A 71,620-nucleotide genomic window follows, 5' to 3' on the forward strand; every position below is an offset into this window, starting at 1 on the left:
ATTTTTTAATCCCCCGTGCCATGATATCATTGCGGCTGAATCGAATGCAGAAAAAGCAAACAATTGATTCGAGCACGCGGTCTCCTGCGCCTCAAAACGCGAACATTGACAAACAACACTCTGGGGATATTCTCGGCCGCATACGCCCCTTTCGCGTGCCACGCAATCAAATTGATCGCAATAAAAAACGTTTCAATAAAGGAGTGCAACGTTGATCGGGCAGTTATTTGAGTAACTAATTCTTTTTATCTCCCATGCTATGACCTCAATTTGAGCGAAGCCAAGGCAGAAAACACTCGTGAAATTTACTGCGAGCCAAGGGGCTAGCGTTGGGAGCGTCTGCTAGCTTCCCCGTGCCTAGGTGCCGCCACCGTCGGCGTCCGGGAGGAGCCAAAAGAAGGAGCGCTGACATACATGGAGGAAAAAAAACTGAGGAGGGAGCGGCCGGCGACAACCTTGAAGCCTAGTCTTAACAAGTAAAGATATAGTAAAAAAAGTGTGTCCCCCCGTGATCACACCACGTGATAGCGTGCGGTAAAATCTAGCCGCGCTGCACACGCGCATGCGCAGATTAGCGCGGCAGACTGACTGTAGATGAACCTCCTTGCTGTAGACCATAGAGTTAATACAACCATCTCCTGTAGACGCCCGCGCCGCGGGCATGGAGGAAAAAAAAACTAAGGAGGGTGGATGACGTCACGCGGCCAGCGTTTGTAAGCCGAGTGTTTTGAAGTCGTTTTCTCCCTCAGTTTTTCGCTCTCCGAGCCGGTCCTTTATGTTTTGATTCCAGTATGTTTTAGTGCGCGCGTATGCGCGACCCGCGGCGCGGGCGTCTACAGCAAGGAAGTTGATCTACAGTTAGTCTGCCGCGCTAGTCGGCGCATGCGTGCGCGCAGCGGGGCTAGACTTTACCGCTTGCTATCACGTGGTGCGGTCACGGGGGGACACACTGTCTTTTTTTTGCTATATCTTTTCTTGTTAAGACGAGGCTTCAAGGTTGTCGCCGGACGCTCCCTCCTCAGTTTTTGTTCCTCCATGGCCGCGGGGCGCACATACGCGCGCACTAAAACATACCAGAATCAAAACATAAAGGAGAGACTCGGAGCGCGAAAAACTGAGGGAGAAAACGGCTTCGTAAACACTCGGCTTGCGAACGCTGGCCGCGTGACGTCACGCTCTCACCTTACTTTTTTTTCTCCATGCTGGCATAGGAGGAGGATAGACGAGAAGAGTTACTTTTAGTTTATTGAGGCGGTTTTAGTCATGGAGGAAGAAAAAAACTAGGAGGGACCCTGACGTCACAATCTTGAAGCCTAGTCTTAAAAAATATAATGGAAAGAATCATGGGAAATAGGCCCTCACGTGACAAGGCAGCGGTAGCTCTTAGCCGGATTTCGGTTTCGGTTTCGCTCTCTCGCTCTACGAGCAACTGCGCGACCATCTGCTTGTGTTCACTGACGGCTCCGTGGTGAGCGCGAACAGCTCGCTCGCTGCAGCGGCCGCTAGCGGCCGCCACACACGAGCGACGCGTGCGCTGACTGCGGCGCAGTGGAGATATTGGAGCACATGCTCCTTCGCTGCGCCGCGTCTCGAGTAGAGATGTGAAGGCCTGAAAAAAACACTGCAATTTTGGAAAAAAAACGTTTTTTTTTTCGTTTTTTTCAGACGAGAAAAAAATGGAAAAAAACATCGAAAATTTTACAATGCAATTTCAAGGTTTTAGGATTGCTTGCTTTCAGTTTGGGTTTTTGTTTTTGCTTTGAAAACCAACATAGCATGCATCGTTGAATGATTGGAGAGCAGTTGTCATCGCCGGTACCAGGTAGTGGTTTTAAAATGTTCGGGCTGCGAGCAAGCGGGTTGAAGGCCAGGTCACATATAAGACCCGGACATGACTTAAAAACACACTAATACTTGAACTCATGGCTGAAGTAGAACAAAATGACTGCAAATTCTACAGCGCGACACCCACGGCATAAATAACATAGGCTGATGTGCACCTAAGTGGTTTTAGCCAAATACGCCCAGCTTCTTGGCGACAGAGACTATGTAGGACGGCTACACAATAACACCTGAAACTCTGGTAATACTAAACGAGATCAAGCGTGATGGACTCGCACTGCCATCTAACAAAATGTGGAGGTACTTACGTGGAGAAATGTGGAGTGACTTATAGAGTGACTAATAGATCAGTTTTCATGTTCCCATTCTCAGTGCAATAGAACAAGAAGTTCGTTCCACAAATATGATATTTATATCTCCATATTCGCTTGAAGTGCAAATCATTATCTATCTTCTCGGTGCAATAGAACAAGAAGCTCGTTTCACAATATTGACACGAGGATTGGACGGAGAAGAGGAAAAAGATCGCAGCCGCAAGAAGTAGACGACACTGAAGTGGAGGTCCGTTTCCTCTGGTGCCCTCGTTCAGCCGCTGCAGTTCCTTTTCGGACAGCCCGCGGCGACGAACGGGCGTCCAAACCCACACATAGTCGCCTGGGTTGTAGGTAACGTGGCGGCGTCCAAGGTTGTAGCGGTCAGCATCGATCTGCTGCTGACGATGAATGCGGTGTCTGGCCAGTTGCCGCGCTTCTTCCGCACGCTGAACATAGGTGGCGACGTCGACATCAAGTTCACTCTCACTGTCAGGGGGGTCCACGGGTAGCATAGCATCCAGGGGGGTGGTAACCTGTCGACCGAAGACTAATTCGAACGGAGTGAACTGCGTCGTCTCTTGCTGCGCGGTATTATACGCGAATGTTGCGTATGGAAGAATTTCGTCCCATGTCTAGTGCTCGATATCAATATACATGGAAAGCATGTCGGTCAAGGTCCTGTTGAGGCGCTCCGCCAAGGCGTTTGTCTGCGGGTGGTAGGCCGTTGTACGTCTATGGCTGGTGTGCGTGAGCTTGAGTACAGCCTGAGTGAAGCGGGCCGTAAATTCAGCTCCACGGTCAGTAATGATAGCTGCAGGAGCGCCATGACGCAGGACGATGTTGTGGACGAAGAAGTCGGCGACTTCAGCAGCAGTACCGTTTGCAAGTGACGCGGTCTCAGCGTATCGGGTCAAATAATCTGTCGCGACCGCAATCCACCGTTTTCCTCTGGACGACTTCGGAAAAGGGCCGAGGAGGTCTATGCCAATTTGCTGAAAAGGGGTCTTTGGTGGTGCTATGGGCTGCAGAAAGCCTGCTGGCTTTAGAGGAGGAGATTTGCGCCGTTGGCAATCCCGGCATGTTGTTACGTATCTACGCACGGTTTGTAGTAAATTGGGCCAGTAATACTTAAGCCGAATCTTTGCCAGTGTGCGACTGACCCCCAAGTGGCCGGCGGATGGTTCATCATGACAAGCGCTTAAGATTTCGGAGCGTAACTGGGATGGCACAACAAGCAGAAACGTCTCCTTGTTGCTGTCAAAGTTGCGCTTGTAGAGGACTCCACGCCGCAGAATGAAGGACTGTAGTCCACGGCGAAACACACGAGGTACATGAGCATTCAAACCCTCCAGATACTTAACGAGTGGCGCCAACTCAGAATCTGCTCGTTGAAGCTGCGCCATACGGGAGATGCTAATGGCACAAAGAGTAGGGCAATCTTCGGTGATGTCTTGCGTAGCCGGTTCCACGGGCGCACGTGATAAACAGTCCGCGTCTTGGTGCTGCCGACCCGATTTATAGACGACCGTAACGTCGTACTCCTGTAAACGGAGGCTCCATCTAGCCAACCGGCCGGAAGAGTCTTGAATGCTGGCTAGCCAGCATAGCGAGTGATGATCGCTGACAACACGAAACGGTCGGCCGTAGATGTAAGGTCGAAACTTACTCAGAGCCCAGATGACGGCAAGGCACTCCTTTTCTGTCGTCGAATAGTTCCGTTCCGATCGAGAAAGTGTACGGCTCGCATAAGCGATTACTCGCTCTGCGCCGTCCTGCCACTGTACGAGGATCGCTCCGAGGCCGACATTGCTGGCGTCAGTGTGGACATCAGTCTCTGCATTCTAGTCGAAATGAGCTAGTATTGGTGGACTTTGAAGGCGGCAGCGGAGTTCCTCGAAGGCTGCGTCTTGGGCACTTCCCCATACGAAGGGTGTGTCATCTCGAGTCATGGCAGTCAATGGCTCAGCTAGGCGAGAAAAATCTTTAACAAAGCGGCGGTAATACGAGCAGAGGCCCAAAAAACGTCGGAGGGCCTTCTTGTCGGTTGGGCGTGGGAAACGGGAGACGGCGGAAGTCTTGTCGGGGTCTGGAAGAACACCTTGTGCGCTGACAACATGTCCTAAGAAACGGAGCTCCTCGAAGGCGAAATGGCATTTCTCTGGCTTGATAGTTAGTTGTGCAGACTGGAGGGCTTGAAGGACAATGCGCAATCGCTGCAAGTGTTGTTCGAAGCTAGACGAAAAGATGACCACGTCGTCCAGGTACACAAGGCACGACTGCCACTTCAAACCAGCTAAAACAGTGTCCATCATGCGTTGAAATGTGGCCGGAGCGGAGCAAAGTCCAAATGGGAGCACCTTAAATTCGTACAGACCGTCGGGTGTCACGAAAGCCGTTTTCTCGCGGTTTCGCTCGTCCACCTCGATCTGCCAATATCCGCTTTTCAGATCTAAGGAAGAGAAGAACCTGGCGTCCCGGAGTCGGTCGAGGGCATCATCGATCCTCGGGAGTGGGTATACGTCCTTTTTGGTAACATTATTCAGTTTCCTGTAATCAACACAGAATCGCAACGTGTTGTCTTTCTTTTTCACCAGGACCACCGGCGACGCCCACGGACTTGTTGACGGCTGTATAACACCGTCTGCAAGCATTTCATCGACTTGCGTTCTAATAGCCTCGCGCTCTTTAGGCGAAACGCGGTATGGACGCTGACAAACTGGTGGCGTGGTCGAATCGGTGACAATGCGATGCTTGGCTACCGGCGTACGTCCGACCTTGGAGCTCGCCGCGAAGCAATCTTTAAAATCAAGTAGCAGCGACGACAGAAGGTTCTTCTGATGAGGTGACAACTCCGGGTTGATTTTAACCTTCTGAAGGGCGTTACTTGGTGCGGCATCGTCGTGAAGATTCACCTGTACGGGGCACAGATTCGGCAACCTATCCACGTCGTCGAGAAAGGCGACGGCCTCTGTAACTGCATCTGTAACTGCATATGCGACTGAACTTCGGAGCATTATTATTGATCGTTGTGCTTTTGCAAATAATTCTGTTTTTGTCACGTTTTGCAAAATTTCCAATTTTTCATGAAAGAAACCTTGAAAAAAAACGTTTTTTTTCATGCCATTCAAAATTTCTTGAAATTTTACATCTCTAGACTTGCTGATGCTCGCGGCCTACAGGGCGCTGGGAATCATCCCGGACAGTATCGAAGCGCTCCTGTGGCCGCGCGGCAATGCGCGCACCCGTGACGGAACAATGGTGAGCCTCTGTGCGTTCATGAGCAGGCGGACTTGACTTCCCGCTTGCTTTTCGCCAGGTAGTGCACGCGTGACACGAGCGCTCCGTGGGTGCTACCTCGTACGGTATACGCGGCCGGGCGCCCCACCCCGGCCGCCAGTGCAGTGTGCCGCGCGCGCGAATAGTCCGAGACAGGACGCTGCGTGCGCGCGGCTACGTAGTACATACAGTTTACTTCTTTTTGTAAGTGATTGTGCGCAGTGGCCGGGAGACCCCGCGCAGGGGCCGACGTAAAACCGCCGGCACTCTCTCGACAGCGGGAGAGATAAATATTTCACTGCTGCATTTCACGCCGGAACTGCGTATGTGCGCGAGCGTACTCGGCACGACTTGTGCCTCGAGAATAGCGGAGAACGGCGGGCCCATGGGCGGGCCGAAGTCCGCCTGCCCGAGAAATAGAATGTTGCGCAGCGCGCCGGAGCGCTCGTTAAACACGTCCGTGCGCCGTGAGCGCTCTGGAAGCCACTGTGCCCTTTTACAGAGGCTCGTTTTCTTCGCCTACTCTCGAGTTCGCCGCTTATAGCATGCGCTGAAATAAACGCTCCATATGTGTTTAAAACGACGAAAGGAATTACTCTATTCTCTTTATGACCCACAGTTGAACAGTGACGAGGTCGCGGCCGCAGCCTTTGATGAAAAGTTTACCTGCAGTTTTCTACAGTGCACCCAAAAACTCGAGAGTGTAATCAACAGAAGTGTTGAGACGCGGAGCCTTCAGACAACCTCGAGCTCGGTACGCATTCCGCCAAAGCTGCAACACAGGCGCTGCGCTTCTGCGCTGCATCGGAGCACGGGCGTTCACTAAAAAGGACCGCTGGTTGGCAGTCTGGTAACTGTGGTGGGCCTATTTCCCAAGAGTCAATGCGCAAAAGGGCCCTCGGCAGCGGCGTCAGAGGAGGATGGCTTGCACAGGCTGAGCGCACTCTCTCCTATATTTTTTTCCTCCATGGTTTTAGCACTCTGGGATTACAGCGGCATCTGGAGCAGCAACTAGAAAACAGCACATCCCGCATTGAGACTTGTAGCGCCATCTGCAACAGCATTGTAGAAATAACCACCTGCCGCGCGCCAATGATGACGTCACGGTCCAATATGGTGGATAGAGGTGGAACTATCTGAGTATGACACAACTAACTCTCGTTACTTCAATGTCTCCCAAACGGTGGTGGCCGCAGATAAGTTTTCTTTCCTCCGCTATTATGCACTTCAGGAAAGAATCCGTGAAGCTGCCGAGCTAAATACATATTCAGAATGCTCCCCTAATGCATCTGCTTGGTGCCCAGGTGAATCACCGGCAGTGGTGACAATAGCTGTTGGGTGTGCACTACGGCCTGTTAGCGCTCTCAATCTGTTGTAAAATTTAGTGAGTTTGTAGGTGTTTACCGATGTGAAAAAGGATTTCCAATTTTCCCGGTTGGACTGACGACGAATGCATCTACTCTTGGCTTTTACCCACTTAAAATTTATGAAGTTGTCGACTGTAGAATACCTGAGAAATTCGACCATGATTCTTACAAGCTACATTGCATTGCGAATTCCACCATGGAGTATGTTTTTTTTTGTATTTTGCAAGATGTCGGTGGAATGCATTTCTCATCAGCACCAGTGATCTGAAGTATAATGTATAATGCAGTATAATTCAGTATAATGCCCAAGTGTGAAATTGCTGAAGGAGGCAACTCTGAGAGGTCTCTGAACTTTTCCAAGCAGCCGTCTGTTCTGGAAACTTACAGGTGTTATTTAGGCTTAAATTTATTTATCGTGTATTTTTCAAATAAATACGAAAGTGGTCAGTCCAATATAGACTATTATTCACAGCCCACTAAGCGGCCCTCAAGAGCGATGTGGAGCCGATAACAAGGTATAATGCGGGGTGTTTGCTATGTTAACGTATGTTGGTTCCTTTTTCTTGTTCGATATACAGGATCCAAGGAAAAAAAACTTTCGATTAGCGCAACTCTGGAATCAGTTCTTTTACATCTCAATAGTGATGATGTGCACTATAATCTCCAACCAGCAAGAACGGTTCCGGAATCCGGTCAGTGAGTCTTTCAAACTGATCGCCGTGGGATATACAGAGAGCATAATATTACTGTTTTCCCAAAAATTAGGGCTCGTATTGCCACCGCCTCTAAATCGGTAACCAGCGAAATGTTTTTACAGGCCGTTGGGTTTCTGGGCCACAGTGGCAACGCTCCCCGATGAGTGGGCACTGCTTTGTCGGTCCATGCACAAAACGACACTAACTTTGTGCGTAGTGGGATAACTACACCACCACACAGTGCACAAAACATCAATGAAAGAGAACCTTGATAACCAAGAAATCATTGCACAGTGAACAAGCTACCACATCTCAATACCGAAGGCTGTGTATAAAGTCAACAAGTAACCACATGTTAATACCGAAGCCTCTATCTTCCCGGCATGCTTGGGGCCTGCTAAACACTGTACTCAGCTCACATCGAGGCAAGCGCCCTCGGATGTTTCGGATCTCGAACTAACTGCGTGCGTAGTGGGTTACCAACACTACCACACAGTACACAAAACGTCAATGGAAGAGAAACTTAATAACCGAGAAATCATTGGAGAGTGAACAAGCTACCACATCTCAATACCGAAGCCTCTATATAATGTCAACAAGCTACCACATGTTAATACCGAAGGCTCTACCTTCCCGGCATGCCTCGGGCGTGATTCGTGGATCAAATGTAGGGCTGCCATCTCTCTCGTTTTAAAAGTAAGAAACTGAATGGTAAAAAGGTAGCCAATAACTTCAAATTAACGTTGACAAAAGGCGAGCAGCCGCAAGCAATGAATACACGAGGTGACGCAAGACGCTGGGGAAGGTCGATAGCTTGCGGCAAGCATGCTCAGAATAACAAAGACTGATGACATGAGCGCCACTACTCGCTGCTGTGAGGAAACGCCAAAATATAAGCATATTATTAAAAGAAGTGTTGTACATTCCGATAAAATGTACAGAACTAAATCATTTCAAAACGATCGAGTAACTAGAATAGTGTTTTAAATCACTATAAGCCACAAATATGTAACCAATAATATTTTTTTGCTTCCTCACACATTTAATTTGGCGCTTCCGTTCCTAAGCCATACCTGATGTGGCTGGCGCTGGGTTCTATGTTGGTTTCAAGCTTCGCCTTCGCGACGTATCTATGCTTGCCTTCGAAATTCGCGACATATACAAGCTGGCGTATCGCATTACCTAAGCGGCACTAGTGTCGTGTATTGTCGCAAGCATGTGAATGTGGCAATATGCCCACAAAAAACATCATTTTTGGTTAATTGTCCCAGTCTATGCATCCTTTAGCTTGTTCGACGTGCAGTGTCATTCGTGCACGTGGACGGCACGTGATGTAAAGGGCGCCATGATTAGGCCAAGGCGTAGCTCCCACAGTGCAGTTCGAAAAAACTGGCAATAACCGGATTAGAACTAGGAGAAGGCTTCAGCTCTATTTTTGGTCTCAAATATGGGGCCCACTATGGCATCGGAGCAACCCGTGATCGTTCGCGGTCGAACAGTCCTCCCAGAAAGCTAATTAACTCTGTTTCGAGACCACGACAACAGTGCGCAGCTAATCTCCTGCCTTGCAGCAGCGTTGATGACCTGTTTTACCAGGAAGTGTGACGAACTATAATGCGCAGTCGCCACATCAACTCACCCCCGCCCTCCCCTTAACACTCCAGTCTTTGGAAAGATAGGGTGTTCTTTCTAGTAGGGCACATACGGGCATTTCCATTTCAATATCAGGCAGATCGCGAACTTCTCAATCGCAAGGATGGACGACGCGTCCATCAGAACCTCGTTCTGCTCAGGAAACATAGGTCATGGGAACACCGTTCGGGGAACACCCCTGGCCCCTCTTATCTGTTACGAGCAATTTGAAGAGTACCTTGGCCTTCACCTTCCGTAACCGCGTGTCATCAACACCAACTAAAGCTTGTAATGAGGGACCTTCTCGTTCCCGTCTGCAGACCTGGTCGTTGGGTCACACCTGTACCAGCCGTACACAAGGCTTTCCTAAGTGCAGGGCAAACAGATGACAAAAATGACCCTCATTCTTAGCTTGGAAGGTGGGGAGTCACACGACAGCAAAAGCTTTCAAATGAGCGGCATGAATAACAAGCTTTCAAGAAATTATCAGGCAGAAGACAAAAGCATTAAAAATTAGGCAACTGGTTCAGAACAAGTTCAATTAGCAATGTAATATTTTCCAAACTTAATACTATATGACCCTTTGACCAGATTCACCCACGGGTTTTCCAAAGAACAAAAGAATGCTTAGGTTGAAGACAGACTAAATACATATATTCGGTGAGCACCATGCACCGGCAGAGATGCTATACTGAACGCATCTCAAAGTGAAACGAGGTATTCATATTAGGCGCAGAGCTGGGGATTTTGCCGAATTACAGAGGGCGCCGCAGTCAAACCAAGATGCCACCGTGAAGAGGGCTCCGTCTTTGAACAGATTAGGCCAATCACAAGTTTACTGGATTACGCGAAGGTCAGCGCCTAGCTTTAGCTAAACACTTTGCATTTGCTTTTGCAAAACGCAGAACTGATGACAAGCTGGAGGTCGTCAACATCAGTATGCGCACGTTTGCTATGCAAACAGAACCTCACACAGGAGTCGCCCACCCTCCGGGACGTTTTCAGCGACGTCACTATCACCAGCGCAGAGTGTTCCTACACGGCAGGAAAGTAAGAAAAATTCTTGCAAGGCTTGGTTTACAGTTGCATGGTTGAGGTCACCATATCTTTGAGAAATCATTGTAAAACACTGAAAGCTAGAATGATTCGCTATGTTTTCGCTTTCCACCATCGCGTGCTTGGATTTTATGGGTTTATTGGAGTTTAACGTCCCAATGCTACTCAGGCTATGATGGACACCGTAGTGAAGGGCTCCGGAAATTTCGACCACCCGGGATTCTTATCGCACATTACACGGGCCTCTAGAATTTCGCCTAGATCGAAATTCAACCGCCGCGGCCAGAGTCGAACCCTCGTCCTTCGGGTCAGCAGCCTAACGCCATAAGCACTAAGCGATCGCGGCGGCTGCTTGGATCTCAATTCAGCGTGCTCAGCCCGAGTAGCATTTGTCCATCACTTCAGTCGAGGAAGCATGCGTCCTTGTGCGTACATTCATGGGAAGACTTATTTAGAGGGCTGGAGCGGTGTGCTGCGTAACAAATCGTGGTTGGGGTTAGGGGAACGTACTTGCTGGTTACTTGCTGTTATTTTGTTGCGAAGGCAACACTACGCGAGTCGCCGAGCCATTTCGCGGAGCTGACGAAATGGCATACTGCGCATGCGCGAGGAGCAGTGACGTCACAGGGCGCACAGTTGGCGCGCCGCCACTGTCGCTGCGCGGGTGACTCAGATGTGCCGCCGCCACGCTCACCAGTTGCGCATGCCCAGTAGCGCCGCATAACTAGCGTGCCGGGGCCGCCGCCGCTGCCGCGCGCTCTCCATCGCCTATCTCTCTTTCCTCAATGCTTTCGCAATTCTCCAGGTTTAACCAGAGCTAAACCACTGCCAATTCTTTATACAGCTTCGCTTCAATACAAGCACTGGCCGTCAAATGCTGCACCTGCTGTGAAATACCGCTGGATTTGCTATCGAGCGCTCCGATACAAGCCTGTTTACACCTGCACATTGAGGCATGGACTCAAGACCACCTAGTTGAGGCTAGCACTCGGAGGAGTGATGGCACGCGTAGCACAGGTCTCTTCGCTTTGTTTTGCTTTTAGGGAAGTGAAACACGATTGTCTATGTAATGAACATGCAGCAGTACGAAATTATCTAAATATATAAATATAAAACATCGAGGTACAATTTTGCGAGCATTATGTTGCGTCGCGGTAACAATTACAACGACCAGCGATGATCACCACCCTAGTCGTTCAATTAAAACCAAATAAAGCTTTTATGGCAGTGAATGCTTGCCTAGAAGAAAGAAGTCGTCTCTCTGGAAATGCCGCGAGCAACTACCATTGACGCTGTGACAGATTTGACAATAGGCACTTTCTGCACTTAAAGCTGTCTCTTCTTCGGGCTGCTGGCATTGGTTGCACAATAGAACAATAATTCCCGGGTTTTCAAGCTCGATGAAGTAGAAAAAATTACGAGTAACTTTAGCGGCTAAAGTGATGAAAGGCGAAAGCCTGAGAGCTGCATTCTGCTACGCGATTGTTCACTGTACATTTTGTTGGTGCATTAATTAACTGCCTATTAATGACGCTTAAGCTTTGCCTTTAGGAGTGGAACGCGACAGCGGGTTGTAGCGCTGCCAGGGAGTCCACGGAACGCCGCCACCCGTTCGGCGCGATGCGTTGCCCTTTGAACGCAACGCTTTTTGAGGAAAGGATATGGGGCTGTAATTCTGTGTCATCTCGGTGGACACCTAAGCCGCACCGTACAGGAAGGGAGAAAGTGTGAGTGAAAGAAGAAAGAGGGGTCGTAGTGAAGGAAATGGAAATTGTATTTGAGTAAAGGAAATTACGCATTAACTGCCTCACATATCTCAGTAGACACTAGTCGAAAATTGTATTTGAGGAAAGGAAGTTGCCCAGTAACTGTCTCACATATTTTGGTGGACACCCATCAAAATTCGCGCGCGGTGACGTCACGACAATTTGGACCGATCTGAAACGCGGACAAATACGCCTTGCTCGTTGGTAAATTGGTTTTGAGGAAAGGAAATGTATCTGTCTCTTATATCACGGCGGACACCTAAACCTCGCCGTAACAGGAAAGGAGGAAGATCGGAGTGAACGAAGACATCGTATTCACTAGACGCACCTTTGTTCATTCCAAACCATCGAGCTGGTATGGCGGAGTGGTAGCGTGGTGGACTCGCACTCCGGAGACCGGGGTTCGATTCCCAAGCTCGGCCAATTTCTTACTCTGTTTTATGCGAAGCATATTACTAGAGCTACACTACAGCCCGTCGAGCGCGGCGGTGGAGCTACCATTGACCTTTAGCGTGACCACGTGACACCACGGGACAACATGACGTCACAGCAGAGGAGAGATGGGCTGCCGGCTCGCGCGGTCGGTCGCGGCGGTGGAGGCTCCACATCAGAGGCGCGGCGGCTGACCACGTGACAACATGACGTCACAGCAGAGGAGAGATGGGCTGCCGGCTCGCGCGGTCGGCCGCGGCGGTGGAGGCTCCACATCAGAGGCGCTGCAGCTAACCACGTGACGCTACAGCAGCGGTATAAAGCTGAGAGAGAGAGGTAACTTTTATTTTGCAGCTCAAGTCTGGGCCTTCTTAGTTGCCCGTTTGGTGGGCGCTATTTATAAAGCTTAGCTTGCCTCGCTCTCCGGTCACTTACGAGGCGGCCAGGTGTTGGGATGCCGCCTAGAAGCAGGGCTGATTTGAACGAGAAGCAAAAGCTGTTGTAGCCGGTGCTGGGGCAGCGGTTGTACACTCTGCATTGAATTCACCGATGATCCCGTATATAGCTGCCACTGCAATCCTTGCTACACTTCTAGTGGTAGTATTAAAATGACCAAGTATTCAACCAAGGAAAGCCATGTATTACCAAGCCTAGCCATCAATATGCTTCGCATCTGATTAGGCTTAACCTTAGCTAAGCCTCAGCCATTTTTATTTATTTATCTGGTCTGACTAGAAAGGCTAATTAGACTAATTGGTTAAGTAAGCAATTAACTAAACTCAGTCAAACTTAATTGGAGCATCACTATACGATCGCTACGATTGGTTGCATGGTTAGTAGCCAAAGTACAATTGGCCCGTTTGACGTTCGCGCACTGTGACGTAACGACCGTTTCGACCAATTGAATTGCGTGACATTTCTGTCGACAGCTCCTGCTTACAACGATGAGGCATTAAAGGCTTCCGCCTTAATAGACGCGCTGCAGAGCGGGCGACCTCTCGTTTTGCCACGATTTTCCGGGGCGACATCCGAAAGTGCTTCGTACACAGCAGCAACACGCAGCGGGAGTAAGTAGGGCTTGTTCTCCCCAGAAGCCATCGCGGCGCGGCAGCTGTGTGGGCGTCTGCGTTGCGAAAACTGCCAGCATTTTCATAGGGAAAAAAAGGCCGCCACCGTCCAGAGGACGTTCAAATAACGGCCGTTAGTTGTTTGGTTTACTAAAATGGAAATGAATGAGATTAAAGGGAGATACACCAATGGAAATACGAATTTGTACGTTTATTTTCCCATATGATAAACACACTCACAGACATTTCAGTTGCACATATGGCGACCATCACACAAATCACAGCATTTCTCATCTCACATCATACTCACATAGTTCCACCTCCATCCACCATATTGGACTGGCACGTCATCACTGGCACGCGGCAGGTGGTTGTCTCTGCAGTGCTATTGTAGATGGCGCTACAAGTTTTAGTGCTAGATGTGCTGCTTTGTAGTTGCTGCCACAGATGGCGCCGTGATCTCAGGGTGGTAGCAGACCCCACGGAATCTTGAAACGTGATGAGTAGTTGCTGCCACAGATGGCGCTATGATCTCAGGGTCGTAGCAGACCCCACGAAATCTCGAAACGTGATAAGTGAGAGCTCAGGCTCTTAAAATGCGACAACGTCTGAATGAGCTGACGAAGCACCCGCAGAGGAGCAAACAAATGCTACCACGTGCTGCCGATCCTTCTGGGACTATTTCGCGCCGCCGCCTCAGCTTTGAGCCGATTTCTCGATAGTTCCTAAGATCGTTTACAACAGCCAGGAGCAAAGCTGCGATGGTGCAAGGAAGTGGACCTTTCCTCCGCTCTCGGGACACTGCGGTGGATGAGTGGCGGGTTCTACGCTTAAGGCGCAGTTTTAAAAGCAGTTGTCGTCTTGCCCTTTCAGCGGACCTTAGCAAAGGGTAATTGTTCAATCGCTTACAGGGACACAAGATGAGCTTCTGGCGATAATATCGCCCACCCATACGGATTTTCGGAGAAAAAAAAAGAAGTAAAGCGAACGAAGATTAGAGTAAAATTTTGCAGCTTTACTACTTTGCTGTTGTCTCTTGCGATCGCTTTATTCATGCACTGTTGACATATTGAAGAAAAACACATCGGGCTTCTTCTGCTTGTTTCTTCCTCGAAGGAATTTTACGCTGCATGGATAAATTAGAAATGTGCCGGGAAATTTTTCTGACACCTCTATGCGGGGTGCTGGCTCTTTTCGGCGAAGCAAAATATTATCCTTCATGCGAAAGATGCGAACGTAGCGAGTTAGAGCTCTCCAGTCCCGGCCCTAGTAATATAGAAGACGCTTGGGCAATGCAACTTCTGCCCGGGCTAACCTAGCGAAAGCAAGGATATACTAAATGTCTAGGCTAGGAGGATAGTGCACCCGCACATAGCGCCTGAAAAGACTTTCGCGCTTTCTCCAAAACACTTGTCAGATATGCTCAAACGTGAAGCGGGCTGCTTAATTTTGTGGCCGTACCTCCATTTATCTTCAGCAGCTTTTTTCAGGAGGTTGATATGGTGATATGAATCCTTCAGGTAAACAGTGTTGTCCAGCAGGTGATTCTTTTCTGAATTTAAAGTGTATGTAAGCTAAACGAAAAATACCAAAATGCGTACCATGTTAAAACTCACCTGAGTGCAGATTAGAGGTTGCCATAAAAACTTAGCATGAGTATTTGCATGTTTTAAAAAAGCATTCCGCATATATTCTGTATTGTTAATTGTATATCTTCTGCGCACCGCATTCAAGACTGCCATAGTACGACCATGTCGAAATAGAATGACAGCTTCTTCTGTTTCGTTTCTCCAAACGACGTCTTGCTTTCCAGCCACGCCATTTATTTCACTGAGCACATGTTGCCCGTTCGTATCACATTTTGCGTGCCCACAGATTAGGATAACAAAGAATAACTGAGCAAAAAGGAAGGGACAAGAGAGAAGAAGAGCCACAAGGGACAAGAGCAGGTTCTCTGGGCTAGCGACCGCTGTGCGAGATGAGAGCTTGCAGAGCGGCGAGAGCCGTGTCGCATCAATGCTTTGCTCAAGAAAACTAGTATGGTTATAACGTAGTTAAACCGAGTATATGTACGAAAGCATGTGTTTAGCCTCGTTGGCTCATGGTTTTGCTTTTCTGAGTCTTCGACACCTGTGGCGAAGATATTATTTCGATAGTAGTATTGGTTGTGTGCAGTGCACAGCGTGCGAGTGTGTTGCAGTTTAACACGAGGCGTGATCGGCTGCGCCGATAGCATGGGCTCTCGTGAGTGGCCAGGGAAGTTGATCTGTTCGCGCCGCCAGGGGTTGGAATCCTAGTAGCGGAAAAATTTATTCTAATTAAAATTTTGCCGAGGTCAAATTCAAGGTCAAGCTTCACACAAAGTCACTGAGCCGATTAGACATCGTGAAGTAGAGCTTTCTCACAAAAAGCCGCCAACTAGGAAATAAATGCTTAAAATAACCCGATTACACAGTGTAGCTAGTCCCGGCTTCTGCCCATTAAGGTGCAGCTGCGGTTGGCCACACAAGGAAGCATGACAGTCCATGCCCGAATCAGAAAGTAGATAAGGTTTCTTTAAAATTACGGTGCCCAATATAAAATAGTATGTACGCTCTAAAACCCCGCAGAGGTGACAATGAGCGTCATTTTGGTATTAAAATAACTGCTGGGACTTTTTCCCACGCATCGGGCGTCTGTCATGCCGGCTAATTTTTGCAGGGGAAGCGCCCTCGCAGAATGACCTGAGGAGAAATACATCGAACAGACTGAGCGCTTATTCCTCAGCATTTCGATTCGGAAACTGTTATACCAACTGGCCCCAATTATCGCCGTATTGTCATGGTGGCAAGGCGTGCGCGCATTCCCGCCGTGACTGTGCTTGTCGTCCCAGCATACTCGTGTAGTCGCGCTCATTATCTGTAGCGGCACATTATGGAGCTTGCTGCTCCGCTTTTAAAAGACGTGACAGCTGGGCAGACACATTCTCCGTAAGTGAACTTGCTCAAAGCAGAAAAACTCGTCGATCACGTCCGTGTCGAGCAAGCACCGTATTGACACTAACATGACGCACGGCTAAACGCGAAAGGTGCGGCTTAGGATCATTGTCACGCCATGATCGACGTATGCTATAACGTTGGTTTGCGATTTTCTAGTACAATATATCAAAAAATCAGCGCTTCGAAACGAAGCGGTGCACTCTACTTCTGATCTCGCGAATCTTGGTTGTGTCATGAAGGATGTAACACTTTTTTAGCTGGTAGATCATCTTGATCCACGGTAGACGAGAATAGGGAGATAAAACAAATCTTCGGTTATCTAAGCTGGTCCTGTGTATCTTCACCTCTGTTGCCTAAACAACAAAAAAATCCTCTTCTCCCGCATGCAACATGTACGCGCACAATGCTTTATCGTTGTTATGCTTCTCTAAAAAAGTTATCGTGCCCTAACGCCGACTAAACACCAAAGTAAACGGAAAAATCGCCCACAAATTCGGGCAAACTAGTCTACTGAAACGTCTCGGAACGTAGAAAACTTGGTTCTCCATCCGCTGTAACACTAAGCGACGAGGGCAAATGAACTGCTCCTTCCATAATTTTAGCTTATTTACTCGAGGCAAGCACTTGTGGCTTGTGAGAATATTGACTTTAAAGACATAAATCTTGCTGTGCGAACACTACGTTCGGCTTTCATGCGTGGCGAACGGCTAGGGCTCTGCACTGACGTGCTCGTGACACCTTTGCGCAGCAAGCATGGGTATAAACGCCCGCTGGAAGCGTTCTACTGTCTCAAAAAAGAAAATCTTTAAACAAAGCCTCTTCTTCTAATTCTGTGTTTCATTGTGCTTCTGGAACATTACGGCAAGGGCCGAAGTACTAAATAGAAGGTAAGTGCAAAATCTACGCCTGATCATGGGACACGCTGCTTAGTATTTGTCTATTATCATGCCATGGTGAAAATGCTTACCATTTACCCTTCTTCATTTTTCGTAACACTTACCTGCGAATCAATACAGCATCACCGCTGTATCTCGTTCCTTGCAATTCTATGTACAGGGTCCGTCAAAAGTTCGAAGGCCACAGGGTCTGCTTTCGAGCGGCGTATACTGCCACTTACGATAGCATCAAAGACATCAAGGTTCTCAGATGTGAGAATAGTACTTCTACTATCCTCTACAGAGATTTTTGGCTCCAGGGGTGTCGTAGCTGCCCAACTATAGCGCTCTAAAGCGGACCCTGTGGCCTGGGAACTTTTGGACGACCCTGTACTATTGTACACGCCCCAAACACAAACCTTTGTTCGTTACCCTTATACAGAGGGTCCCCTTTTTTCCACTGCGAAATTGCCATTTTGTCCAGAGTATAAGGAACGCAACGAAGAAGTACTCAGGCAGAATTAATGAATGCACACTCTTCTGCGTGCTACGAGTGTATGTTCAGTATGCACTTACACGCCCAAGCATTCACTTTCGCGCATTATGCCTTTCAAATGAGCACACGAAACTAGCTGAGCAGTGGCCTCTTGCTGCTCCTCGGTCACACAGAAGAGCTCGCTTGCGCGCGTGCCGCCGCCACCACCTTGAACAAACCAGCCCCGTCTAAGTATCACTAGTTTTGTTGTTTGCCGTTAGGGCAGCAGCGTGGCGCTGTTGTTGCGCGACCAAACTTGAGATTACCGGCACGCGCTGAGGAGCAGTGAGCCAGTGGGCAGCGGAACCCAAGCCGAAGTTGCCTTTCGCACGTCAGCGTAGGTTCGTCCCCTAGTACCGTTGTGACGGGCGCCGTTGAAGCCGGCGGGGTGCTTTCGCGTACTTGAAGGCGGAACGGCTGCAAGTTTGCGAAAAGTGAGAATTTTAAATAGTGCATCGAATGTTCTCCATGTTGAAGAGGAGGAATAACCGCGAACTTGGTAGAGACTTAAGAACGAGAAGAAGACAGGACCAGCGGTCTTCGTCAAGTTCGCGGCTATTCCTCCTCTTCAACTTGTCAGATCAACTGGCCCAAAGCTTCACCTTGTTGAATGTTCTCCAGTTTGGCATACTGAAGGAAAAAAAATATTTCAGGAGGAAAATATTCGCAAAATTTGATCATGGCATTCGGCTTTAGAAATATTTTCGTAGCAAGAGCACCATAATTTTCTTCGACGACTGTTTCGAAAGCAGCGCTCACTCCAACATCACATATCATGCTGCCGCCATCGGTCCGCAGTAGAAGTAGGGTTCAGCGCCATGACGTGGGTGATTCACCTAGCGGCGTTTACCATAATCTTGCATTGTCGCTGAGCTGCGCGATGCGTTAGTGTTCAGCGGTAGTTTATCTAAATTCACTAAACCGTGCTGCGAACCCCAAACCAAAGGCCTGGCTTGAAGCTGGCGCCTCACTCCTGCACTATGCTGCTCGTTCATTCGTTGGTACCCCCTGCACCAAAAGTTGATCGTCAGATGCGTTTGACATTCAGGGGGCTCTGAACGCTCTTCTGTGGAGAGCACATCAACTCGCTCAATCAGTGCATTGTGTCTTCATCAACAGCAGAGCCAAATAATGCACTTTTACACGCCGCAGAGAACCCACAATCACACACGAGAGTTTAGGCGAGCCATTTACGGTGTCTTTTTCATTCTCGCACCCTCCTCCCACCCTCCCATTCTAGCACCATCTCTCGTGTACCAGCTCAGAGGTAACTATTAGATTATTTTAGACGTTAGGCAGCTACCTTGGCCGCAGCCTATAAGCGGCCTAGCTCCGCCATTGGCAGAGGCGCCGGGGGATGAGCGCCGACCTTTCAGCGTGCAAAAAGTGACGAGGGGAGAGGGCAAGACATGAAGACGCTGAAATTAAAATTTTAAATCAGATACCTCACCTTCAAGAAAACGCATAAAAAAATTCTTGCTGGAGGATATCCGTGAAGCGGCATACTTCAACATCACAGGCATACAGCAACTTCATTAGCCCTTTACGGTGTTGTGGAGTCCTCGTTGTGTGGATGAGTGTTGCGCCTTTTCAGGCTTATAGCTACGATGTGGAAGTGCTGCACTTACTACTGATATTCCGCGGCAGTGGTTACGTACCTGTTCCTGCTGTTCACGCTAAGAGAAGGTGCAGTCAAAACTTCGTCGACAAGTCATTACATTTGATGGACTCATGCATGGTAACCACATAGAGTTTGATCGCGCTTGTAAAAAGCGAATAACATAAGAGGTGACGCCGTAATCTATTTACCAGCCTTAGCGTGGTAAATACGATACGACACGAAGTTGTCGTGTAGAGAAGTGGGACTAAAAAAAACCGTGGCACCCGGGAAAAAACGCTTAAATAATCAAAAACTTCGAGTGAAACGACGCATGCGCTGCAACTGCAAGCCTTCCAGGAAACATCTCAAGATCACCAAGTAGCTGGTCGGCGAGCGGACGCCGTCAGAGAAAGCCACCTGGGTCGCCACGTCCTGGCCCGCGTCCCGCATGACACCCCTTGAAGGGCGAAAAAGTCAATTTTGCGGCTTACGTAAAACCACAAATCACAAACTTTTCGATCTCTAAAACACAAGGGGAAACCAGCTTGTTGTAATCATTGATATTATCTTGATTAAGTAATCACAGTATACTGTTTTATTGCAAAATTTAAAGGTACTGAAAAACGAAAAAGTGCACACTGCAATGCCAAACCCATTGACTACAAACCTTCATACCAACATCTATTTGAGGAAAAGGTGAAGAGAAGCATCAAGAAATTATGACAAACCAAAACGACAGCCGCATTGCCAGAATTTCAGGCTGGTACACATCGCTGCCGGCTTAGCATGCACGCTGCGATACAAGCACACAGTTTTCATTGAATCAGAGAAAACCCTCAGACATGGTATTCGCCTCTTCCCGAATGTCTTTCCACAGATCAATGAAGGAAGCTTTGCTTCCTTCCTCCTGTATTTTCTTCTCTAAACGAGCCAGCTGCTCTGGAGTGAAATGCTCTTTCCAGCCACCTATCTTAGCGGTTCTTACCATGGGGAACTTGTTCTTATCGCCTTCGTATCCTCGTTTGCAAGAAAGTTTGTTGCGTTGAAAGATATTTTTCCATCCAGGGTTTTTGTTTTCTTGGAAGTCAATAATTAAAATATCTCGCATGTACTCCGGAGATGACCGCTCGATGATGTTTCGCAAAAGACTCTCGTTTTCCTCCAAGGCAGTGCTGTAGCGCTCGCCCAAGAAGCCGGCCAGACGCATAATTGTTCCCCTGGTGTCTCGCTTCATTTCTTCATACGTAACGAAAAACATATTGGGCTCGTCTTTCAGAGCGTATCCGGAGGCTACATGGTCGAAGTAGCTTCCGTAACCCAGGTCAGTCTCTAGGAAGGCGTCCAGAAACTCGTCGAAAGTGGCGTCTTGAAAGTTCCAAATGGTCACATCGGTCATCATGTGGTAGAATGATACACACACATCCCACGGGTTGCGAGCAACGTAGACGTACTTAGCGTGTGCACTCATAGCCTGCGGTTGAAGCGGCAGATGCGTGAAGAACAGCCTAATGGGTAGCTTGGGCTTCCAGTCGCCATGTTTCATGTATTCCAAGGCATGAGTGTTGCTTGTGAACTCGTCGTATGTTCTTACGGGCTCGCCAGCCTTGAGAATCAGTTGCGTAATGTACTGCACCCAGTAGGTTCCGCTTTTCGGATATGTGCTCTGTATCAAATCCCCTTTTCCTGCCTGGAACTTCTGGCTTTCCCGGTAGGTGTCAGGGTCGATCCAGGCGCATCGCGGCACACCGTCCACAACTCGATGAAAAGGCCTCCGTGGTGCCATGGGTAGGGGCTTCCGAATGAGTTTTTGCGCTGCAAGTGAAAAACAGACTGATATATTTCAGGCGTCCGCCAAAAGATTATGCCTGCTGATTTGAGTTCAGCACTGCAGGCAGAGAAAATCTCAAAAGAAAATGACTGAAGAGGAACTGCCGAAAAATAACAACAGCAAAGAAATATGAACACGGAGTGCCCAAAGTGTGGTTACCGCAACACACGCTAGCTTTTTAAATATGCAAGAAGCGTAGGCCCCTAAGCCATTTCGAGAAAATATTAGGTTCATGACGCTGAGCATGAGTGGCATCCGTTCAGGAGCACGAAAGAGATTTATCGGACAATGGGACCAGGCGCCAGACAACCGTTTCGAGTGTTATTTGCTTTACCGCATGGCAAAGGTACACGCGAAGGTAGCAAACAATTGTTCCTGCCGTTCTGCAAAAACACTTCTCAGGACAGTCTTGTGCTTGCTCTTCAGACGATATCGTCGAATAAATTCTATTCGATAACCTTAGCAGGTTGATAGCGTTGCATATACAGCTGGGATCCAAGCCGGAAATTCGAAAACTCAAACCAGCATGAAACCCGTGCTGGGGACCCAGTCGAGTGAAACTCCGGTGATTTTCAAGGGAAATGAAGGAAAACTACACTGATAGGGTAGCACATATTTACTTTGTGGTGTTTGTTCAGCGTGTAGCAGTTGTTTATTGGTGAATAAATCTTGGCGCTGACAACAGAAAATTACCACGAAATGCGAGAGAGAGAAAAAACACTCTATATAGGTCAAACAAATGCCCCTACCTATTCCTCAGCCAGGATGATTCTCCTGGTCGCCAGAAAAAGAAAGGCCTTGAAGAAGGAAAGGAGGAAGGAGGACTTTAAATCAGGAAGAGAGGAGGAGCCGCCGTATTTAAGGGCTCCACAGAAAATTGTACCACCTTAAGTTATTTAGCATCCACTGACATCGCACAGCACACAAATGGTTGACATTTCACCTCTATCGAAACACGGCCGCTGTTTCGGGCACCTCCAAAATGAACCACAACAACCAGTCAGTGTGGAGGTGTTCATGGACATAAAAAGCTTGGAAGGCTGGATAACAGGAGCAAATATACGCTGCATATCCACATATAGAAAGGGAGCGGTTGGGGAATAGGTACAGACTTAAGGCGGAGTCCTTAGTTGTGCTCGTCAAAAATTATAAATATATAATCAAAAAAGCAGCGGCATGGTGCAACCGGTGCGCTGAAAACAATTAGCGCTTGCCTTAATGTTCTAGCCAGCGTGACATGCAGGGTTGTCTATTGTAATGCTCGTTTCGAAGCGTCATTCATAGGTATCTTGAAAGGTTTTTCTTTTTGAGTAGGCTTTCTAATGCAGCCGTTTACAGAACTCGAGTCTGTAGCTTTTCTGAATAAAACTGGTAAAACGTTTGGGTGCATGGCTAAGTATGTGACTGTTAAAACACATCAAAAGGCACCATCTAAGATTTCATATTAAGCCGCTGGCAGTGGTGAAACCGTTGCGAAATTCGCTTGCCATAAAAAAAAGCTATTTCTGTAGAGCAAAGCACAGTAAGTCGAGTTAAAAAGATTCCTTTTCAGTATCAGAATCACTATGTCGATGATTGGCGCACTATGACCAAGCACTAGGTGCAACGCTGGAAAACGGCCATCTTTGCGGTTCCTTTGGTATTATTTTTCACGTGCTATTTGCAAACATATTGCGAGGTCAAACAGAGAACTAACGTAACATAACGCAGCTGTAAAAGATTCGTGATTTTGGTGCGCAGAAGAAATTACCAGTTCAGATGCCTAGTGACCCGTTAAGGAAAACTCCACTGAGCAGCGTACACATGATAAAATGGCCGCTGTTGCAACTAAATCCATGTACGCGTATTTTTACTTCGGTACTGTTTGAATTCGCTGCGACAAATTTCCATGTCATGTTCAAGTGTATCCGCAGAGGTAAAGTTTGGATAAATTTTCCGTCCACTCTGAGTTAGACCTTTTCTTGAGATCCCCATATGAAATAACTCAGCTCTGAGAGGCATTGATAGCTGGGGAATTAAAAGCTGTAGACATATTAAGGTAATATTAAACATGAGTACCTGTTTGATAAGGCATTCATGCAATTCTGCAGCTTCCTACTTGTAGGTTTCAATATGCATGCCGGTATTAGTGATATTTTTTGTCGTTGTCGCGGCTGTGTTGTTTAAAAAGCTCTCGCAACGTAGTATCACACCAAAAAATTTTCTTTGTTTATGGATTTTTTATCTTTTGCCTTCAACGTTCTGTAGTGTCGTAGAGCAGCTGTATTCGGCCTATGTGCAGAATACGCACTTAGGCACCCACGAAAAACTGCGGTGGACACTTGAGCACCGACTTCAGGGCATGACGCGACAATGTTAATTGGTTAATGCTCTTATGTACAGAATTATTAATTCTCTGCTTTGTAGTCACAGATCGGTTTGAGTCTTTATATACTCTTAGCGCAATGAGTAAGGGGTTAAGCGATGCGCAACGGTCCCACAAGGTGGCTGTTTCAAACAAAGCCACCGGCAGGGCTTGTGAGAGAAATGTTTCGTTTTTTGCACCTCCTGCAACCAATCATTATATTAATTGCAATCTGCCACGAAGCGCACTTAGCTCACAATTCGGTGGCCGCCGCAGTGGTGACGAAGTGCTTATGCCGCTCGGCTGCCGACCCGGAAGACGAAAGTTCGTTACCAGCCGCGCGGTCTAATTCCGATGGAGGTGAAATTCTAGAGGCCTGTGTACTGTGTGATGTCAGTGCACATTAAAGAACTCCATGTGGCCGAAATTTCCGGAACCCTTCGCTACGGCGTCCCTCATGGCCTGAGTCGCTTTAAGACGTTAAACCTGAAACAGCCAAGAAACCAAACAATTCGGTGGCAAGGTTGGGATGACGTCGCAAGGTCACCTGACTTAGATGTCCCAACCGCAACCACGGCTGCTCCTGTGCGGTTTCTTTTTCTCAGTGCGCCAGCGATGCCGAACACGCCGGGCGTCCCAACGAACGGGCCCCTCAAGGCTATGACGCTAATAAAAAAAGGAGTCAGCAGTTCACAACTCACGGAGTCCGTTGCAGCAGTATGGCTTCTTTCAACTGCACCATTCTTATCCCTGTGTCTTGTTCAACTTAGTAGACTTCGAAGCGTGAGTTGTGCCCGCGCTCCCCTTTTCTACGACAACATTTACTTACCCTCTATCGCTTTTGTATTACGAAAAAACGGGCGCATACCTGGCATATACATTGCGGCCTAAATCCAGAAAATTTACCACCCACGAGTACTCACTATTTGTGCGTCTGTCGGCGAAAGAACCAGGCGTTGTACTTCACACTCGATTGTGGTAGCCTCACCAAATGCTCTTCAAATGAAATTGCGCGAAAATCTCCGAGGTGAGGAGCGCTCAAAGCACCGTCCTTATCCAATGGAACTAGCCTTGTTTTGTCTGATAGGGGCTTCGTTATCGGTCTTGAACGACGTCCCTCCAGGCTCATTCGGGTCTCTTTGTAGCGGCAGAGCCAATACGTTCACTTGTGGAGGTTTGAAAAAACGTGTTGGTGGCTGATTCGGAATTTGGACGTATTATGCTTCTAAATTTTTGAAATAGGGCCTCTTTTATTTCGGTCAAAATAATGAGGCCCATTTTTATTAGAGAATGTAACAATGACATGGTTTATGATGTACATGTGCAGCAGTAAATCTAATATATGGTGGAACACTCTTGCGCACAGGCGTTGATAGCAAACAGATTTGGCAGCAGTCTACGGAAGCATAGAGATAGGCAAATTTTGGTATTCGATACTTTCTTCCAAGCGTGTGATGTGCAGGACGACAGGCATGCCGTGACGACAGAATCACAATTTCATTCCGGAACATTTGAGCACGGATAACAAATAAAACTTTGCATGAACGTGCATCTATGTGCGTTTACATGTGTAGCTACCCACGTGCAGCCGCCATAAAAGATTATTATCATGGCCGTAAACTTTGGTGGCTGCCAGCAAGGGCTTTAAAGCAATGTCCTATTATTAGAGCCAGTCATTGTTTCTGGGAACGGAAGTCTGCTGCAGCCGTTTTGCACAATACGGTAACGCATTGCATGAGCTGTTGCGGTGCCACAACTTTTGCCGTCATCTACACGTCGTCGATAACAGTTATCGAACGTGCATTAGAAAAAAACCTTAACTTCATCACCATCTTCACAGGGGGTCTAGAATGGATGTATTCCGCCGAACTCTAAACACGGTGTCTCGTAAACTAGATGGGAGCCTCATTTGCGAGCAAGAAAAAATTAATGTTATTGGCGAAGTCCTGCCCTAAAAGCATATAATAGCGTTGTACACGTTTACGTAGGTGCCGAAACCTTCCCATACCACTTGGGTTCAGTAAAATAAAGCTACTGAAGGACGTGCCTGATAACATTATAACAACTACTTCATTATCTTGTTTTAATCGTTGCTTTGTTTTTTCACTTGTTAGTGTTCATGGTGTTTCAACGAACGCATACCACACATCGGTACTACAAAGCATGCTTTGGATTTTTTTGCTTCAAAGACAGAGTATCGCACCTTGCAGCATTTCTGTAGTTTTGTCTGTAATGAAAGGCTTCTTCCGCATGAAAACGAATTTTACGTAAACTAAGTCTAAAATGCAGGACTTGACCCGGATGCCATTTTTAAACCAGCCCCAGAAGGCAAACCTCATCAGTGCAATGCTTTAAAATACGGCAGAGCCATTCGATAACGCAGCGCGAATGGCCTGGTCTTTCCCTTGTTTCCCCAACATTAAGAGTACACATAGAAAACTTCAGCGTTCAGTCATGTACAATGAATCCTCGACATTGTATTCGACTCGGCATATGATTGTTAATAACGTCCCGCCAATTGCGAAGGCTTCCTATCATTTTCGATAACTTCTTATAGTCCCCTTTCCTTTCCTTCCTTAGAAGCCATCTTTGTCACCTAGGGAAGTTCCGTGCAACGAAGCTCATGTAGACTCTATTACGTATACTGCGCAGTTAAGAAACTTATCCAGCATTTTACATTTACTGATTATGGAATTACTGGTGTACCCATGTACGCATGCATGTTTTACTGATTTTATGGCTTTTTGTTCTCTTTTCGATAATGCAAGAAGCAGATATTTGGCTTAAGCTACTAGTTCTGATTCGTCGAGATTCTTACTTTTTCCTCCGCTAAATATTTAAGCCGAACGGTTCAAACAAATTGGCCAAACGGGTAAAAATTTCGTCAAAAGATATATTTTTGTCACAATCATCGGGTCTTTGCCAGCATGGTGACGCGTAAATATAACGTAAAATATTGTAAAAATTTCTAAAATGGTTTTTCATGTGTACTCGTCGAAAATTCTACGCGAATCGCGCTATGGCACCGGCACATCACAGATTCCGCGGCTTTCCGACGGCGGCCGCGGCACCTCTTGCTTGCGATGGTTGCAATGGTGCATTTTTCTCGCTGAAAGCAAAAGCATAACAAGCAGCAAATTAACAAGGCAAACGGGGAATGGCATTATGATTGACCTTTACATCTTTCACATTTTCTGCGATGGAATAATTCTTGTGGCATTTAGTATCCAAATACACTCCAATAAAGCTCTCGATGTTTTTTGGTTAATGTGTAATAGTTGTTGGAAGTGACTTTTGGATAAAACGGTTTCGTGTGAGTCCTGAGGAAGAGATTTTCTTTCTGTGAGTATTGAGTATTTAAAAAAAAACTAGTAGACTAATTGCATAGCGCAGGCCGCTGTGATCGTGTTGATGTAAAAAACGCGCACTTTCTCCTTAATTACTTAACTCCACGGAGAGGACATTCCGAGGGTGTAACCTGTAATCAGTTGGCAAGAATGAAAGCTACCATAAAATAAAGTGCACTTCGGAAATTAGCACAAATGGTTACGTGATGCTCTTCACTGCCTGCTTACAGGAGGTATTCCGGGGACTGGAATGGGAAGAGTTCGGGATAAGAGTTAATGGACAATACCTGAGTAATTTGCGATTCGCTGATGATATTGCCTTGCTAAGCCACTCAGGACAAAAACTGCAAAGCATGATCAATCAGCTAGACAGGCAGAGTAGAACGGTGGGGCTAAGAATTAACATGCAGAAAACCAAAGTAATGTTCAATAGCCTTGCAAGGGAACAGCAGTTCGCAATTGGTAGCGAGGTGCTGGAAGTAGTAAGAGGATATGTCTACTTATTGCAGGTAGTGACCGCAGATCCGGATCATGAGAGGGAAATAACTAGAAGAATAAGAATGGGGTGGAGCGCGTATGGCAGGTTCTCTCAGGTCATGAATGGTAGCTTACCAATATCCCTGAAGAGAAAAGTACATAACAGCTGTATCCTACCGGTACTCACCTATGGGGCAGAAACGTGGAGGCTAACAAAGAGGGTTCAGCTTAAGTTAAGAACAACGCAGCGAGCTATGGAAAGGAAAATGATAGGTGTAACGTTAAGAGATCGGAAGAGGGCGGAGTGGGTGAGGGAACAAACGCGAGTTAATGATATCCTAGTTGAAATCAAGAGGAAGAAGTGGGCTTGGGCAGGGCATGTAATGCGAAGGCAAGATAACCGCTGCTCCTTAAGGGTAACGAAGTGGATTCCAAGAGAACGCAAACGTAGCAGGGGACGGCAGAAAGTTAGGTGGGCGGATGAGATTAAGAAGTTTGCGGGGATACAGTGGCGGCAACTAGCAAAGGACAGGGTTAATTGGAGAGACATGGGAGAGGCCTTTGCCCTGCAGTGGGTGTAGTCAGGCTGATGATGATGATGATGATGGTTACGTGATGGGGTATATCTGACAACACACACACGCACGCACACGCGCACACACGCACGCACGCGCACGCACACACACACACACACACACACACGCACACACACACGCACGCACGCGCGCGCACACACACACACACACACAAATGCTGGCGAGAAGGTTTCCTGTGCTCCAGAGGCACGGAGAGCCGGGCGGCTGGGCGTCAAGGGCGTTTTGTTTTTGCTGCGAGGCCGCGGGAGGCGCGGTGACAGCGCATCTGAAGTCCGTGCTTATCACCTTACCGGCCTTATCTCAGAATGCTACCCACCGCCCTCTTGGAAAACAAGGGGTGCGCCAACGCCTTTGCGCTGTGTAGCAATCGCTGAAAGGTGGACGGAAGGCAAGGTTTCCGTAAAAACAAGTTTGGCGTCATTCTCAGCCTTGCTCTCTGCGTTCGCACCTAGGTTCGCGCCTTACCTGGGATCGTTTTTGCGTATTAATCGACCCTCGAAAGAGGAGAGCGCTATTTTAAAATATGAAGTCGAGCTACGGGCTGTTGAGTACGGCAACTGAAAAAATTGTTTAAACTGAAATACGCTCTTAGTTATTCTAGTTGGCAGCGCGAATACGCCTAGGCTAAGGAACTGCGCAACGTAACAAAATTTCTGGGTTCTGATGAGAACACGAAAATATTTTAATGTGTAACAAAATGCCGCGCAGAAAACATCTTTCACTGGCGTAACGTCCCCAGTGAGGTTATCGTGAAGAGGAATAAATCGCGCATAATTGCTGTTAACCGTTTAAAGGCAAACCCGCATACTTGTGCCTTATAGTTATGGCCCATTTCAAAAATATGAAAGTTCTCTAACTTGAAAAAATTGGCTGTGGTTTAACTCTGGTTAAACCTGGAGGATTGCGAAAGCAACATCTGGGCTTAGCCGTATATTGTTGTGTGAGTTACATTGACCACAAACCACGCAGATGGCGATGCCCAATCGCTACTGTGCATCAGAGAGGGACAGAGAGAGTGAGTGAGTCTGTCGGCGAGGCGATGGAGAGCGCGCGGCGGCGGCGGCGGCCCCAGCGCGCTAGCTGTGCGCCGTGTGACGTCACCTGCTACTTGCGCATGCGCAGCTTAACGTTTCCAGTGCTCCGCGAAATGGCTCGGCGACTCGCGTAGTGTTGCTTTCGCAACACTCGGTTGATAATGACGTCATCAGCAAGATGTAACTCGGCGAAGGTCGAGGACACCAATGTTGTAGACAGTAGGTACTGCGCCTCCCTGTATTACCCTCCGGCCTGTGGGAAATCATCGAGCCTGTGGGAAAACCTAGCTCAGGGCGCACGCAAAAGATCGAGAAAATAGGGAAGGTGCCAACGTTGGTGGCCACTGCAGCACTTGCAAGGACTGTACTCTGATGTTTTCGAGCGTGAAAATTCTTTGCAGGAGCAAACTACCAACCACACGCGAAACGATAGGGGCGAATTATATCAAGAATGATGGTTCGTAACGTGTTAGTGAGACTTCTGTTGTACTGTATCACGAAGAAAAGATGTTTCTTTCAAGGTTTCTTAGATAAACGTGTAATGATTTTTTTCCCCCTGTTTTCCCCTCCTGCGTTGATCTGAGGGTAATTAAGCTTGTGGGTGTCTATGAATAAACAGTTGTCAGTCAGCGCTGTGTTCGTCTTCCTTCCCGTCCTTGTTCTCCCTTCCTATCTTTGGCTCTGTAAGGCCTTTGCGCTGTTTACTATGAACTTAATTCTTTGAAGGCTTTGTTTTGCGGTACGTCGAAACCGAACGCCACACTCACTGTTCAGTGAATTCTTTTCCTTGAAGTTATATGTTAAAATAGACAGTTTCTGAACAAACGACACTCTTCACTCTTCACTTACGTGAGAAAACTGCGGTTAGAGGAGCAGTCACCAACTTAACCTGCATTATGTGGGCATTTCTAAACGGTCGACCATTTGCTACTAAATTTGCAGCTTAAATTCTTGTACGTTGTCCTAGGTGGGCTGCACACTTACTGATGCTTGTAACCGCGAAACTGAAGCCCCTAATAAGCAAGCACTCCCTTTCCTTTCTGCAAGTTAAGTCTAGGGAACTTTATTGCTGCGAGTACTCTCCATAAGTGTCCAGGCTCACTGGAAAACCTTGCCGCTTGAAGCTCTTTGACCACAGCGTTTATGATATACTTAAGCGTTGCTTGAGGGGAGCGAAGTCAATATTGTGACACGGAGAAGCTGTCAGGCTTGCTGGCAGCTGACCTTCATCAATATTTTTCTGTTCACACCAATCTATGAATGTACAGGTGTTCCATTTTGAAAGGCTACTCATATGCGATGCCACCTAATAATTACTCGATAAATAAGAGTTTAACGCAGGGTTTATCCATTCTTCTAGATGGTTTTCCTCTGTGCCGACGATGCCCATGAGTCAGTTTTACCTTCATGTGCTAAAGCAACACCAGAATTTGTTCATGTGTACAAACTGGCACACCGATTCTATCTTCGATTAACCTGTACATTGAGTGGCGTGGCCAGTTGAGGTATTCATCGTTCCGGTAGTGAGGACGGACACCTTTCCTCACCACGGCTTCAACTGAGGGAAATAGACGCAGAACTAAAGGCCACCATGTTTACTTTTCGTGACAGTTGACGGTCCCCAAGAATTCATGGGTGGGTCTATAATTTCTTTGCCGGATTCAGAAACTTGTGTTTTAACTGCTTCGTGTGCTGTCATTAAGACGCGGCAGCGGCTTGGAAAATGAGCTTGGCGCGGATTCGTCAGCTGGAATAGGGTGCTCGACGGTCTGAGCTTGCAGTACTTTTGACGGCGACAAAAAGCACGTCATGTGAGAAGACAACAAAAGTGTCTAAACCATCGTCGTCTCGCAGCTACCAAAATATCCCAGAAACTCGCATGTTTCGAGGATTTATCCATATATAACTTTTCTTGAATTTCAAGGAGATCTCTGGCTGTCATTTTTATCGCCTCGTACTTCTGGTCTCTGTAACCCATTGGGCTAGTAGGAATGAGTTTATGAGTTTATGGGTTTCTGGCAGTTTAACTTCCCAAAGTGACTCAGTATGAGGGGCGCCATAGTGAAGGGCCTTGGAAATTTCCAACACCTGGAGTTCATTAACGTGCACTAGCACTGCACAGCACACGGTCCTCTAGAATTTCGCCTCCATCGAAATTCTTCCGCCACGGCCGGGACCCAACCCATGCCTTTCGGGTCAGCAACCGAGCGCCATAACCACTGAGACACCGAGGGACGGGTAACAGATGCTCGGAATATTTGTGTAACAGTCCCGTAATGACACTTATAATCGGTAACAAATATCTGATTTTAATTAGTGTCACCTCATGGCAGGTTTGATATGTCTTTTATTCTAGCAATGAACCAAAATGTTCCATCGGAGTACACTTTTTTACAAAGACGAGCAGTTATATTGAAAGCAGGGGAGGCAGCCATGAATGTTAACAGTGGTTTCGGGGATGGTACACGCCACCCGCCACGCAGCTCAACGGTGAGACTTGAGAGGAACATGAAAATAGTTCCTAGCTGCTCCACGTGGACACAATTGCTAAAACAGGTACAAAGCGAACAAGTACTGTTCACACGGAAGAACATGAGCGCTACGTAGTGCAAAAGCAGAAAAAAGAAAAAAATTGAAAAGGATAGTTAAGTTCTGCCTAAGGGTATAGCGTGGTAGCGTAGTGGGTTAATTCCAACATATGCAGTAGGTCATTCTCTACTTTCTATCTATAAATTCCTGGGAGTCCTCATATACCCCTCCTAGCGCAGTGGTGCAGCGGTTGTGCGATGCGCCACTGCCCAGGGATGGCAGGCACTCCCAGCGGCGGCCTGGTGCTGCCCAGCTTGCTCTTCCCGAGCGACCATTCAGTAATTGAACTTTCGGCTGCCATGACGGGCACTTTGCTCACTATCTGGCGGCCAGATTGCGATGGCGCTGCAAGGTCATATATCATAGCTGGTACACCTGCCTTCTAGGTTGTTCTCTTCGGACCGCCCGCCAAAGCCTTGCCCGTGATTTTTCGCTCACTAGGACTGATGCTTGGGCGAATTGGTATGCCATGTTCAAGAAGAACAGCGCGAGAAGACAAGGACCACAGGAAGATACACAAAGTCAGCGAAAGTTGAAAGTCAGTGCTTGTCTTTGTGTATCTTCCTGTGGTCCTTGTCTATTCGCGCTGTTCTTCTTGAACATTTTCGCTCACAACATTGACGCCCGATTTTCCGGAGATCAGAGTCTTCGCTATCGCGTGAAAAAGAAAAGGCCGGTGGGTAAGAAAGAGTAACAAACAAAGAGGAGGGGAGGACATAACGGATCTAGTTTCACCTTTTCGACACAACCCGGTGGTGCCATCTGCGAGAAGTCTGAGTTAAGGGAGTGAGTTGGACAGGTCAATGAACCTCAATGATCCGAGCACTCTGCATCATCCGTAATGCTGTCAGCCCTAGTACACGAGCACTGTGCGTCATCTCTCATATGCCGTCATCCATCGTGCCGCGACACGCCAGACTTGCCTGTAAGGTACCCCCGTAGGCGCATGTATTCGTACATTTAGGATGCATACGCTTTAAGTTCGAAGGCGGAAGGTAATGCGTTTTAAAGCACTACCCAGAAAATCCTGCATCGGCGTTGTGAGCGAGAAATCATGAGCATGACTCTCTGGCAGGTGAGGCCTAGGAGCAACTAGGAGGCACGTGGGCCACGTAGGTCATGTGACCTTGCGGCGTCACCACAGCCTGCCTACCATGGCGGGTGGCAGTTAAATTAATCATTGGTCGCTCGGGAAGATCAACCTGGGAAGCACAAGACTCACCACTTCGAGTACCTGCCACCGGAGGGCAGTGGCGCATCGTTTAACTGCTGCACCACTGTGGAAGGAGGGGTATGCGGACTCCCAGGGATCTATGAATGTAAACTAGAGAATGATCATTTCTGCATACATGGGCATGGACCCATTACGCTATCGCGTCGTACCCTTAAGGCGGAGCTTGCGTGTCCCCTCCAATTTTTATTTAATTGGCAGGTGTGTAGAGCAGGATCATAAAAAGCAATCATCCAGGTTTAGTGTTCTACATTCTAGAGCATAATTCCTGAAGAGAGGGGAATTGTTGAATGTAGACGAAGAAACTGATTGTAGATCTCGCACCAAACACTACACAAGCGATACATTATGATTTATTTCGATTTCACAAAGAAGTATACACAACAGCAGAAAGAAAAAATGGGAAAGAAAAGTGCTTAAAAGCTACTATTAGGCTGGTCTAAAATTCCGTCTTGAAGACTGCAGCAGCGTGGAGATATGCTTTGCACTAATAACTAACCGGAGAAATGCAGCGCAGTATAACTTGCATAGCGTTCTACCACGGTATAACAAAATAGAGGATAACAAACAAGAAAAGGAAAGAAAATCTTGTGCCAGCTTATCACAAGATAAAATAAAAACAGAACACTGTTGTGAGGCAGAGAAATTTAAATATACCTTATGGAAAAAGTGAGCACATCAATATGTCTCGTAATTAAGTGATTAATTTGGCTTGGCAACCATTGGCACTACATTTGCTCCTCATTGGTAGTGCACAGATGAGAAACTGTACAATTCTTCCAGGCTGGGGCTGCATAGGCAGCCATGCGTGCGGTTAGCTAGATTAAGGGACGCCAGTTGTTATATTTCTTGAATTAACCAAACTGTAGATTATTATAGCACGAACTTTTAGCAACTTTTATGCTCACTGAAGACGGGAGCAGAAGAAACGTCGTGAAGCTTACTAGATCTAAAAAGAAGGTTATTTTTCCCAAGGACCAGTAACATATAAATATTCTTTCTTAGTTCGGTCACTAATGTAAGCTTGTAACTTAGATGTCTGAGAAAACTGAATTATATATTACCAGTTTTTGTAGGGCCACGGCCCACGTCATATCATGACCCAAGTGCCCGCCAAAACGTTTCAATATTGGTACGATTTCAGTTTATAGGCGATCAATAATGAGGAAGAGATGGCTGGTTGGTTTGCCATCGGTAAGGAGCAGGGCATTAGAAAGACACAGGCACAGAGAGAAAGAGGGAAGGGCTGAAACTCTTGTCCCAGTGTTTCTGTCCCTGTGTGTGTGTCTGGTTTGATGCTACTTAATTGTTTTCAACAATACGTGAGCAGGTAAAGCAATATTCATATCCGTATGGTATCGCTGTGTTTTAGCGTTCGAATCCCATCCCACGATCCAGGATCGAATCCAGTCCACAGCAGCAGCACAATGCAAAAGCCCCGAATGCATGTTAAGAAACAAAGTAGTCTAAATTGATCTAGCGTCTACGTATGGACGTCCCTTTAAGCCTAAGTGTCCCTTCTGGATGATAAACTCTCCAATTTGTATTTTTTGCAACATTTGCAGCAATTTTCAACATTTACGTTTTTTTTTCCCGGTCAAAATAGCAAAGCTTTGCTTTGTTCTAAGTTTATTGTCAGCGTACGAAGATGGTGCTCTTGGCAAAGGAGTATTAGTGCAATGGCACTGGCTCTCAGGTACTGTGAGAAATTGAGGCCACACAGCTCGTTTAAAGCGCACGAAAAGGCGCGACCCCACACTTGAAACACGCACGCTTCCCGTAAAGGCCGATTCACACGACGGTCCGTTCACCGCGGCCCGTGCATCACGTGTTTATGCGTCAGCACATTGAGAGGCGCACTGACCAGACCGCGAGCCGATAACGCGCCTCTCAATGTGCTGACGCATGAACACGTAGTGCGTGGGCCGCGGACGAACGGACCGTCGTGTGAATCGGCATTAAGCGTGGAGGCCGAAGACGATATATCAGCATGCTTGATACCGCCCCAGACAGAATGGGGCAATAAACACAAGCGGTAAGACAGACAGCGTTGAAATTGCATGTAGCAACCGCCGAGGAAGTGCCGACAGGTTACAGGGTGAATCGTTGCGTGTTTTTGTGCTGGACGGCTAAGCTCCTCACGTGGAAGCTGAAGTTCTGCTGGCGCGATGCAGGGGTAGCGTTGAGAGCGAAACTGCTGCGCACAGTCGGTTATAAGTAACGGAACCGCTTTGAGAAGTATGAATACTTGCTGGCCCAGCCGGTCATATGTGGTGCGTAGCCTGGCCAATCAGCGCTGCTGGCACCGGCAGGCCGCGTGCTGACAGTACGCTGCGAAAGCGATACGTTATCCACCGCGTGCGTTGCATTAGCATCGTCAAGTCAAGTCAAGTCAACTTTATTCCAGACATGTAAAGAAAATCACATGGCTGAGGAGGAGGGAAAAAAAAGCCGCAATATTGCGGCTTGACAACGTTCCCTTCCCCCAAACTACATCGGCGGCAGGGATAATGAAACCACATAGAGCATACATACAAAGCACTTAGTTCACAATTTGAACAGAAAAAAAAAAGAAATCGAACAAATAAGAATGTACGGTTTATCCGCAACCGGAAAAGCAATCAACATAATATATCTTACATCACATACAAAAAGAAAAGGCATTTCAAAGCAAACACATTCCAATACAAAGAGCAATCAAGGCATCGCAAAGGCAAGACTAGCAAATATTATAAAAATAAAGTGTTCATAAAAATAAAGTTTTCATCTGTTTGTTCGAAGGCAAACGAGCGGAAGAGCTTGGTAGGTGAAATTGATTAAGCAAAGTAGGTAGGGTGTAATTTAGTGTCTGAAATCCGTAATTAGTGCGAGGACGTGGAACATACCAAGCTTCATAATGGCGAGTTAAATGGGAGTGCGTATTTTCGCGCAAATTGATAGTTTGTTCTAAGAACGGCATTCGACGTTCGGACAAGGCTTTGTACAGTTGGAGGAGGCGAAAATCATAAAACGAGGAAACTTTAATTATATTATATTTGGAGTATAAAGGCCGAGAAGACGAAAAAGAAGGCACATTTGCTATTGCTTTCAGCGCGGTTTTTTGTACCGTTAACAGCTTGTTTCTATTGGTGGCTGTAGTGCTGCCCCAGAATAAGTTACAATACATTATATTGGATTCGAAGAGTGCGATATACAAAATAAGCTTGGTTCTCTCAGGTAGCATATATTGCAGTTTTCTAAGAATTCCGACTGTACGAGACAACTTGGTCTGTAGATGCTCAATATGAGCATCCCACAGCATGTATTCATTAAAGTAAACACCCAGGGATTTGACTACCTTAGCTATTTCTATTTCATTCACCCCCAATCTCAGAGGATTTTCTCGAATCATTATCTCATTATCGTCGAATCATTATCTCTGGAACTAGACAAGACGCAGCCGAAAACCCACTTTGTCCTGTGAATTTGGGTTTGTGGCAACGGGTGGTTTAACACGTTCACTGCGTCGTGGCCCACCGGTGGGTCACGCAACGCAAGTCCAGCCGTGCTGGCGCAAACAACGAGGCGTTTCTTGCAGTGCGGCGACGATACGCTTCCGCAAATGCATGAAAATGCGTTTTCACTACCATATCACAGATGGCGGTAGAGTTATAAAGCACGCCTGTATTTACTGTCATTGGCGCTTGCATTGCGTCTGATGATACAGCTGTCGGCTATCAGGAAAAGGCGCAGAAAATGTTCCAGCTAGCCGCTACAGCCTTTTGTTCTGCCACTTTCCACATACGCAACGTACATGCGGAACGTGCAAACTCTTTATTGCGGAAACTTGTGCATGCAGAGGAAAAGAAAGAAGAATCGAGGGCGCGAGAGCAACAAGTGCCTCTGGCACTTGTTCGGACCAGAACGACCGAAACTCTTGGCCGCGCTCTAGTTACATATAGCAGAAATCTTGTAGATAGAAAGGGCGCCGTTTTTCAAGGACTTTCTTGAGAACGTGCTTCAGTCGCGTTTACTGGGGACGAAGCGAGCAGAGTCGGGGTAATAAATGAGCTGATAAATTTACCAGATGCCGTATGCCACGAGGATCCATTATCTATTTGTTTTTAAGATCCAGTTGGTGCTCTACGCCAGGTAATTATTGTTCGATGACGTAGCCGTGCCGTTCAAACATCCGTGGGAAGCGACCTGACTATTGGCTCATTGGCGACCGGACCTCACTATTGGATGCACCTTGCAGCCAATATTGAACCGGAGCACGCAACGAATGGCGAAAGCTATCGTCAGCGCGAGTATCCGCTGCCTTTTATTTCTGTGATTGGTCGACTGCTGCTTTCTTCTGATTCCGTCAAGCTTGCGTCACGCGAAACGGGGCGGAAAATGGACAACGGATTCTTATAAAATACGGCTCCAGGTAAAGCAACTTCCTAGAAATGCGCGGGCCAAGTAAACCACGCGATGACTTTCTGCGCTAGCACACATGCTTCAAGTAGCCCGCACAAGCTATAGACCACCGAAAATGCCAGTGGAGCCATCTTTCAGCAGGTGGAAAAAACAGGTTCAGAAGTGTGCCCCACCGGTGTGTCACGCAGCACCCGAGGGAAGCATGAGGTGACTCACCCGTGGGCCACGACGCAGAGAGATGAAAACTGTGATAAGAGGCTACGCAGTGAACGTGTTGAGCACAGTTAGCCCGAATGGTCGTCTCTCGGGATGACGTCTTTGTAGCGCATGATGACGCCTACGTCGCAGGGCAACTAAGGACGAAACTATTGTACTTGAAGCATGAGCAGTGCTGCACTGCCATAAATCTGGTCATGGCGATTACAAGAAGGTCGGCTTTGAACCGGCTGCTGTGTACGCTTAAGAAACACCTTAAGCCCGGTCATTGGGTTTGTTTTGTGGCAGCATACCATGTCACGGCTTCTACTTAGAAGAAGATGCATATAACGCGCTTCCTGAAGAAATGAACGCAACTTTCTCAGACCTTGTATTTTCCGCCCCGATATAGATTTCAACTTAGTGAGGACTTCGGAAGCAACGAATGCATTAACTGCAACCTGCAGCTTTATTAAAGATTACGTCGACTGCAATACGAAATTATTTTCTAGCCTCTCTTTTACGAAGCAAGCACCATTGCGGCCTGTGATCGTTTAGTAAAACAGGGCCCATTAACGACTGATTTTAAAGAAGAGGCACAGGAACAATTACTATGAACTACAATCATCTATTTTGCAAATTAGCTACACAAGGTTCAATAATGAGTGTGAACACCAAGTTTCTCATGAATTTTTTCCGCAGTCTGTCTTAAATAATGAAAGAAGAAGCAAAATTTCAGTAAATTTTCTGCACTCTGGACTTAAGTTTGTTTGAGCGCGCGATTTTTCCGACTTAGGTTGCGCATATTTAAGTCTCCCGTCATTAAAATTCTCCTACTATGAGTCAAATCAGAAATGAAAAAAGCATTTAATTCATCCAGGAATCAGGCGTGGCAGCAAAAGCTCCGTAGATAGTCCCAACTATGAATACAACCCGAATAAATGATATTCTGTACTATACTGCTTTGGACGGGCCGCAGTCTACACTTACAGCCATAGCGGATGATTTCGCAACCACAGCCCCGCCTCTGGCTGTTCAGCCCCTATCCCATCTGAACATTTTCCATGAGAAATAACACAGTCGTTGGGAACCAAACTATTTACCTACTTTTCTGTGATAATTACTACGTGTCACCTTTGTAATAGCACTTCCAGTTCTGTGACTTCATCCTGTGACTTTTATCACTTTGGGTATTTAAGGAACGAAGGCGTAGCTACGCCTCCTCGGAAGAAATAGAGGCGCCTTCCGTTGCACTAGGTACAGAAAGGCCTAGCTGTGCAGTTTTCTCTCTGCTCTATTGTATATCCGGCGCTCCCTTAGACTTTTTCTGCTGCGCATATAATTTGTCTTTTTTTTTTCATTGTTTCATTATTGAGCAAAAAGCTTCATACTACTGGCTCTTTCCATAGCAGCACTTTCCCATAATCTCGTCCCGTATTTCAACTGTTTATGGTGCATAATCATTACTGACTGAAAAGGAGGATTCCTTAAGTTTCGAGGAGTTTTTAATCATGCGCCCTTTTTCTTTGTAGTCATAGAACTGCTTGACAACCTGTCTCCTTTTGACTTACTTAACGCTGCCAAGGCGATGTAGTATTAAGAAAGTCTTCCCCTCAACATCAGGCTTCTTCTGAAGCTTAAGCTCAATATCTGCGTTTAATCTATATCTCTCTGAGAAGTACTTTCGCTAACACCAAAAACCTGAAAAATGTTCGTCCGCTCCTCTTTTCGTATTCTGCCTCCTTTTTTTTCTTTTAACTGCACAGTGGCCTGAAGAGAATCTACTTGTAATTTCATTTCGTGGAATACCTCGAGTGCAGTTCACAGCATGCCTCTGCATTCAGTTCGCTGATGTGAGCCTTAATGTCGGTCAAAACGCAATCAGCCCTGGCCTAATCATCTATGCTCCCATTGTCTTCTCTCATATCGCTGCAAATTATGAGCAGTAACACCTACAACCATCAGTGCGCAACAATTTGGTGTAAATCTGCAAGGGCGCGGCAGGACTATGGAACTTCATATTTGCAACGAACCTGCAAACGCATCAGTAGAGGCTTATGCATAATGTCTATATGTCGTGTCATGCTCTCTTAAGTGGCCAATACCTCGTTGCTCCTTTAATACTGTTGATGCCGGTGACGTCACACCACTTGGCAGATGATCCACGAATAACCTGGCAGCATTTGCGTCAGCGAGATTATGCGGCAAGTGTGGTGTCCTGTCAATGTAGGTTGATGAAGCTAAAGCGTAAAATTATACGACATGGCCAGCAAAAGCCTTAATAGCGGCCAAGGCATGATGTCCAGAAACGAGGTGCAGCGCCCCTTCTTATTAGTGCGAAAGCACTGTTCTGATTGGTAGACCACGAGGGAGATCATGTGATGTTTGCATGCTTGCGGTCTTTCTCGGTATGTGCCAAGGAAAACTAAAAAATGAAAGGAAATGAATTAAATATCCTCGACTGCGATTCGAGGCCAGAGCGGTGCGAACAGGCCAGCTTTGCAGGCTGCTGCGTGAGGGCGCTAGGCAATTGCCTTTTTTTTCTTCAGTATCATAATTATTACAATGATGCGATGTTTATATACATGAGCTATCTTCAAACATTAACAAAACAGCGGCACAGCAACACACATAAGCAATTCTAATGTTACTGTCAAACTAATATCCGCACTTTGAGCTATGTGGCGGTAGTGACAGAGAGGTGTGCGCTGGATGCGTCGGCTTGGACAACGTTGTGGCACAAATACGGCCCTAGAACAATATGTGTTGGCGTTGACATTGCTGCACAAACGCGGAAGTGGAGCATGTGCGGCTGCCGTACGTTACGTAAATTTTTATTCATGATCAAGAAGTTAATGACACGCCTAACTGCCTCCTTGGGTCAGTGGAAACCTCATTCACGCTCTCAGGAACGTGGCAATGGTGTGCACGTGTAGAAACTGTGCTTTCGCATAATATTTCGTACCTAGGAATGCTAACTAGCCAGCAGTTTGTTTAAGTTTATCCCGCACTAAATTTTGCAACCTTCGTTTCGGCATATGAAAAAGTTCCTTTCCGATCAATAAGCCTCATCAGACTGTGCCTTTTTTGTGAAGCTGTCACAAAGGGACCTAACGCTCAAAAACCGGCAAATATGTTTACATGGCAGAACTAATAAAAATGATTTGTATTATTTTTAATTATTAGATCTTAATTCACGTTTGACATATTCAAGGAGAAGGACTCTCCCCAAAGCACTTGCCGTAAAGATGTCCACGACAGCGTGTTTTCAGGCATAAATATTATTCGAATCCGCTTTAAACATTTCCCTGGAAATCTATCTTGCGGTTGCTGGGTGATTGCTTTACTGTAGAAAAACATTCGTTTCTGCTTGTTACATACTTAAAGCTCTGAAAAATTGGCCTAAGGTCAATGATGTGTTCTGAAAGGCAACCACAATTACATTGGCTGGTCCGCATTTCGTGATGAACAAACTCAGGCATATTCAGAAGCCGCAAGCAACTATTTGGTATATGTGCTTTCGACATAAATAGGAGCGTATAACAACACATTCTCCGCTTAGAACAAAAACAACTACTGGATTTATACCCCGCACCCTCACTCAGATTACCTCATGCAGGCAAAAAGAAATGTGTTTCAAAAAAGCTCTCAAGGAATTAAACAAGGCTATCAGTATGGTCCGTTTTCTCCCTGCCTACTCCTTCTATTGATGTTGTTGCTAATGACATAGCTGTGTTCGTGACACGGAGACACGTTGCAGTGCGGAGACGAGACCTTCCCTTTTATGCTGTACGCATCTATTTACGGAAGTTATTTACAACATTGTCGTCAGGTCCGACATTAACAAGATAGAGTGCAAAACTGGATGGACGTATGTTAGAAAGGGCTTCAGAAAGAAAGAAAAATAGTCGGAGGTCAGAGGCTAGCAGAGTCAGCCCGTCTGCCTCCTCCTACACATTAGGCCGAAGTGCTGGGAGACCTCCGTCAGCATTGCCTCTCTCCTACTTGACCCCCCTGAATCTCTGCCTTTTTCGGGACATCTTTTCTCAGAATGGTGATTCGCAACTAGGCACCAGAAGCCCTACGTCACGTGCGATGAAGCTGTTGTGTATAAAATTCCCTTATCATGCGGGAAACACTATATTGGCCAAACGGGGAGATGTCTGAACGAGCGCCTAATGGAACATGCTCGCAACGTCAGAAACGGGCAAGGCGGATCGCTGGTTGATCACATTCTCGCATGCAAGTCAAAAACCTGTAAGCCTTTCTTTGATAAAAGTCTGTTAATAGGAAAAAGCAGAGAAAGGGTAACGCGCGAAATCATTGAAGCCGAAAAAATAAATAGGTCAGAATGCTCGTGTGTAAGCACACCTTCCATTCTCTTCTCAGATAGAGAGCTCGTTTTCCTAAGGAATTCATACTGTTCGCACATGTGATTACTGTTTTCTGGCGTATAAATGTGATGCTTCAGGAGAATAAAAATTGTTGGAAGTTAGCGCTCGTGGTGTTCGTCTCTTCTCTCTTGTGTCCTCGTCTTTTGCTGCGCTGCAGTGTATTGGTGATGTCTGCCCTGAGTCTAAAAAAGCCGTAAATGGAAACCCCGCGGATGCGAGCTGAATGCAAGTTAGTTTTGAAGTACCGACTGCATCTGTCCATGTTGCCACGCACTGATTCAACGCCTCGCATGCAGCCCTAGCAGTCAGCTTTTCCTGTGAAGTGCCCTTGGCGTGTTCGTCACTTATGACTGCTTTCGGCCTTGTTTGCTTCCACTTACATTGGTAGTGACCCCTCTCACCGGAGACAAAGCACTTAGGAGACGGCTTCGGATCAGTGTTATGAAACCTCCCTTTCTCCGCCGTGTCGCGCTGATCGTGGAAGTCACTCTTCTTCGCTTCAGCCCCTTTGTGAGCAATTTTATGGTTGAGAGCCTTACATTGTTCATACCTATGTGCTAACCTGGCAAATCCTGCCGGTTTTAGCCACTATCCTGCTCCTCTTGTAAGACACAGGTGCGCATATCGTCGTCCATGAACTCTTTGTCGAGATCTGCGATGAGTAGTGCCCCCAGGTACTCGAAGCTCTTTACCTTCGTGCAACGAAAGTAGTATTCGAGCAATGCGTCTAGCTTCGTCGTAAACTCCATGTTTCATCGCCTTTTCAGCACGAGTAGAGCCGGCACCTGTATCCTAAGGTGTGAGTTTTAACTCGCCCAGAATGTAAGCGCGCACTGCCTTATCGGACTGCCTTCCATTGCCTGCAGTATTTCCTATGAGCATGCGGCTTCTCTCGTTACAATTATTGCGCCGCGTAAGTCTTGGGGGATCGCACGTACACGCGAGAACCAACTGATCAGGCTCTGACATTGGTGCGAGAATTACGTGCAAATTCGCATACCGACCCATTTTAGATCAAATGCTTCGCCCGCCATAGTTGTTTAATCTCTCTAGCTCAACCTGGAGCTTCAGAGCTTGGATCTCCAACTCTTCTTTCTCGTAGTCTCATTGCTGCCTCACTTGCTGTGAAAGCTGAATCTTTCCCTAGTTCCTCGGTTAACAATTGCGCTATTTTAACTTCGAGCGTGTTCAGCAATAATGGCACTCCTCGAGGACTGCCCCCCCCCCCCCCCCCCCCCCCCCTTCTTTTTATCAGAAGCTGTCGCGCTGGAGCTCTGCTCTAAATCAACAGAGCTCTCCGTAGACTACCGGCACTCTTCCCGAAATGTTACTGCAATGATGAGCCAGGAGAAAACAGGGTAAGTATTCACCATTGTAGAGTTTGTCCTTCGTCCTGGGTTGCTGGAAGTTCAGCGCTATCGGTCCGTTGAATGGCTGGACACCGTCAGCCACGTCAGACTCGAGCATCAGTCGCTTACCGCCTTCTGCAGCCTTGCTGGAGTCGCTCACCATTGGCGGACCTGTGTGGTCGGCAGCGTCGATGCAAGGGGACCTTTTTCTTCAAACTTCGCTGCCCGGTTAACCTTGGCTCACCGACGTAGCCTCCCACCTCCCGCTAACATCGGTCATGGGCGTTATCTCTCATCGCTTCGCATGAAATCCCCGGGTCGACCCGGCTCAACTGCGCTTGTTCGTTTTCTCTCTGCCTCCTCCTGCTGTTGGTGGTGTTCGTGATGGGTCATGGCAGTCCCAAAGACAGGTACAGCAAAAACGGAATATGGCTGTCGGTCACTCTTCTCAAGCCTCTATGCTGCTGATAAAAGCCCTAAAGCGTTACTAGTACTGACATGTAGTGCTTGATAAGAAACAGCGTTGCAGCATTAGACTGCCGCGTTACAAACAGCGTTAGACATCTTGCCACAAAGGAGACAAGGGATGTTTCCTTAGTACAAAATACATTAACCATTACTGGCACTAGCTGCACTGTAAGTTATATTCAGAACAGGACACCAAGGGAAATCGCTAGCAAGACCTGGTGAAGCGCATCAAATGCAAGAGACAGAACACCGAGCTGCAGTAATGTGAAAGCGCACGCCGCCGCTGTTGCTGCCAGATAATGCGGTATTTACTATGATGGCCATATTAGTAGATGAGGGTGGCGCCTTGATTATCCTTTGCCGTGACGTAGACACCTTCAGGAGGCTGATCTCGGGCTGCACGAGGCGACTTCCCACCATTAGCCATTTAGTGGCTTCTTGTCGGCACCAGAATTGATTGCTAAAAACTTCTTGGCAAGTAATAAGTAGAGACGCCAAATTCACATGCCAAGCTGCTTGGCTCATGGCTGCCTAAACTGGTCGGGCAAACCTTTACCTCTGGCCTAAAGCCGGGCAGCAGGTTAGGGACCCTTGGAATTTTTCACGGCAGCATGAGCAGACTGGCGATAGTTTTTTTTTTTAACGAAGGATCAAGAGCAATTGTCTTAATCACCACGGCTTTATTTCTTGAAAAAAATGTAGCAGCATTCAACGCAGAAAACGTCTGCGTAAAGAAATCTTAGTACGGCGCGTAGGTCGCATGCTCACATGCAGGAAAGCAGCCAGGCATTCTTCCGCTGACAAAGCGCGCACGTGCAACATGTTGTACTGTTTTCGTCGGCTTTGCGCCGGTTTCTCGCCTTCTTTTCGGCTAGAAACCGACGCAAAGCCAAACCGACGCTGTTGGCCACGACACTGCTGCTACGTATCCGTACTTACGAATGACGCTTGTACAGGTGCTGCTGCTGCTTACCCTGGGCCAGCTACCGAGCCGACCCTGTTGCCTGGATGGGCCGAAAATGGACGTCTGGGAGAGCGTCGCTGCAGCCTACTTTACAGAGCCGTCTGACACTTGCCTCCCCACGGATTGGCTGCATTACCCTTCACCGCTAAGTCTGGAAACCACTTCACAATTCGTCGAGCAACATGGGGCCACGTCACCTGTCCGGCTACTTGAAAAGGGCGTCATTCCTGTTGACGTTGTTGGCCACGACACTGCTGCTACGGATCCGTACTTACGAATGACGCTTGTACAGGTTAGTTATCTTGAAACTAAGTGTTATCGTGACAATAATGTTTGCCTCTATGCGGTGTCGTGGCCACCTGATGTAGTGGATTATGTGAAGCATGTTCGTGCTGCTGCGTCGTACATTTGGCGCCTTTTGGTTCTTGGCGGTGACGTGGAGGTAAACCCAGGCCCTATGACTAAAGCGCAAGAAGACAAACTTGACGCTGTAGCTTCAGCCGTTCAGCGTCTCGAGGCGAACAACACAAGCATTCTTGAATCGATAAATCAAGTCTTGAACCTCCACGTCACCCTTAGGAACGACCTGGAACAGTTAACTAAAAGAGTTAATGACCTGGAATGCAAAATTGAATCTCTACCCTCCAGCCAGCCTGTTGAAAATGCGGATATCTCTAAAAAAATTGAGGACAAAGTTGATGATCTTGAAAATCGCTCAAGGCGGTCGAACGTGTTGTTTTTTGGCATCGAAGATTCTGATCCCTCTGAGCCTTGGGAAGATTCGGAGCGGTATGTAAAATAATTTTGCACAGATAAACTTGGCGTTACTGTCACTTCCGTTGCCAGAGCTCACCGCTTAGGGCGTCTTTCGACTGACAAAAAACGACCCATTATTGCAAAATTTTATAATGAGAAAGAAGTAGAATCCGTCATTAGTCTTGGCTACAAACTAAAGAACACCAATTTGAGTATATCACGCGACTACTCTGAGGCTGTTCGTGATAAGCGCCGTAAACTGTGGCAGTTTTCTAAGACGAAAAAGAAAGAGGGGGATCGGATTCGTCTGTATTTTAATAAACTTCACGTAAACGACGATGTTTATCTCTGGGACACTACTGGCAACCAGGCTGTGCGTCTAAATGAGCCTTCTACCAATTGACAACATTCAAATCATCATGGTGCTTCCGATCGTGCGCTACCAATCTTGCCGGGACCGAAGTGTTTAGATAACATTTGCTTCCTATATACCAACATCAGAAGCGTTACAGCGAAAAGTGATGCCCTTTCCTCCCTTATCGACTCGTCTGGAACCTCATTAATAGCACTAACTGAAACGTGGCTTACCGATTATATCTCAGATGATGACATCCTTTCATGCGAATCAAGTTTTAAATTTTTTCGTTGCGACAGAAAAAACAGAAGAGGAGGAGGTGTGGTTATCGCGATTAACCAAGAGTTCATATCTATACCAATTGTTGCTTCTACTTTTCTCGAGTGTGTATTCGTCTCCTTGAAATGTACTGCTACGAACATTTTTGCTGGTGTGTTGTATCGTCCACCCGACCTTTATGATGGCTTTGCAGATGAATTTTTTCGCTTACTGACCGATGTGTGTACGCGTTTTTCAAATTCTGTCCTAATTATATTTGGCGACTTTAATTTCCCAGGCATCAATTGGGAAACACTATCTGTTCCTCCAAGTGATAAGGATGCGCACGCTTTCCTACAGATTTCTCTTGATTTTCACCTAACTCAGCTCATTAGAAAGCCCACGCGATCCTCAGGTACCACTGCAAACATTCTTGACTTGATTCTAACCAATAATCCCGATCCTTGTTCTAAAATATTTCACCTTAATGGTCTTTCTGACCATGACATTATTACTGGGTGCAACAATTGCAGAATTATCGAAAGAAAAACTACCACCAAGATGATCAGATGTTATAGCAGAGCTAATTTTGACCAAATGAACCATGAATTAACCTCTTTCTCTGGGCGGTTCTTGCCTGAATCTACATTCCGTTCCATTGAACAGAACTGGATAGTGTTTAAAACTACTCTAGTGAACTTTATTACAAAACACATACCGGTTATCACAATTAAGTGCAGCAAAAGTGCGCCCTGGTTGAGTGGGCGGCTGTGAAGAGCTAATAATAAGAAGAAACGTTTGTATAGGCAGGCAGTTGCTAACAACCAATTAAACACATGGGGAAAATACAAACAAAGTGATAATAACTACCAAAAAATGCTTAAAAGTACTCGTCGCCAATTCTATAATGACGTTTTGCCTACCATGCTATCTAATAACCCCCGTAGGTTTTGGAGAGTAATTAACCCTCATTCGCGTGCCGATTCTTTTTTGACAATTTCTGATGGTCACCAGCTGGACGATGTCCATACTGCTCAGCTCTTCAACAATGCATTTTCATCTGTTTTCACTCAAGAAGTCATCACCACCTCTCCAGTTCTCAACCCATTTCGAGATTATTCAATGCCCTCAATATTCATCAGGGAAGATGGTATTCTTACTTTGTTAAGTAATCTTAAAATTACCACAAGCGCAGATTCACTGGGTTTTAACAACAAAATGCTAAAAAACATATCTCACAGTATTTTCCAAGCCCTGTCTTCAAATTCACTCTATTTCTGGTAGAAAGCAAGTATACATCATGAGCAAGAGAGTTTAAAAGAGGATGATTCTACCAAGGAAGACGAGGCAAACGGCGTTTCGTCTACGCCTGACAAGGCCTCGCCTCCTGGCGAGATACATTGCACTCTGTATGCTACAAAAGCCGTTGAAAAAAAGTATGTTACACCATTCATTACGTGCAGAAAACAGAAGCATTGTGAACTAGCATTATATGAAATTAAAACCGTAAGTACTACAGAAAACAAGAGAATTTTTCTTCAAAAAAAAAAGCTTACGTCACAACCTGTTAGTTATTGTGTCAAAAGGTAAGAACCACAGTTGCATAAATATTTATCTCAACAAAAGATTAGCTCCTAACTAGAAAAATTATTACAGTGTCAAAAGCATGAAGAAGCAACATTTGTATCGACATATTTCAATAATCTAACAATGAACACAGCAATACAAACGAAACACAAACCTAAATGAGATAACAAGGAGACAGATCATTTTTTTTCTACCAGGAGTACTTTTTTTATCCGTGCTTTATAAGTATACGGTGACTGTACATTCACTGCGATGTCAATAAGCTCTGGAAACAAATTTAAAAGGACAGGAATCTGGTAGTCTAACGATTGTGTACCATAGGAAGTTCTGACTTTTTTCTTAGCAAATGAATTTGCCCTAAAGTTATAGCCGCATTCTTGACGTCGGTACTTCCCAAGAAATGAATTTAGGTTGCTTTTTATTTGAGTGAATATGTTGAGTGCCAAGCGCTGTCGAAACATACTTGTAATCGCAAGTATTTCATTTTTTACGAACAGTGGAGCTGTGTGTTCTCGCAACGCTGCATTTTCTATGAATCGGATGCATTTCTTTTGAAGAATATGAAGACGTTCCAAATTACCAGTGGTAGTGGTGCCCCAAACTAGTATGCAGTATTGCAATCTTGAATTAATCATGGTGTAATAAAGCTGGCGTTTGAACCACGCTGGGAGCATAAACTTAAATCTATTTAGCATTCCAATAGTTTTCGCGAGGTCCATAGTCAAATAGTTTATGTGGTGTGTCCAGTTCAAGTTTTCATGGAAATGTACACCCAGAAATTTCTGAGCGCTAACACGGTTTAATGTTTGCCCCTCGAAGACTAGTTTAAGTTTAGTGTCAATCGCCTTATTTTTAGCCCGAAAGATAATGTAGTTCGTTTTGTCTGTATTGAGTCTTAACTGGCTATGCTGCAACCACGTCGATAATTCTTCGAGCCATGCATTGGCATTCTTCATTAGGGTGATTAGACAATTGCCATGGAAAAACACATTAGTATCATCAGCATACAACACTATTTCGGGGGTTTGGGGTATTGATACAATGTCATTAATAATAAGAGAAATAGGAGAGGACCTAAGATGGAGCCTTGGGGTACGCCATATTTAATTACCTGTGCTGTTGATCTGCTGTTATGAATACTGACGAACTGGAGGCGGTTGTATAAATAACTTTTTATCAAATCAAGAGCTTTGCCGCGGATTCCATAGTCGTAAAGTTTACCAAACAATATATCGTGTCTAATGGAGTCAAATGCCTTCCTGAAATCTAGGAATATACCAAGAGTATATAGCTGTCTCTCTATGTTTGTTATTATTTTTTCCTTAATACTCAGTAGTGCTGATTCAACGGATTTTCCTTTTTGGAAACCATACTGTTGTTTTGAAATTATACCCTTAGAGGACAAAAAACTGCCTATTCTAGTGTTGATTATTTTTTCCGCCACCTTCGCGAAAACTGGAAGCACGGATATCGGGCGATAGTTACCAAGATTGTTCTTTGCCCCGCTCTTATGTATTGCGCACACTCGGGCGATCTTCATTTCATCAGGGAATGACGCATGACGCATTATGCAGTTGCAGATATGACAAAGTGGTACGCTCAAAATGTCGCATGATTCTTTCACCGGACGGACTGCAATATCGTCATGACCACATATGCGCAAGTATCTTTGAGGCTTTTGATGACTGTTTCGATTTGACTTGGCGTGGTTGGAGACAAGAATATGGAACTAGTTTCTATCTTAGTTATTTAACTCCTAGATGAACAGCTCTGCGTGCTCTGTGACGCACCAGATGCTAGAAAATGATCATTAAATTTATCTGCCAGTGAAGGACTTGAACAGGTTTTGCCATCAATGACTATTTGCTGGGGAACAAAATCTTGATTTTTACAGACAAGAGAGCGCATAAGTGCCCATGTTTCTTTCGGACTGGTATAAGCTGCTGTAAACTTGTTCATGTAGTACGATGTACGGGCTTTCTTTAAGTTTTTTCTCATTCTTTATCTTCTGGCTCCATCCCGCACGACTGGCGTATAGCCAAAGTAATTCCAATTTTCAAATCTGGCGTCCGCTCTGATCCTCTAAACTATAGACCCATATTATTGACTTGCACTTTCTCTAAGCTTCTTGAACATGTCATACACACTCAGATCGTTCATTATCTTGAAGATCATAACATTGTGGAGGATCATAACATAATTAAATATCAGCACGGTTTTCGCAAGGGATTTTCTTGCGACACTCAGCTCGCCGGGTTTACTAACGACTTATTTACTTCTTTAGATGTCGGAATTCAAGTCGATGCTTTGTTTTTAGATTTTTCAAATGCATTCGATCGGGTTCCCCACCATAGACTACTTCTCAAGCTATCGCACCTTAATATTCACCCTCAGGTACTAGCATGGATTAAAGACTTCCTTTCATCTCGCGCTCAGTTCACTTCTGTTAATGGTTCTAACTCTACAATGGCCCATGTCACATCTGGTGTGCCTCAGGGGAGTGTGCTTGGTCCCCTGCTCTTTCTAATATTTATTAATGACTTGCCAAATTGCATTTCTTCACAAATTAGACTGTTTGCTGACGACTGTGTTGTGTATCGAACCATTACAAATGACTGTGACCGACAATCCTTACAAACTGACCCTGATTCTATTAACACTTGGTGTCAGTTGTGGCTTATGACCCTAAATCCCTCTAATACAAAGCTCGTCTCCTTTACTAGAAATTCGCATCGCATACCAACCGCATACTCTCTTAAAGGGAAACTGCACCGGTTTTAGAATTCGACGAGCTTCAGTGGGTCGAATGTTTGAAGCCTGTAGGTTAAGCATGCGAAATATTTTGGCGCTAGCTTTAGCAGCAGTGCCGTAATAGTCATTTAAAGCCGTCACCTCGTTCAGGCTTCACCGCAGTGCACAGCGCCGAAAAGGGGGGGGGGGGGGGGGGGGGGGGAGGATGGCAGTAGTAGACGACAGGAGTATGACAGACGGTAGTGACGTCAAGGTGGGGATCGACCAGACTTCCGCTGTCGGAGCCGCGGTACGCCTGGCTGTGCCGTTTGCTGCCGAACGTTGCAGCGCTAATTTTTTTCCTTGTGTGGCGCTTGTTTTCTTCTCCCGAATCTTAGCGCAACTTCTTTAGCGTCATTTACAGCGTTTCTGACGAAAAGAACAAGCATGCCGGGCTTCTGCGCAGCGTATTGCTGCACGAACACTAGCGGCCGAGACGATGTCGCGTTTCATATATTCCCTAAGGAGAGCAAGCTATCAGGGCAGTAAGTCGCAGCGGTGAAGAGGAAGGACTTCAAGCCAACGAAATTTTCTGTGCTATGTTCAGACCATTTCCTCGACAGTGACTACCAACAAAGTTTGTCGATGATGCGTTCTTTTGGAATGCCAGTCAGGTTTGCGCGACTGAAAAGTGGTGTGGTGCCTTCCGTTTTCGCGCAGAAAAGATGCGCCTCACCGCCGCCAAGAGCTGCTTTCGCAAAAAGAAGAAAACTTGAGGTAAGAGGTTCAATACAATGTCTTGGTTGTTTGTGCAGTTGGTAGCATGCGCGGTGTACAGACTCGAGGAAGCGGTGTGCTGCAGGACAAATAAAGTGAGGTCTAGCGGATCTGCTGCTTTGGGGGTCCGCAGTGCTTGAGCAGAAGAATCTGCCATGAAAACCTCTACAAGCTTTAAAATTTTGCTTCACTTGCTCCGCTGAGCACCGCATGAGCGCTCTAAAGTCTGCCCACGTCTGTGGCTACCAGCTTAATCACGAAAGTGCACTGTCGCCTAGTGCACTGTTCGTTTCGGTGATAGTAAATGTATCAAGCGCGAGCTGCTGAACTTTAGGACAGCGAAGTTATTTAATGACGACCCAAGCGCAGCACGGAAGCTCATTGCCGATAGCAACAGGTGCTCCTAGCCAACGGCGAAACGCTACAATGTGCGACTCATGATTAGGTAATTGATACGATGTGGAAAGCGTCATCACGCTGCTGAATCGCGTAATGAAAAAAGGCAGTCCTTTCGTAATGAAAAAAGGCAGTCCTTTCTGACTCGCGTTCATAAACGCTAACAATTTCATACCTGCGTGTATATCGTATATGCGATTCCGATCGTGACTGCGCTTGCCAGAGACGTAGGTGCGAATAATAACGCTAGGTCATAAATGCGCGCGGCAAAAACAAAGGCAGATCCACAGCGATGCAAACTCGCGTCTGTTCTGTAATATGACGTTAGTTATGTTGTGTTGTACAAAACCCATTTTCTTATTTTCAGATTCTTGGAGAGCTTTTAGAAAGTTCAGACTGCTGTGCTGCCATTCTTCCAGGCTCGCCTCCTCTAGCCTCCCCACCTGTACACTTGGTACCTGCAGACTTGCCGCCTCCTGCCTTTTTAACACCGGTCTTGCCATCACCAGACTTGCTCCCTCTAGACTCGTCACCTGCACACTTCGCACCTGCAGACTTGTCTCCTCTAGCCTTTCTATCGCCAGTCCTGCCACCACCAATGTTGTCTTCACCGGACTTACCAACATCAAGCTCGCTGCCTCTAGACTCGCCATCTGTATGCTTAGAACATGCACCCTCGCCACCTCCAGCCTTGCCGCCTACGGTCTTTCCAGAGTCAGAGTTGCCATCGGCAGGCTTGCCGCCCTCAGACCTACCACCTCCAGATATCGAAACAGCTGAGATAGCAGACAAGTGCGTTCAAGTGGTAGTGAAGCCATCAACAGCGTGTCAAGGTTCGCAGACAGTATGGGCTAGAAGTATGGTGTCGAAGTCACTGCAAGCAAGACCTCAGATGACATCTGTCGGTAAGTTCCTTTAGTTTCAAAACAAATTTTTATACTTTCCCCTCCACTGCTCTCCCACGATTTCTTGCAGTAAACTGGATGCAGCCTGTGGTGCAGTGTGATTGCATAATAACCTAGATTTGTAAATTCCCACCAATATTGTATATTAGTATATCTCACAGATACAGCATCTCATTGAGATATTGTAAAGATTAACCAGAAAAGAAGCATCAGTCAGCTGTGGGTGTTATGTAGCTCATCCGAAATGAACCAAGTTTATCAGGTTTGAAAATTGCCATGAAAGTACAGACCATAAAAAAATGCGTGTTTCAGGTATCCAGGTTGGTGGTAGCATGATGGATGCTTCTGTGCAAGTTGGCATGGGTACAGAGGCATGTGTGCACAGTGACGACAGCTGCAGCAACAGCGACAGCGAGCTGGCAGTTGATGAGGATGAAGACTACAGTCCGTTGACTGAGTTCAGGTATGCGTGCAGTATGTTACTGCTAATCTGGCACTGTGTTTGCATCACCCCATGTCAGCATTTGCTATATTTTGTTACACTGCACGAGAAATTTGTGAGTGAGCTGGTACCGGATTTTCTGTTTATGTTCTGCTATTCACCAGAAAATTTGTTCCATTTGTTCCAGTCATGACGACCCCACTAGTACTGTAAAGGAGCCCACTCAGCCTGCAGAAGGGAGCGTGTTTTTAGTGGAGGTGAAGTGGCTGAAACAGCTTTTTCAAACCTGCTTCACCTGCCTGGCACCGTGCACTTTCATAATGAAGTGTACAGGGACGCTGCTTGAAGTCTGCACAGAATGTCCAGCAGGCCACTTATTCTCCTGGAAAAACCAGGATGTTATCAGCCAGCAGCCTGTGCTGAATGTCCAGCTGTCAGCAGCCATTTTGTTCTCTGGGAACAACCCCACTGCTACGTTGCGAATGCTGGCTTCAATTGGCATCCAGATAGTGAAGCAGCGAGCATTCTTTAGAATCCAGCATGATTACTTCTGGCCTGCCATTGATGCCGTAAGTTGTTCTTTCATTCAGGCATTCATTGCAGATGCTTAGTGCTATGCAAAATTTATTATAGGTTTGGAAAAGAGAACAGGAGCACTTATTTGAGGATGCCTCATGTAGAGGACTGAGGCTTGCTGGAGATGGGCGGGCTGACTCGCCTGGTTACAGCGCAAAATTTGGGACGTACTCCCCGCTCGACGTGGAGAAGAACAAAATTCTGCATTTCGAACTTGTGCTGGTTTGTCCTAAACTTCCCGCATGGTCTGAGGACTTGGCAGTACCTGCTTATATTTCATAAGCTAGTTGTACAGTAGCGGTATATATTTCATGTTATTCAATGGGTGCATGCTTCATGGTGTAGTGCAGCATAAATTTGTACTATCTGTCTTGCAGTCGAATGAGCTTGGTGGTAGCTGCCATATGGAGTTGGAGGGGCTAAAGCGGTGCCTCAAATTCCTGGAAGACCATGGGTTGTGCACTGAGGTGCTTATTACTGATTGGCACTCACAAATTACAGCCTTTATGACGAAGCAAAATGCAAACATCAGCCACGAGTTTGATGTGTGGCATGTGGCAAAAAGTACTGCAACGAATTCTTGATCGAAGTACATCCTTACATTTTGTAGACTGTGCATTCACTTTTATTGTAAAATTTGCTTCCAGGTGTTGCAAAGAAGATAACTGCTGCCGCAAAGCTGAGTGATTGCCACGAACTTGGGGTTTGGGCGAAAGCGATAGAAAACCACTTGTATTGGGCAGCAGCGTCAAGCGACGGGTGCAAAAAACTGATTGTGCCCAAGTGGACGTCAGTTTTAAACCACATTAGAAACGTACACGTCCACGAGAATGCCCTCTTCCCTGTATGCCTGCATGACGAAGTTGAACCTCGGCAATGGCTCGGTGAAGGTACGTCGCATACTGCTGGAAGGAGATGACTAACAATGCAATGTTCTTGCCATGTTGCAATTTCAAAAGCGCTGCTGTACATCCAGGACAGTGCCATACCAAAATTTCTTCTTTTCTTTTTCATTACTGCATCATGTGTATATGATTAATCATTTATAATAAGTAATCCCTCTCATAGCTGCAGTTTTAATGCTAATGCATTTTGACTGAAGCCACAACGTAAAGGCAACAACAAAGTTGGACGTGCCACGATAAGCAGAGGCTCTTAACACTGTGCTGATGTTGTGCCCAGTACACTCAATGTTTGCTGTTGTCGCAATGTGCAATATACTAATAGGAATACAGTTCAGAAGTCTGATCTTGTAGTCATCTAGCGCATCTTGCAGTTAGCAGAGGTGAAGCAAAAGAGCCCTCCTGCAATAATTTTGTCTGTGTTTCACCAATATTAGCTTAATAAACTTGATGTGCCTTGTGAATGAGCATTGAAAGTGTACTTTTTTTTTGCATGGCTCATGCTGTTCATGCGGTATGTGCCCCTGGGCACAATATGAACAAGTCAGTGAAAAAATTTCAGCCAGCAGCTCAGCACAGAAAAAAAAGATGGTGTGAAGAATAAGCTACATTTGCTGCAAAATTTTCCATCCTATTCAGGCATTCCCCTGTTTGTGCTCGTCAAGTCTAATTGTATTGAACAAATTTGCTGTGTAAAGAAAGACGGAATGGCAAGATTGCTTCTAAAACGCATGACATAACTTTCTGTAGCCTTTGTCTTTTGTGCTTTGGTTGTTTGACAACACAACTATCTGTTCTTGTTAGGGTTTTATGGCGGCAGCAATAGCAGATTATTTTTCCAGGCGACGCCTGTTTTTTGTATCTTCTCTTTTCTTAACATGCTTCGATGCCCTTTCAGAATCCAAGGCATTCATAAAACTTAAGGCCATTGCAACCTCCAAGCTTCTACTGGCTGATATGCAGAAGTTATCTACAAGGCACCAGACGTATGGGCTGGAAACATTTCACGGGCTGCTGCTCCACTTTGCCCCAAAATTCTGTCAGTACTCATACTTTGGTATGAAGGCAAGGTAAAGCATGTTCTTTTCTTTATCCCACACTGGGGAGAGTCAAATTTCCACGATTTTATTTCCACATAGACTATCACAAATCCCTTCTATCCTTGTCCCTTGTCTGCGGTCAACACACAGAGATTAAAACCTGGAAAGTCCAGCAGGCAACCGGGTCGCCGTTGCATTTTTGCATGGTGGCACATGTCAGTTTCATTGAGCTCATTGGCCAAAAATATATGCAGAGTGGATGTAGACCACAGCTTCTGTTTTATTTTTCTCTCATGTGGTACACACACACACTTCCAGCAGTGCACATAAACTTGAACATTGCAAATTTGTTGCGCATGCCTTCCTGCTTTAGATACGACCTAAAGTAAATTCAAGAGCTGGGCAGGTTGGTATGCTTTCATTCTAAAAGTTACTACGCAGCAGATGGGTACAAGAGAACAGGATGTGGCAGCCCTGACTAGTAACAGGCACATGTTATGTACTCTGGGAATATATGCTTTAAAGGAACATGGGAACATATGCACTATAGGCAGGCTAACCTGACAAAGAAAAATAGATGTGAAAATGTACTAATCACTAACAAGAAAGGTTATCGCCCAAGATAAAAAAAGCACTTTGTTTGCTGATGACATGGAAATCTGGTTAATGCATCTGCTTGTTGTACAACAGTACGGCACGTTGGGCTGGTTGGTTAACATACATCTTGCAGATGTAGCACAACGGAAATGAAGCACAGCGTTGGTGTCGTCTATTTTTCACTGTCCTTCGTTTTTCTAGCACTACATCTACAAGATAATCTGCTTGTGTGTTTAGCAGTACAGGAGGCCTTCACTATTTCTGAGATTCTTTGGTCTCCATACTCAAATAGAACAGAAGCATCGCCTAAGCTAATGTGTCGCCCGCATTCTTGCTGCTGCGCTTACCGGTGGAAATGTGCCTCTGCATTTACCATAATGCAACCTTGCTCACTATGTGATGTCTTATGAATACTTGTCCGCGATTTGCGCTCGTGTTTTACAATATTACTTCGCTATATAATGTCCTTTGCATGGTGTGTATTGCCCTGTTTCTAAACTAAACTGCCTGTTACTAGCCAGCACTGTCCTCTCTACTCTCCTGCATTTCTCTGGGGCATTTGAAGTGTTTAAAATTTAATGTGCTCATTGTGATGTCTGTCGGTTTGCGGTGGCTCGTGCAAAATGAAAGTCATCATTTGTAATTTCATCGGCCATGCATGACTCTTACAGAACCCAACTAGCAGCACTCCGCTACAATGAAACTGGTGGAAGAGGCCAGGCTGTCACTCAGGATGGTAGAGAGAGGTGGAGCCTGAGGTTCCCAAAGGCCACAGCAGGCAAATCGACAGCTCGTCCTGTGAAGGAGCAGCCCACCCATGGTATGCTTAGTGTTTTTTTTTGTGGTCTAAGTATCAGTGCCATCTCAAATGCTTTCACAGGATACGTCGACAGAATGCTGAACATGGTCATGGCTGAGGTGAAGAAGACATCATCCACAAGGAGCGTCCTCTGTGCAGAGGCAACACCACCACTGAGTAGCCAGTATCCAACGGTGTCAAAGGATGAGGTTGTGAAGAACAGGAAGACGAGATTTAGCTCATTACTTTAAAAAAGTGTAGAAGCGATAATTTGGCTTCCGTGTTTTATTTCTACTTTTTCTTTTACTAAGGTAATCACTAATAGAGCCAGGACAACTTTAGACTTCAATCAACCAAATGATCAGGGAGGCTATCATAAAGGGTACTCGACAGTAGACCATATTCACACTATCAGTCAGGTGATGGAGAAATGCGCAGAATATAACCGACCCCTATATATAGCCTTCATTGATTACGAGAAAGCATTTGACTCAGTGGAAACCTCAGCAGTCATTGCACAGTCAAGGTGTAGAAGAGTGTCATGTGAAAATATTGGGAGATATTTATAACAATTGCGCAGCTACCATAGTCCTCCATAAAGACAACAAAAAAATTGCAATAAGGAAAGGTGTCTGGCAGGGAGATATGATCTCGCCAGTGCTATTCACCGCCTGTTTACAGGAGGTATTCCGGGGCCTGAAATGGGAACAGTTGGGGATAAGAGTTAATGGAGAACACCTAAGTAATCTGCTATTCGCCGATGACAACGCCTTGCTAAGTCACTCAGGACATGAACTGCAAACCATGATCAATGAGTTAGACAGGCAGAGCAGAACGGTGGGGCTAAAAATTAACATGCAGAAAACCAAAGTAATGTCCGACTGTCTAGCAAGGGAACAGCAGTTCGCATATGGTAGCGAGGTGCTGGAAGTAATAAGAGAATATGTCTGTCTAGGGCAGGTAGTAACCGCTGGTCCAGATTATGAGAAATAACTAGAAGAATAAGAATAGAATGGAGCACATTTGGCAGGTTCTCTCAGATAATGAATGGAAATTTACGTGTATCCCTCAAGAGAAAAGTATACAACAGCTGTATCTTACCGGTACTCACCTATGGGGCAGAAATGTGGAGGCTAACAAAGAGGGTTCAGCTTAAGTTAAGGATAACGCAGCGAGCTACGGAAAGAAAAATGATAGATGTTTCGGAAGCGGGCGGAGTGGTGAGGGAACAAACGCGGGTTGATGACATCCTAGTCGAAACAAAGAGGAAGAAATGAGCTTGGGCTGGGCACGTAATGCAACGGCAGGATAACCACTGGTCCGGAAGGATAACGGAGTGGATTCCAAGAGAAGGCAAGCGTAGCAGGGGGTGGCAGAGAGTTATGTGGGCAGATGAGGTCAAGAAGCTTGTGGAGATAGGACGGCCGCAACTGGCAAAAGACAGGGTTATTGGACTGACATGGGAGAGGCCTTTGCCGTGCAGTGGACATAGTCAGGCTGATGATGATGATGTTTTCTTTTTAAATGATAAGCTTGTGGGAACGCCTTCGTCCCCTGCGTTCGCTTTCCCGCATTGCACACCCCACTGTTGTCAGCTCCCTCCGCAACGCACTCTTCTCAGTTGGGTTCCTGTAACTAACAGGGGAGGGCGCTCGCGTCGAAGCGACACCAGCGCCACGGATGGCGTTTTGCTGCGCGCTCGCGGGGAGCTACGGGGTCTCTTCTCCTTGGGATCGGGATCGCAAGCGGACGTTTCCGCGCGCCGCTCCGCTCTTCGTCGACGGGCGCCTCTTGGTTGGAACTTGCTCCCGCCGAGCCCGTCCCGCTCGGCCTCGGAGTTTATCCCTTTGCCCTAGAGCGGGCGAACGTTCGCTCGTAGCCGTGCTGGTGAGTCGGACATCCTCGATTCCTCAATGTATTTTGTTGCCAGCTGGCATTATTGTTGTTATAGAAATAAATGCCTTGTTTGTGTCAGCCAGTGTCGTTCCTTTGTTCCCGCAGAGCAAGGCCCGCCGTGGGCGGCGTGCGCTCGGTAGCGCTAGCGACCACGGGGTGGGGTAAGCGCGGTTTTGAACTATGTCAGCCGTGCTTAAGCGGGGAGAACGCGTTTATCTCCCCTATTTTAAACCCCACAAGCTACACAGAGGTCGCTTCAGTGGCTGGTAATGTTCTGTACATATCACTTGCTTCATCGCCGGCGTGGTGAAGCAACCTTGCTTGTTACAGTGCTTAGCACAAGAGTTCGCAAAAGGAGTTGCCCACATGAGCCATTGGGCATCGAAGCTCTAAAATGATAGTACCACAGACATGGCGAACTATGAACTTTCAGTTAGGTTGGCAGCAGGGACAATTGTGATATGTTGAGTGCAGGTGTCTGAAGGCAGTTGATTATTTCAGGCTTTTATTCTTGATCCCCTTTGCTACGTAGGATTGCGAATAAATTTTACATTTTGGTCACAAGTGTCATATTCCTTCCTAACATGCACATGCTCGTATGCTTTCGGCAGGTGGCATCAAGCTGCAAGGAAAACTAACACACAGCACAAGAAAGGATTTCAAGTGCCATTTATGTGTGTACTGAAACGCTTCTGTGGGATACAACTCCGGAACAAAGTGGCAAACATCCCTCAAAAGGGGCCCGTCAGCCAATGTTGTCGGCGTGGTGCCATGACGTCACTTTCAACTGTTGTGCACTATTGTCTGGAATGCCAAGGAGCATTTGCAGCTTTGTTTTTTTACCTGTATCCAACCATATCAGTAGGAAAAAGTTTTTGAAACAAATTTTTACTGTGCAGCAGATGTCTTCTTGTCCTGCAATTTTAGAAGTGCCTGAAGCCTATGTAGTGTCCATCTATTGATGGGTACCGTCTTCTGATGGTACTGACGACACAGCTTAGTAGAATCCGTCTGCTACCTTTTCCCATCCTTTTCCATGTCAGGAACACAAATTGGCGGTATGCAGCATACCTCATTTGCTTGTGGACATAAAAAGTAGCATTACAGCATTCAGGCTTGGAAAAAAAGGCTTTCTTGCCTATTAAATGACTCTATGTCAGCTGTTGCAGCTACTTTACTGCCTTGCTGGGCAATTGCCACACGCAGGACGGTAGCATTCAAGCACGCGTCTTTGAATCTTTTTGTCCTTGCAATGCACCGGGGGGACTTCTGCCGTCTAGTTATTTCACGTACCTCCTGGCAGCACACGCATTCTTCTTCGGCGTCCATTGGGACACAGTGCATGCATAAGCACCTGCAAACAAAGCACATTTAGAAATGTGAGCAATGCAAGAGGATAATTTATTAAGAAATGCCGTAATTTTACTCTAGTTTTAACATCCATTAATAAAGCCACCGATCGAGTGGCAGCGCTGCAATTACAGCAACACGATGGCTGTCTGTCGTCAAAATTGCGATGTTTTCCGCAGCTAAATACAATTTGCAAAATACACGGCATGGCAGCGCATGATTGCCGATACTTGCCCTGACATTTACCGATTTTATCGAACATTATAAATGAGATTACGCGCGTGCAGCCACGAACTTCGGTCTGGATTCTTTCCGATAATGCTGGTAGCTGCCGGGCCCCGGTGCAAGAGTATCGGGAGTCGCACCGCCCTCTCGCGCGAACAGCTTGCTGAATCATGCCATTAGAAATGTATACTGTACACACTCGAGCTTACGGTACCTGACAGCATGACGTTCGCTGCGCTTGTTGACATACAAATCGCTAATTCACGCGACGAAGCCAGACAGCTTACGTGGGTGCGCCGTTTGTTTACACTCTATACCAATCCATCAAGCGCTTTTAACGTGACAGTCTGGCGGGAGTGTAGGGCACGATCAACACAGATCTGTTCGCTAGAAAGCTGGTCACAGGCGCACGCAACAATGCAGCGCACGGGTACGTACCATTGTGAATCTCCCATTCGAGAAAATGTAGGCGCCGTCTCCTCGCTGTTCGCACGCATCGTGTTGTCATTGCTGTTAGTGTCGCCTTGTTGCGACGCCGCCAATGGTTCGAACAAGTAGGGCTCAACGCCAAGTTCCCTTGAACAGCTTTAACGTTGCATGTCTAGCCCGACACATCCACAGATAAGCACGTGCGTACAACGCTTTCGCGTGGGCCGGCGCCGTCGCCGACCGATCTCCCTTCCTTGACGTCACGACGCGCTTGACCAATGAGAGGTGACAAAGGCTCTTTCAGAAAGGCCTGCGGCGATAGTGCGCATTTTTTCAATATTAAAGTTGTTTGGGGTCATTTATGACCAATTTTATTGTTATATTCAATTTCAGGGGTCCTTGAAGTGTAGATTCGCGCTCCTAACTCAATTTTTTTTGAAAAGTGATGCAGCTGCCCTTTAATGACATAACAGTTGAGAAGGAAGGAAAGAGACTTTAATGGATAATGGAGAGGTCTGCCTGGTTATAGGCCTGGTATGCTACTCCAGGTGAGGATGAAAGAAGAGGGTGAAAAAAAAAAGTGACATCTAACATACTCAACACTCACGCACTCTCACACATACAATGATTATCAAAGTATGTTCACTAAAACCGTGTCCCTTAGATGACTATCAAAGTATGTCCACTAAACCCGTGTCCCTTAGAAAAACTAAGAGAGCTTTTGTCCCTCGCACAGCCGAAGTTGCATCAGTCCAGGGTCCAAGGACATGCTCCAGGTGCACGGGGTCGTCCTGACGAAGTCCTAAAGCACCTATCAGTGCCTTGCGATGAGTAACAAAGAGTTGGCAGTGGCAAATCAAGTGTTCAATATCTTCGCGCACACCACATGTCGGGCACAGAGGGCTACTTGATACACCAATTTTATGAAGATAGAATTTAGAAAAGGCAACGTCCAGACGAATTCGGTGCAGGCAATTACAGTCACGTCTATTTAAATTCCGGGGCATGCGGAATTCACAAACGGGATCAATGCGAAAGAGGGGTCTGTATTGACGCCGCGGATCACACCACAAAGAGCGTTGCGTCTGCCAGGCTTTTGTAGCGAGAAGTCTCGCGCCATCACTACGGGAAAAGGGTATCGGAAGAACCAAGGAGGTGTCGCCATGCGCCGATCTTGCTACACCGTCAGCACGATCATTGCCTGCGAGGCCACTGTGAGCGGGTAACCACTGAAGCAAAACACGACGACATAACTCACAGGCCTCGGTGTGTAACCTATTCAAGTCATCGACGATCTGCTCTTGAAGGCTTCCTGGTGAATTTATCGCCTGTAGTGCAGCGCGAGAGTCACTGAAGACAACCCACGCTGTTGGCGGTTGTTGTAGGATGTAAGTAAATGCAACACGCAGAGCAGCCAGCTCGGTAGCAGTAGTCGAGGTGCGGTGACCTAGTATCGCTGAAATTGTGGTGCATGTTGACGGAATCCAGACGCCAATCGCAGAAGACAAGGACGTGACAGAGCCATCAGTGTAGATGTGACGGTACGCATTGTAGCAACTATGAATGTGCTCAAGCGCAAAGTATTTAAGTGCAGAATTGGGGGTGTTTGTTTTTTCTTTTAATGCCAGGGATTGTGATCTTAATTTGCCATGCTGCGTACCTCTAAGGTGCGGTGGAGGTTGTGACAGGACGCTGGTACTGTGATGGGAGAATGTTAGAAATTTCCTCCATGCAGTACTCCGCGAGTGGGTGGTTTGGTACACGAGCCACAAACCGCACCTGGGCACAAAGGAGCTCCTGGGTTAAAAGCACTGATGCCGATAGACGTCTGCTCTCAGCTAGAGTACCCATTGTGGAGGTGTTTTTGGGAAGGCCGAGACAGATTCGCAAGGCTTTAGCTTGCATGGCTTCAAAGATTTTAATATTAGTTTGCGAAATACCCTCCAGAGCTGGGAGACTGTAGCGCAGAAGGCCTTCACAGAGGGCTCCATACAGTCGAAGTAATGATGGTGTAGAACAGCCTGTTCTGCTGGTGGAGAGCATACGAAAAATAGAGGCGTAAGAGCAGAGCTTGACTTTCATCTGTTGCACATGTGGGGACCATGACAGTGACCTGTCAAACGTTACCCCCAGAAATTTATGAGTTGTGACGTACGGTATTGGAGTGCCACCAACTTTCAGCCCGTAGCGCGAAAGATCACGCCTTGAAAATGCAATTGCTGAGCTTTTATCGGACGAGATGGCGAGACCGCGCTTGCTTAAGAATGATTCAATGGAGCCTATTGCCCTCTGTTGACGGGCATGCACAATGCGCCTATTGCGTCCGGAACACCATATACAGATGTCATCTGCATAAAGGGAGATTTCAACTGTCGGTGGCAAGCATTTTTCCAAGCCAACAAGTGAGAGATTGAAAAGGGTGGGACTTAGTATACCCCCCTGAGGTACTCCGCGAGATATTTGATGCGAAGCTGTGTCACCTTCACATGTTGACATAAAAATCGATCTCTCATGAAGATAGTCACGCAGCTAGTTATACATTCGTCCGGTAATGCCAATTGATTGTAAAGCTGAGTGAATTGCCTCATGTGTGACGTTGTCAAATGCTCCCTTCACGTCAAGAATCACTGCAATGGTCATAGCCCGCACTGCTTTGCTGCGTTTGACACAATTGGCAAGGGCAATAACATTGTCAATGCTGCTGCGTCCTTTTCGAAAACCAGACATGGTCGGAGGATAAATTCCCCTGTTCGTCAGGTCCCAGGTTAAACGAGAGTGAACCATTTTCTCCATCAACTTCCCGACGCAACTTAGAAGGGCTATAGGACGATAGGCGTTTAAGTCAGTTGATGGTTTTCCAGGCTTGAGGATGGGTATGACACGCGCACGCTTCCAACACGTTTCAAGGCGGCCGAACTCCCAGGAGGTGTTATAAACTGCAAGAAGTTGAACCTTGGCGCTAGTTGTCAGGTGAGAGAGCGTAGTGTAGCTTATGCCATCTGGCCAGGGCAGGATCTTTTATTGGTAGTTGCCAGAGCCACATGAAATTCATCCATAGTGAACGGTTCGTCAAGGAGGGCGGTGTTAGGTGAAGAGATAAATCTTTGGGGAGATAGTGGCACCGATACGGCTGATGAACGAGCAATTATCTTAGAACAGAAAGTCTCCGCTGCGTCGAGACGAGAAATATTCGCATTCAGAGCTACGCACTCAAAAGGATTTAATGGTGCCGGCTGACTACTGAGGCTGCGCACAATGCTCCAAATCTTCGAAAGGGGCTTTCTGGGATCGAGCTTTGGGCAGAAAGATCGCCATTCCCGTCTTGCGAGTTTGTCCAAATGGCGCTGAACGTGTTTCTGTGCACGCCTAGCAACGCTGATGTCTTCTCTGTTATTGGTCCTACGTGCTCGTCTCTCTGCTCTGCGGCGAATTGCTCGAAGTCGCTCATATTCAGCATCTACACTTGAGTACACTGTTGGTAAGGTTACAACTTTAGTGCTGGTCGTTTTAGCACGTGCTACAGCATCAATAAAGTTTTGATAATATAGGTGGGAGAGCTGCAATTTCTCTACTGTGTCAGAGAAAACATCCCAATTCGTGTAGCGTACCTAACGCCGCTCGGAACTTAAAAAAGCATCACCAACCTTAATATACGTAGGTAGATGATCGCTGCCATGAGTTTCTATGTCTACATTCCAAGTTGCTGAAGACGACAGATGCGCAGAAATCATAGAAATGTCAAGGGCACTGGACCTTACACCTTGATAAAACGTTTCCAGGCCGTTGTTGAGGAAAGTTAAATTGTTGGACTGTGCAAAATCAAATAACTGTTGTCCTCTGGCTGTTGATCTGGTGCCTCCCCAAGCAGGATGGTGTGCATTGAAGTCGCCCGTTATGATGTGTGGTGCAGGAGTACTACGTACTATATCCTGAAGGCGGTCAACGTCAAATGTGACACGCGGGGGTATGTATCCAACGATCACTGTGAGTGACATATTCATGATAAACTGAGAAAAAACCAGTCACACAAGACGACGGACAAGAAGAGTGTACACACCACAACCACCACGACCAGTCGTTGTGGTGTGTACACTCTTCTTGTCCGTCGTCTTGTGTGACTGGTTTTTTCTCAGTTTACAATGTACCAACTGGCCCGCATTTCAACCCTTCTGCATATTCATGATCTTGACGGTGGCTGCAACATATTCATTCCGTGAGTCGGCAGGTATCGGATGCGGGATGGAGGTGACGTCTTTCCGAACAGCTAAAAGAACTCTGCTGATGTCAGTGCCGGTCATCGAGTTCTGAACGGTATAGCCTGAAAGACGAATGGTAGTACGCAGACGAGATTCTGCTATGGCAACAATCGGGAAACGGTGTTTTGAGACAAACTGTCGGAAATCAGACAATCGTGGACGAAGGCTACAGGCATTCCATTGAAAGATGGTGGCCGTGTTACGGATGCTTTGCACGCTAGGGAGAGTAGCGGGTCTATTGACTGCTACTGCCATTGTGCAAGTAGAGGTGAGATGAAATCAAGGATTGTAAGGATGGCCTGTGCCACCGGCGAGGAGAGTGGTGTAAGAAAAGCGCGGATGGCCTCAACAAGTGAGCACAGTAGGGAACTGGTACCGTCGGAGTTTTGGCGAATAGATCCTTCGCACGAATCGTTCCAGGCTGTATACTGCGGCTGCCGTGGAGTATTCAGACTTGTACTCGCTATCGGAGGTGGCTGAACGTTTTGGCGCTCTGGAAGAGGAGGGAACGCAACTACGTCCTCAATGCGTAGGTGACTCGCTTTATCTTTATCTTTATCCGATTGTTGAGGAGCTTTCTTCCCCGGCGATGATTTTTTTCTGCTGCGACTGCCCCGAATTTTATTTTGCTCAATTAAAGCAGATTTTGCTGTCTTATAATCTGTATTTTTGGAGTTCTTGTATTTGTAGATGATCTTCTCCTTTTGATAGGCAGTGCAATGAATAAAGGTCGCTTCATGCTGCTTCCCGCAATTTGGACAAAGGGGGTCATCACTTGCACATTCATTTCGGCCATGGCTCCCACCGCAACGGGAGCAGCGCAAGGCAAGTCGACAAGCGCTAGCCACATGACCGAAGCGCTGACATTTGCATTGGCGCGGTTTTTGAATATGCTCGTACACACGGTATCTTGTGTAGCCGAGAATGACGTATTGCGGCAAAGATTCTGTCGCAAATACAATCCGGATGTTTACTGAATTGCCAAGCCGGCGGACAGATTTGATTGGAGCTCTCTGTAGCAGCGCAGAGTAAATCTCTGATTGAGAAAGATCCAGGGAGACACCCTTGATGACACCAACACCGCAGTTGCTGGGACGAGGCTCATAAGCTTGAACGGCAACTCCAGCTATGCTTGTTAATTGCAGAAGGCGTTCTGTAGCGTGCGCTGTACGGGTGTCAACTGCCAGAAGGTTTAGACGCTCGTTGGGACGAACTTGAAGAACACCGTCTGGAGCCACAGATTCAAATCCTTGTCTCAATGTCAGTGGATTAAAGCGGGTAATGCGGTGTGCAGAATCCACTGGCTTCATGACAACTGTAAGGTTGTGTCTAGGCGTTTCAGTTACATTGGGAGTGTCTACACTCAAAAGTGACCGCTTTGAGCTGGGACGACGCTTTGAAGGCACCTGAAAAAATTTCTCAGACCCTTCTCTGGACTTCGCAGTGGTGTCCATGTAAATGATGGTAGACGAATCTGACGAATCAGAAAAATCATCCTGACCTGAAGGTAGCGGCAGATCACGGCTTAAATTGGAAGCTTCAGGGATGCGATGTCCATGGGGGTCTGGATATGCTGGTCCTGACGCAGCTGGAGCAGAAGGGTAGCTGCAGGGCACCAGGTGTGAGGTAGCAGGTAGGGCTTGCACAGCAGGTATGACCAGCTGAGCTGGGCCTGACGGAATGCCAGGAGTACATTCAGGTGTTGAGACCGGGTGCGGCACCGGCGGAGCCGCACCCACCGTCGGAATCATACCACGATGTTGCAGTGCAGGTTACTTGAACAGAAATGTTCAACACCGATCACAAAACATCCACAAAGATTAGCAGAGACGAGCGGGCACAGCCCGACAGCTCCCTGACTTCTTCCAACAGTTGAGAGAACTTCCACTTACAAGTATCTAGGAGTTCACCTTCAATCAGACTTAACCTGGAACTATCATATTAACTTGATTCTAGCAGCTGCTAACCGTTCTCTTGGCCTTTTAAAACGTAACCTTCGACATGCTCCGGCGCACGTGCGTAAACTTGCTTATATTACATTAAGTCGACCTAAAATTGAGTACGCTTCCGCCATATGGGACCCAGATCAAGCCTACATCAAAGATAACATAGAATCCCTGCAAAACTGTGCTGCTCGTTTCATTTATTCTGACTACTCACGTTTTACTAGCGTCACGGCTTTAAAAGCTCGTGCTGGACTTGACAGCCTTTCCCATCGTCGTAAACTGGCTCGCTTAACTCTTTTTCACAAAATTTACCATCATCCGTTGCTTCACGACGATTTCTTTCACTTACCCTCAGCAGTGTTTCCACGCCGTGACCATCCTTTCAAAATCAAACGCATCACATGTCGCACTTCGTTATGCTAAATCATTCATACCCAAAACCATTATTGATTGGAACCGGTTGCCTTACACAATCGCAACTGAAACGAATGCGACATCATTTCATGAACTTTTAAAAAATCAAAGCCATGTGTAGTTTTCTGCTAGTTCTGTTCTGCTCACCGCAATGTGTTCGAGTTTTGCGTTTCGTTCTGTTTATTCCGTTGTTTTTATCTTTGTGTTTTCTTTTCTTGTTTTTTTTTGTTTATTTTGCGTCTTGTTGTTCCGCCACATTTCGATTGTTGCTGACTACCAGTTATTGCTCTTTTCTTCCTTCTTTTTTTTTGCCCTGTTACTCATGTTAATGTTCCTTCTATGTATTCAAGTTGAAAATTTTACCACCCCCTACGTAATACCCTCGTGAAGAGGGCCTTTAGGGGTATCTTGAAATAAAAATAAAAAGCGCATCTATGCTGCAAGAAGAGACTGCACCTAAACATTTGTTGCTTTGGAGTGCGTCAGCGCAAATTGAGATAACGATAGATATTAATGATGCATAGTGTGTTTTTAAAAACGGTTTTAACAGCGCTTTAGTGTGATGCAGCAAGGACAATAGTCCGTTTGCGTCCTGCGTGCCCGTTATTTATCGGCGCTTTCAGCTATTTACTTGATTGAACGGAGGCTGGGATCACTAGTAACTTGCCGCAAGGTGAGCAGCTTAAGTACTGTAATTGTAGCACAAGTACTGTAAACTCTACCACATGACAGGGGTATCTTGTAAACGTCATGTGGTAGAGTGTACACGGGCCAAACTGGCAGATGTGTGAATGACCGGGCACGCGAACATAATAATTCTCTGAAAAATTCGTCAGATCAAAATACTCTCCCACGTCACTGCAGGAGTTGTAAAGAATGTGCTCCAGGTTTTAACAACATTTCTGTTATCGGAAAAGGGAAAAACAGAGAGGAGAGGGAAATCCTTGAGGCCTTTCATATTAGGCTGCAAGGCAGTGACACATGCATCAGTGCACCGTCCTTGCATCTCACTAGCAAGGAAGTTAATTTCCTAAGCAGAAGTGTGCGCGTGCAAGATTGATAGACATATTATCTGTATTTTGTTGTTTGCCAGTGTTGGAGCGTGTATCCACTTCTCGGTGATCTGCCACTTATGTATCTGTTTGTTTTGTTTGGTGTGTCTGATACGCATGCGTCTTCTGGTGACCTAGGTTGGCCGTTTCTCGATTAAACTTCAGTTGTTAGTCCAGCGTTGTCCTGTGTTCTTCTTCTCCTCGTGTCTCGTTCTTTCGCTGGTGAAGTTATGTCTGATGTACACCAACTAGCCCACATGGCTACCTTGTTAAATTTCATAAGCGTGCGAAAGCGGAAATTTGTGAAAAATAACGACGGCAATGAAGACCGAGAACTCTCTGTCGGTGTCTTGCGCAACTAATGGAAGCCGATGAAGACGACGATGCGGAATGCACAGCGCGAGTGTGTGTTGCAGTTTAAAATGAGTCATGACCGCCTGCGGCAATAGCGTTTTTCTGCGCTGGTAAACCGCGCACCGATGAGATTATATGTTTAACGTGGGACTACGGTTCCGCGGGTGGAGCTTGGATTAATCATTGTAAGAGCTGGGGGCTCTGGTTTGGTGTGTGGGCAACGACACCTACCGAATATGCTGGTATGCGGTGGGCATATATGTCACCAAAGTACTTTGGCGTGCACAAGTAAGCTAAACTGGGCTCGTCAGGAGAAGCGCTCGTGTCCTGTCTTCACCTTTTTCTGTGTCTCATTTTTCGCGCTACGTTTTTCTAAGATACTTTGGCGTTCCGTTGGGTGCCTATAGGCACAGTGCACATTACTGGAAAGACCGCGCTCCAACTCTTTAGCGCTATGCTCCGAGTTTTGTACCCCATGTTATCGCGTTTTATGGCGGGGCGACCACATACAATGTTTCTTGCCACTGAAATGTATTATGTACTGCAAGTTATTCATTCTACAAGACATTATATTCAACGTCTACATATATTTCTTCCAACTTTTGTGTGGGATTCATCTTAGAATCAATGGGGCGTGTAACCTTTTCCGGCCTATATGCGCTTGCGGCCTTGGTTTAGTCCATCTGTATGTCCGACAATTAGTTGCAGGTTTCATCTCTTTCCGGTACTTGCACCACCAGTAGTGCGTGCTATCTTGCAAGTAAATTTAGTTCATACTTTAGGGATTCTCATTTTGTCTACTAATGTTTATGATCGGTCGTGTTTGTGGGGGTTCATGCATGAGGTGTATTTGGCTGTCCTTTTCGTACTTATCTGTTTTTCCCCTGAGTTGCTTTCTTGGTGTCCAGAAAACGGTTGTACAAGAACTAAATCTGTACGCTTTTCCACCCACCAATCTATCGTTCTTTGTATTTTGGTTCACCGAGACATGGCGAACTCAGGAGAGTAAGCCTGCCTCTCTCGCCATGTACAAAAACGTTTTTCTTTAAGGTACACATTGAGACATCGCCGGTTAAAACATGGCTAGAGAAGCAAGGTATTTTGTGCTATGGTTGGTTGTCGTGTTTGTGACGCTCCTGAAATGATTGAGGATTATTTGAGCTCGATTGAGCAGCACAGGAAGGGAAACGCAGCAAATGATAAGAAGAGAAAAATCACCGCTTTTAAGGGAACACATCCACTTAGGGCACCGCACATCCAAACCACGAAAGCGAAGTAAACAGGGGAATAAGAATGAGGGTGTCAGAGGTATTCATGCGCGGTATTCATCGCACCAGAGTGCGATGAATACCAGCTTAACTGTATCCATAAAGAGGAAAGTATATGACTGTTATATGTTGCCGGTACGAAACTATGGGGTCGAAACGTGCAGGCTGACACAAAAAAATTGTTGAGCCAAAACGAAGAAACGGGCAGCCAGCTATGGAACGGAAGGCAATTGCTGTTACGGGAGCAGACAGGAAGAGAAAGATTGTGTCAGGGCACGAACGCGGGTTAATGGTATCCTAGTGGAAATAAAAACGTAGAAATTATTTGATTCATGCAATTTAACGTCTAAATTGACGCAGGCTATAAGACACGCCGTAGTAGAGGGTTCCAGATAATTTTTACCACCCGACGATCTGACATCACTGACATCCCATGTACTGGTGTCGCACAGTACATGGGACTGCCACATTTTGCCTACACCGAAAAGCGACCTCCACGGCTGGGATTCAACCTGCGTCTTTCGCGTCAGTAACCGAGCGCCACTACCACCCAGCCCCCACGGCGACAATAAAAATAAATGTGCTTCGGCACCGCATGTAATACAAAAGCAATATCCGAAGCTCCTTTAAGGCAATGGAGTGAACTGTAGAGAAAAGGAAAGCGTTTCAGGGGGCGTCTCATCCGCCACATTGGTGGATGAGATTAGGAAGTTACAGGAATGACTTGATTGCGTCCGGCAGAGAACACTGCTAATCACGGCTATGCGGTAGACGCCATTATCTTACAGTGGAGGTAGTTAGCGGAATGATGATCCTTTTAACGCCATATATGCCAGACACATGTGGTTGCCGCAGATCGCAATGCTTCAAATATTCGCAAACAAAAATACATATTTTAATCATCAACACTTTTTCACCGTAGAAGGAAAAAAATGCATTAAAAGCGTTCTTTTTGTGCCTGTCATGCAGTTTTTACTTGGTATCTGCTAATCGCCTACATAACATTATGTAAAAATCTCACAGTCACTCTTCCGCACATTCAGTTTCACATTATACACCAGTTCTTTCATTCGATGAGAAAGCCTGCTCACCGCTCTGCGTACTAATATCCAGACCTCAGTTAACGGCAGGTATGTATTTGCAAACAAAATCTTTCAAAATTTTCTTATTTTCGTGACACTAGAACGCACATCTCATTTCCACATCACCTCGACTGGCTGCGCTGGTTTCTTCAGTGATGTCCTTCCACAAGGTCATGACGTCGGAGCCTCTTGTTTTCTCAAAGATCTTAGCTTGCATCTTGATTAACTGGCGTTGTGTGAAATGGTCCTTCCAGCCACCTATCTCGCCCTTCCTCACGAAGGTATATTTGGTTGAATTACCTTGATATCCATCTTTGGCATAAATCGTTCGGCTGTCGAGGAGTCCTTGCATTGCAGGATTGTCACTTCCCGCGAAGTCTAAAACCAGCACCTTCCTCATGTGCTCCGGCGTCGACCACTCTAGCAATTTCCGAAGCCGCTGTTCGTCCTCTTCAAGGCTTCTCCCGTATTCCTCATCAAGAAAGTGGGCTAGTCGCAGCAAAGTTCCACGAGTGTCCCGCTTCATCTGCTCGTAAGTGATGAAGAACACATTAGGCTCATCCTTCAAGGCGTACC

The 71,620-nt window shown here is 46.5% G+C and overlaps 3 protein-coding genes across 4 annotated transcripts in view; 1 reads left to right on the forward strand and 2 right to left on the reverse strand.

The window, feature by feature from the left end:
• Positions 1-5,354: 5,354 nt before the first annotated feature.
• Positions 5,355-57,042, forward strand: LOC149361590 (uncharacterized). The gene is made up of 11 exons (XM_089569540.1): positions 5,355-5,414; positions 44,645-44,944; positions 51,879-52,416; positions 52,729-52,879; positions 53,046-53,427; positions 53,492-53,656; positions 53,812-53,998; positions 54,082-54,324; positions 55,235-55,406; positions 56,645-56,793; positions 56,854-57,042. The coding sequence occupies exons 1-11, from the start codon at positions 5,412-5,414 to the stop codon at positions 57,021-57,023; spliced, it is 2,460 nt and encodes an 819-aa protein (XP_089425666.1). The 5' UTR covers positions 5,355-5,411; the 3' UTR covers positions 57,024-57,042.
• Positions 20,013-24,690, reverse strand: LOC149361591 (amine sulfotransferase-like). 2 transcript variants are annotated; one of them, XM_089569539.1, is made up of 3 exons: positions 24,531-24,664; positions 22,013-22,060; positions 20,013-21,247 (listed from the first exon to the last, which is right to left on the reverse strand). In XM_089569539.1, exon 3 carries the CDS (start codon positions 21,216-21,218, stop codon positions 20,259-20,261), a length of 960 nt encoding a protein of 319 aa, XP_089425665.1. In that variant the 5' UTR covers positions 21,219-21,247; positions 22,013-22,060; positions 24,531-24,664; the 3' UTR covers positions 20,013-20,258. The 2 variants fall into 2 exon arrangements, with proteins under 2 accessions (XP_089425665.1, XP_089425664.1); XM_089569538.1 differs by lacking the exon at positions 22,013-22,060 and having other exon boundaries at positions 24,531-24,690.
• A 13,936-nt stretch (positions 57,043-70,978) lies between the features above and the next one.
• The window catches only part of LOC149361592 (sulfotransferase 1B1-like), a 1,171-nt gene continuing 529 nt past the window's right edge, over positions 70,979-71,620 (reverse strand). Inside the window, exon 1 of the mRNA XM_089569541.1 lies at positions 70,979-71,620. This exon is cut by the window's right edge and continues 529 nt beyond it. Within this exon, the coding sequence (XP_089425667.1) occupies positions 71,142-71,620 (479 nt within the window). The 3' untranslated portion in view covers positions 70,979-71,141.

Source organism: Amblyomma mixtum, chromosome 2 (assembly GCF_055824585.1).
Source record: "Amblyomma mixtum isolate Tamu chromosome 2, ASM5582458v1, whole genome shotgun sequence".
Lineage (NCBI taxonomy): Eukaryota > Metazoa > Arthropoda > Arachnida > Ixodida > Ixodidae > Amblyomma > Amblyomma mixtum.

What these genes read in the sequence shown, in the direction of transcription:
- LOC149361591 (XM_089569538.1), bottom strand. Translation starts at nt 21,218, where the DNA reads ATGGCACCACGGAGGCCTTTTCATCGAGTTGTGGACGGTGTGCCGCGA.
- LOC149361590 (XM_089569540.1), top strand. An exon ending in TCTGGCCTGCCATTGATGCC is followed by an intron (nt 53,428 to 53,491) that starts GTAAGTTGTTCT and finishes AATTTATTATAG; the next exon opens with GTTTGGAAAAGAGAACAGGA. An exon ending in TCGGCAATGGCTCGGTGAAG is followed by an intron (nt 54,325 to 55,234) that starts GTACGTCGCATA and finishes ATGCCCTTTCAG; the next exon opens with AATCCAAGGCATTCATAAAA.